The sequence below is a fragment of the Melanotaenia boesemani genome, chromosome 10, assembly GCF_017639745.1.
Source record: "Melanotaenia boesemani isolate fMelBoe1 chromosome 10, fMelBoe1.pri, whole genome shotgun sequence".
In the NCBI taxonomy this organism is placed as follows: domain Eukaryota; kingdom Metazoa; phylum Chordata; class Actinopteri; order Atheriniformes; family Melanotaeniidae; genus Melanotaenia; species Melanotaenia boesemani.
This window is the reverse complement of record NC_055691.1, coordinates 31960953-32027093: the sequence shown is the minus strand read 5'-3', so window position 1 is coordinate 32027093 and position 66141 is coordinate 31960953. Positions and strand designations below refer to the sequence as shown.

General features: G+C 37.2%; 2 protein-coding genes across 2 annotated transcripts; both read right to left on the bottom strand.

The window, feature by feature from the left end:
- Positions 1–7346: 7346 nt before the first annotated feature.
- pdhx (pyruvate dehydrogenase complex component X) lies at positions 7347–34044 on the bottom strand. The gene is made up of 11 exons (XM_041997418.1): positions 33870–34044; positions 31089–31172; positions 26956–27056; positions 22265–22461; positions 21548–21646; positions 15824–16001; positions 15514–15661; positions 12946–13004; positions 11772–11930; positions 8969–9033; positions 7347–8201 (listed from the first exon to the last, which is right to left on the bottom strand). The coding sequence occupies exons 1-11, from the start codon at positions 34003–34005 to the stop codon at positions 7946–7948; spliced, it is 1482 nt and encodes a 493-aa protein (XP_041853352.1). The 5' UTR covers positions 34006–34044; the 3' UTR covers positions 7347–7945.
- A 6173-nt stretch (positions 34045–40217) lies between these two features.
- On the bottom strand, positions 40218–48031 carry ehf (ets homologous factor). Its single transcript, XM_041995936.1, has 9 exons — positions 47828–48031; positions 45387–45501; positions 44662–44919; positions 43467–43511; positions 43359–43397; positions 43197–43259; positions 43069–43107; positions 42786–42981; positions 40218–40972 (listed from the first exon to the last, which is right to left on the bottom strand). The coding sequence occupies exons 2-9, from the start codon at positions 45460–45462 to the stop codon at positions 40873–40875; spliced, it is 816 nt and encodes a 271-aa protein (XP_041851870.1). The 5' UTR covers positions 45463–45501; positions 47828–48031; the 3' UTR covers positions 40218–40872.
- Between the last annotated feature and the right edge of the window lie 18110 nt (positions 48032–66141).

Below are 66141 nucleotides of genomic sequence, written 5' to 3'. Positions count from 1 at the left end.
GATGGATAGAGTGGCCTCAGGTTTCTGGAATCTCCCTGGTGACAACAGATCTTGTGCTGTTTGCATGTGATTGTGCAATATCTCAAATTAGCAACTGGGATGTGAAAGCATAACCAATAGTGTGTAAGTCTGTGGTCTTCCTTTCCTTTCCTCCTAACTGACCTAAAAGACTGTCTGGTGGCTCAGCATGGCCAGTAAGTTTGTAGTCATGGGAACAAACACAAATAAAGATGACTCTTCACTTGAAGAAAATATATATATTTTTATGATTCATTCTAAAGGGAAATTTGGTGTCACTGCAGAAAGACACTAGTATTACACACATTATAGATGCTTCCCTTGGGTAATGTCATTAGACAGCATGGTATGAACTTTCATTGCTATGCCGATGATACTCAAGATATACTTATCCATGAATCCTGATGAAACCAATCAGTTTGCTAGATTACAAAGATGTCTTAAAGACATAAAGTCCTGGATGACTGAATTTTCTCTGAGGTTGAGACTGAGGTTGTCATTCTTGGACCTGAAAACTCAGGACACAATTGTCTAGCTATGTAATTAATCTGGATGGCAATAATTTGGCTTTCCTTACTACAGCGAGGAACCTTGGAGCTATTTTTGACCAGGATTTGTCCTTTGGCTTGCATTAAAAACAGTTTTGTAGAACTGCCTTCTTCAGCCTACGTAATATTGCAAGAATTAGGGAGAGTGATGCAGAAAAACTAGTCCACGCTTTCATTACTTTAAGATTGGTTTACTACAATTCTTTAGTAATCGGCTGTCCCAAAATGCTGCAGCCAGGGTTCTGCTGAGATCTAGAAGAAGAGATCATATTTCTCCAGTTTTAGCTTCTCTTCGCTGGCTCCCTGTTAAATCTAGGATAGAATTTAAAATTCTTCTCCTCATATATAAAGCTCTCCGTGACCAGGCTCCATTGTATATCAAAGATCTCATAGTTCCATATATTTCCAACAGAACACTTCGCTCTCAGACTGCAGGTTTACTTATGGTTCCCAGAGTCTCTGGAGGCAGAGCCTTTGCCTATCAGGTCCCTCCCTTGTGTGACCAGCTCCCAGTTTGGGTTTTAGGAGGCAGACACCCTTTCTATCTTTAAGATCAGCCTTAAAACCTTCCTTTTTATTAAAACTTATTGTTAGGGGTGGTCTAGTCATCCTTTAGTTATGCTGCCATAAGCTTGGACTGCTGAGAGATGTCCCACGATGCACTAAGCACTTCCTTTTCGTCTCTCTGCTCATTATCTTCCAAGTATAAACGTGACAGTATTGGCAGTGGCACCATTAACTTTAATTTCTCCTCTTTCAGCAGGTCTTCCTGGCTAAAAGTTGCAGTTGTCTCTTTCCTGTCCTCTCCACCCCAACCAGTCGAGGCAGATGGCCACCCGCCCTAAACCAGGTTCTGCCGGGGGTTCTTCCTTCCTGTTAAAAGGGAGTTTTTACTTTCCACTGTGACCTATTGCATGTTCAGGATGGGATTGGATCAAAGTCAAGATTCAGTGCGATCTGTTCATTTTCCTTAATTAGGCTGTTATTTATTATGAATTGGCTCAAACTGATTTGTCTGCAAAGTGCCCTACAATGACATGGTTGTGAAGTAGCGCTGTACAAATAAAGCTGAATTGAATTGAATAGATTATAAATTACTTTTCGTTCTATAATTCAAGTGTGCATGACTGTGTGCTCCATTATCAAACTATGATAGCCTGACCTTACTCACTCATACTGATTTGATGTTGGCAGAGTTTTTCAGCAACATGGCACCAGCTTATCTATAATATTCTTAAATGATAGAACTGTGCCAGCAGGTGCTATTTTCATCTTTATTTCCAATCGAAATGGATGACAAGTCTAAGAACCAATGTCTGCACACTGAAAGTTTTTACATTCTTAAGCAGGCAAGAAATAAACACTTAAAAGGTATTTGAGGGTTTATTTATTGCCATCTCTTACAAATGCATCATGTTAGATTGGGAATGTAAAGAGTAGATGTATATTTTCTAATGGAAAATTATACATATATTTTTGTGTATTTTTCTTGTACTGTAAACGAACATGTAGTTTTAGCTCCTGTGTCTTTAAAGACCCTCCCTACCTCCACCCCCCACCCAAAAAAAAAAGAACCCGTTCTCGGATTGGTCAGCTGATTAATAATAATAATTTAAAAAAAATAAGACACAAGGCATCTGTTCATTCTTTGTTTGAGGCATGTAAAACTAGCCACAGGGCAGGTTTTTATCCAAATGTGTGACATGGTGATGTTGTTAGGAGAAAGAAAGCAAGCTTGGCCTACATACACACTGTTTTCCATGAAGAACAGGGCATTTAATGTGGATTTAAAAAGGGTTAGCATGAACATATTTTCTACTTGGCACAAAATCCCTGAAAAGCACAACTAAACTTGGGTTGTAGTTTTGAGGGAATTTAGTTAAACATGGAAGACATGAAATTAGAGATCTTGGTGTAAATGCAGAAATTAATATTTAAATAAAGATGGTTAAATTTAGCTCTTAGAGTTCATTAGCTGAGGGTCTCAATTACACTGCTTTCCTGATACACTGAATTCAAACCCATGTAACCCATATCATGACAAAGACATTGGATGAGAAGAGGTTATTGCATTAACTCTTATTCACACCTCCTACTCTGAGTAGAGAAGCCATTTCCTGTGTTAGCTGTTTCCATAACGACGCTATAGAAACAAACACAAGATTCACAACAACAACCATAAGCTTGATTTTATTTTAGTTTTCAGTGTAAACCACCATTATTAAATTTACCACATAAATGATGCTTAACACATAATATTTAAAGTTATTTCGATTTCTTTTCAAGATGAAATATATCTACTTGGTGGAATCTCATAAGGAGTGAAAATGAAATGAAATAAGTTTGACATGTCCAAGCAATCTAAGTTATGAAAAACAGAGTTGATAATGTCAAAGAAAGAAAAAGAATAGACAGAAACAGCGTGACAAAATGCCCTTGAGCCTTTCAAGGATAATAATTATCTCACTTTTGTTTCCATCTGTCTCAATTTCTCTCTCTATGTTGCCTTGACACAAACTCCAAATATGATTCACGCCTTTTAATGAATAATCAGGTCAGTGTGTAACATTTGCAGTATTTGACTGCTGAATCTCTGTCTAAACATGAGTCCTACGCAGGTTAGACCAAGTCAAAAAGAGACAAGCTCAGTCAACACTCCAACATGATGGAATGCACAAAACCCTCGATCACTATCTGTTTATACAAGTAGAATAAACATGGTCACACTGGCTGGACCCTTTGTGTTTAATATCTTTTGTGATTTAAAAAAGTGTCCTAATGGCACACTGAGTCATATTTTTTTTACTTAAGTGTGAAGCAGCTTTGAAACATTCAAAAGAATAAAAAAAAGACACGTGTGAAAGCCTGTTTGCAGATACATCAGCCTAACTGATGGTTTTAAATATAACCAGGAAGCTTTGGTTAATGTCTACCCCAGCTGATGTGACCACAGCATAGAAATGGAAAAATTAAGTAGGTGAACAGCTGAATAGTACACATGGATTAATCCTTAAGACATTAGACTGCTGAGTTAGCAAAAAAAAAAAAAAAAAGAAAAAATTTCCATGATGTCTGAGAATGTGGGAACACACACATACACACACACTCAGACATCCTTGTGGTTGGGAATACTGTGGTAATGGCCAACTAATGGCACCTCCACAGCATTCCTTTTAGGCAACGTGCATTTTCCTCCTTTAACCAGTGAAGTCATAGGAATGTGATCAGAGGAGATGGTAAGATGTCCTTATTCGTACAGAGCAGAGCGATAAAATCTAACATTTACCAAATATGCAGATATGGGTGTTTGCATAAATATGGTATGCTGAAGAAAAACATTGCTCTGTGAATGCATGACCCCAGGGCCTCCTCCCGGGTTGGCAGTGTTGTTGCTGAGTATGGTGTGTTGTCTCTTAGGTTCTATCTAGCCCTATTACACAGCCTGGCTGTCAGGAGACAGGGAAACAGATCCTTGTATTCACTGAAACTGATATTTCCTTTAGGGTTTCCTCAAGAATATGCAAGTTTGTCTGTTTTAAGCTGATCCATTTAAAGAGGAAAATTTATTTATTCAACAACTGTTTCATCCTGTTGGCACTTCATGTTAACTAAACATACGATAACCAAAGGTCTAAACATCTATATTTCTGCTTGGGGTGGATGTCTCTGAGGAGGTGAGGGAGGTTGTTAGGACTGTGCCGTTGTTGTGTACCTTTGGCCTCACTCTGCTGAGTCTCAGGCTGGATGAGCCACCCCGGCATCATGGGAGCATGACTAGACTGCTTCAAAAGACCAGGCTTTGCAACAACAACAAAGCAAGAGCCTCACTTCTGTTTGGGTGCTGGGACAGCAGAGAGAGCATGTTTGCACAGAGAGTGTCACAGCGTACAGTATAGCCAAATGGAATGTCCTGCATCACCCAAGCCCTTAGTCTGCATGGAGATAAGCCTCAGTAATCTCACAGGTGAAATCCTGCTGTTATTGAGATCTGGCTTGCTCTCTGGGTTGTGCTTCCGTTCTTTGACTTAAACAGGATGTTTAAGCAAAGAACACGATTCAAAGATATGGGACCGATGTCTAAATTTAGATTAATAGTATGAAAAAGAGAAGTGAAAGTACAAGAAGCTAAGTTTATAGCTGCTGAGTAAAGAATGCCTTCCATATAAAAGATGACTGAATGGAAATGTGCTGCTATTAACAAAAAAATGGGAGACCAGAGGAAATCCTGCTAACAATGGCTAAACAAACTTGAGCATGAGATAATGTGGATGAGAGAGAGTCACTCTCAAACCCTGGTAGTCATTCACAAATACTGCAGGGTATATGTCCTTGTGAGTGACAGACCAGGGAAAAAATAGGACTGCTGAAAGCAAATAAAATTAACATTTAATCCCCATTTTAAGGGGGCAAATGAGTCAAATTGGTCTTTAAATCCATAAAAATGTTTAAAGAGAAGAATGTAGAAAATCATTACAAATATGATTTTCTGATACCTCAAATGCTGGTTTACTTGTTTAAAGCTTTCAAACTTGGAAAACTGAGAAGGGCAGTAGACTAAAGCAAGGGGTGTGGCAAACACAAGGGAGCCACACCACATATGCTCACCCTGTGGTATATTCTGGTAACAAAGACATGTGCCTATACGCTCACTGGACTTACAGCCAACAATCCATGAAAATGGAATTCAGTCCTTCGCCCTTCTGTTATTTGACCAAAACATTCATCATAGTCTGAATCTGAAGGACAAACACATGTGAGGCACATACTCATTCCATTTGGTCTCCATAGCAACAGCCTCCATCTCTCCACCACACCATGCTGAGTGTCCATGAGCCCGACCTACACAGCGGCCGAGCCCCAGCATTACCTTCAACACCCTGCGCATTGTTCATCGAAACCTTGGCGGGAACAAATCGGATTCTTTCCGTCGGGCAGCTCTCTTATCCAGCTGTTACATATAACGAGATTGCTTGGCAAAGACTGGCGGGTGGCCATCAGAGGAGTAAATGTCACACTGTGACGGTAAAGCTGAGGAAATGTCAGAATCTATTTTGCTGCATTTGCAGAGCAGATAGTTGGAAGGGCATCGTTCGGCTGCTCTCGCAAACAGTTCCAGTAGACGTCAAGCTGATAACAAAACGCAATAAAAAAACACATGATTTCACCAGCGTGACATTTAGTGTTGTACAAAGAAAGTACACATTTGAAATGAAGAATAATATTGCTTCATTTGATAATTATTTAGCCTACAGGAAATTCCATACTAGTAATACAAAGAACCTCTTTTTTACAAACACAAACATCTCATTAAGAAAGAATGAAGCTAGTAAACAGGCCTAAGAATATTTCCACGTGGTTATCACTAGTTCTGAGCATCACATCACTATTCAACTGCTGGGGTTTATTGCTGTGTAGCAGCAGATAAATAAATTACACCACACATGCTTTGTGTACACTTCCTGCTATTTTATGTGCTTTGATGGCAGCTCCCACATTTTCATCGTCTTAAGCATCTGTGGCACCTTTTGCATCTGATCTGATCTCAGGCTGGTCTGTGAAGGCACCCTATATCCTCATGGCAGATGGTGCACCAAGATGAACACTCATACAACGCAGCGGATGGATTATGAGCCGGCTCACAGTGCAATAACACATTTATATTCAATGAGGAGGAGATAACTGGAGATGAAGAAGGAGATTAGTTTGAGGGTAAGAAGATGTGAAGTGCAACCTACCACTAAATACAGCTTGTAAGACTGAATGAATTTCAGATGGAAATATGGACGGTTTAAAACAGAATTATTTAAAATATACTGTCTTTGAAATATCTCATACTTATCAAATTTAAATTAAATCTTCATGCACTTGTAACTTGAGTAGGAGAATTAAAGGGCACTGCTTTTGTCTTCTCCTCACTTTTTATTTGAAAAAACCTGCTTTTACCCATGGTAACTCTCCCTATAGAAAACAGAACAATACACATACTGTAGAAAGCAGCTGGTCTCTGCCAATCGCTTGTGCCCCCCTTATGTACCCTTGTCTGTGTCTGTGTGCCTCAATGTTGAATCTCAATCTGGTTCCACAGCAACCACTGAACAAAATGTCCCCACACCATGGTCACTGAAAAGGGGTTATGTGTGCTCACAGTTGCAGTAAAACAGGATACTAGTAGTAGAATATTTGGGGGTTACTATCAGGCAAGGTTTTTCCACCACTATCACATTAAAAATTTATGTAGTTCTTGTATCCCTTGCCACAGGTGATTTATATTCTGAACTGAAATATAGGAAACCCATCACGTAAATTAGTTCATGTGTACAAGGAGAGCTGCAAATTCAGCTAAAGAGGGTTTAAATGATCAGGTTTTCTAATTAAACTGCTTTAATTTAGCTCACATTTTAGGAGTTGCAGTTTTAAAACAGGAATCTAAATAAGGCAATACATTTCTAAAAGTACAACCATAACCATTTCTGTTGTTCATTATGTAATCTTTTCAGAGATATACCTTTTTGTTTTGCACATTTGGGCCATGCTCTGCCAGACTGGTGCTAATGCATGTGTAAACAGCTGTTCTGCATGTGCAAAGAGCAGAGATAAACATCTGCCAGCAGAGTCTGACCTGTCCACTCAGCCTAACAAATTATCCTAATTGGCTTTTGCGTGATAATTATGTAATGTGGTTAAATAGAAACTGACACAAACACCTCTAAGATTTCACTGCTAGGTTTGCTAGTTCATGAAAAATGGGGGAAACTTGCTTTAATGAAACACACAAAGACCTAAAGGTTGAACAGTGCATTTTATTGGCATCTAAAGGCAAGAAAACCTGAATTTATTTTGTTTACATAAAGACTTGAAGGCTTGTTTTAAGTGGTGTCAGTTTAAAATAAATTACAATGACAAATTCTTAAATTTAGCAGGTATCATGTGGATTTAACTGTTATGGATGGGGTTTTGTTCAGTAATAAATATTTGGATAATGTACACAAGTTTTTACCAACTCCATGTTTTTACCAGTGACACAGCGTTGCTATGGTGGAAATGTAAAATAGACACTTTATATACACTGCAAGTGTGGTACACAGACCACAGATTTTACAGTATTTGGGACAAACGTCTGTCTTGGTAACATCTGGACTCCCTGTCAGGATGCTCTAATAGTTTACCAGAAGTCCACTTCAGCTCCACCACAAAGCCTGGTGATAATCAGTCAGAAAGAAGCCACAAACTTAACTTATATTATGTACAGCCTAACCTTAACAACTTACACGAACATAGAATAGTATCCAGCTATTTAGCAGCTCTCTGCTAGGAAAAAAACACGAGCCAGGCTTTGTCGTTTAGCCACTTCCATAACTGCATTTAGACGTTTTTCATTTTCAGGCGAGGGTCATGCGCTGCGGTTGTTCTAGGTTGGCACGGAATTTATCAAGAAACCGAGAAGCCAATTCATCATCCACTAGCCGTCCATCACTGGACAACGTAACTGTCATCAGCTGCTGAGTGCGCAGGGTCTGGTCATCGTCGCTCAGCCGCAGCTCACTTCTGGAGGTTCCGACAGCAAGGATACATGCCTGAGGAGGGTTGATGACAGCACTGAAGCCACTGATCCCGAACATCCCCAGGTTAGATATACTGCCACAAGAAGAAATAAAGGGAGGAAGGAATGGAATTACAAGAGAGATGAGATGGTATTATGTCACATTAGTCAAGCTCAGCAATGAAGAAAGTACATAAAGTTAAACTAAGCAGACATAATGGTGGTTCTAACTCCATTACTGCTGATAATAACTAAATAGTGGGATATCCTTTTCTATCAATATCTCACATTTACTAAAATAAAAACTCCAGCAGCTCTGGTCTGGACGGGTCTGCACATGAAAGCAAGTCTGACCAGAAGGCAGTTTGCCGTATGCCTTAATGAGCCTTTTTGCTCAGAGGGATGAATAAAACGAAAAGAGGAAGGGTGTGCACGTATATCCTCAGGAGGACAAAGGAGGCTGCATCTCCATAGGAATTCATTGTTCCAGCCTGACACAGAAACCCCATTTATGTGTAAATGACACCATTAATTCTAATGAGTTAAAAAAGCCTCTCTTCTACGTTTCTATTGATGGCAGAGTAACTGATGGTCCTTGTCACCCAAGAACACATTCAGTTCAGCCTCAGATAAAATATAATATACTGACTGTCTGGGTTTACATCATAACTGAAATTTATTTTCCCTCTTTCTATATTTTAAGCAAAATGTGAGAATCACAGTTAAAGTCGGTCCAACACAGACACAAAAATAAACAAATAAATAAAAGTGTAGTTGTAAATTGACTTACAGAATTACACTGAGGCCTGAATAATAAATACTTAAAAAATTCAATAAAATGAAGTGGATGTACTGGGTTTACCTAAATGAGCCGCCCTGGTATTCCTCAGGCAGAAGTTTTCCATCTCGAGCTTTCTGAGCTAGAGCCTGTAAAAAAACAAAATTATACTGGGTCATTTATTATGATTCAGAGAACAAAATAACAAGAATGACACATCTACTGCAAATGACAAACATGACAGGGCTCAAATCTCAATAAGTTGAAATAAAGCTCCAACCTGTCATGTCAAAGTAAACTGGACTATTAGAATTAATTCTGACAACTGGGTTCTAATACAATAATTCAAAGAACAAATTTTCCTAAAAAAACATAACTTGGCAAAATGTGGATTTAAGTTAATTGATGATACTAATGTTCATAAATGTGATGGTTCACAGTGTGATCCTTATATTCAACACTTCCGACACTCAGACTTACAGAAAGCTTAATTCAGTTTCAAATTCATGACTTAGGGTGAAAGGCTACAGGGACCAGTTTTCCAATATCATGTTGGAGAAAATGCATAAATGTCCCAAAGCAAATGCTGATATTAATGGAAACCATCAGACTGTGGAACTGACAACACCCAAAGGGGAGGATGAGACATCTGGTGAGAAAAACGAACACGTTGCTTCCGCCAGATTCTGCAAATCCACATTTTATTACTTTACTGCATGAAGGAAGGAGGAAAAACCGCCACACAGACATCTTTAATTGTCAGAGAGAAACAGAAATAATCGTAGTTTTGTTTCTGGTGGATGTTCTTGAACCAACAAAAACAAAATTCAAACTTCACTTGTTTTCCAAGTTGGTGCTCTAAACAAAACTGAAACTGCTGAGTGGCTTCCACATTTATACCAGATGAACTTTTATTCTACTGGAAATGTATTTAAAGGTTAATGCAGGTATTCAGCCAACACAAAGTTAAGAATGAGTCAGACACAATCCCACACAGTAGGATAAGAGCTCTAAAGAAGTAAACAGTCTTGTTCCACACCATCACATTAAGGGCAAGCAGAGGACTCTCTGTGCTCTGGCTAGACCATTTAATGGGCTTTAATTTGAGACTAATAAGGACAGGGAAACTAAAATGATTAGCTCTGGATGGCAATAAACATTCTACATACTTGATGTGGAGAGAAATGGTATACCAACAACATTTTTATAAAAAAAAAACAGTACAAAAATGAAAGTATGACTGGAATATTGAGAAGTGCTACTAGGAATATGGCTGCTCAGCTACTCTACGAACCAACTGATGTTCAACTGGCATCCATTTTGTACCATTTCAAACAATTGCTTTTATGTAGGAAGCAACAGGATAAACACTGCTTCAAGCAACTTATAGTGACTATCCCTTTCAGAAGTCACAGTAACTAAGCTCAATATAATACACACACTATACAGACATAAATAAATACTAATAACGTGTTTTTTTCATCTTAAAAATGGGTTTCAAGTGATTGAGTTATGTTTAATTAGCATCCTGATGTCTGCAAAACTGTAATCAGATACCCAAACAGATAACTGGTAAATAAATGCTGTATTAAAACAGACATACATGTTTTTTTTTTTTTTTATCAGACTATTATATGTGTAAACAACATCAGTGTCTGCCCAACCACCTTTACAATTTTTCCATATTACAGCAACCATTATTTTTAAGGATACACATGCTCCGTCTCAACATGGTTTCCAGGTGTTCATGGTTCCACTGTGCTGTGGGCATGAACAGCAGCTAATGGAAGTGACACAATGGAAGTACTTAAGCTGCAGTCCACTTCCTACCGAGGCGACTCAAAGCAGAGAGATTTCACAATAAATAAGAGCTAAAAGTGGCTGTAGTAAAGTACTGCAAGAGCATCACCTGGGAGATAAAAAAAAAAGCCTGTGCTGATGTCTGCCTCTACTAAAGCTTTTAACTTTAACTACTGACCAACTTTTTACAGATTTTTGCTGCTATAATATAACACAACCCTTTTGTAGTCTTATGTATAATGAGGGGTGAATTGCAAATGACTTAAATCACTTTAGTAATATGTTTTAGAGTAAAAATAAGGAAAGAAAATTTACAATAATGTTCATGCAGCGTAAGAAGCTACATTTAGTCAGAATGTGTCATGAGGGTCAAATCCATTCTATAAATTTAAAATCATGTTTAACTTTCTGTGGAAATATAACTCTACTGTTTGTTCTGCAACAGATGGTCGACTCAAACACGGCATCACTGCTGAGACATGACGGCCGTTAGAACAGACGTTGAACATAAAAGAATTTTACGAGGCATCGCTACAGGTGTGAGGCACATTTATTATCCTCACCATCAGAAATGAATCGTTTTGATCTGAGTGATAAACACTGCAACTCTTATCTGTGCATCAGATTCTGAACTCAAACACATGCATTTGTAAGCAAATGGTTGCACCCAGCCGTTAAAAATGAGCGGGAAAAAGAGCTGACCATTGCTGCATCATCCATTCATCTGGGGCCATTGATTGGCTTAAATCTGCAACCCAACAATCTCAAAATTAAAACTATATTAAAAAAGTATCCGCGTCAAAGTTATACGTTGATGTTACACAAAAAATAAATAACGCAGACTAACAAACACATCTTTACAGATCCCAACAGTTTGCTTCCCTGTGCAGTTCTGCTCCCATTCATACAGTAAACTCCATTTAGTCATTTAAACAGATTTTTATATGCAATATATATAAAAAAAATATGTCTTGAGGATCGAAGAGCCTCTCACTGATGTAAATAAATAAATGCATTTAAAAAAAAAAATCATAGTAGATGATTATATTTTCTTGTTTTTAACGTCTTTTATCGCTGTGATCTTTACCTTTGCATTAGCTGAGATCTCCTGCACTCCTTTGGTTGCAGCATCCTTGATGATTGGAGTGATGAGGCCTCTGTCAGTTGCCACGGCGATTGAGATATGAATTGAATCAAGAGCGTGAGGTCCATCACCAGACCAAGTCACATTCACTTCAGGCATTTCCTGGGACAAACAGAATGAGAAGTCAGCCTGCGTCGCTGCCTTTTTCTTGTGCTTTTAATGCAGTTTATATATGGGGAGAAATAAATGTAAGTGTTATAAAATACCAGCTGTTACCCGTCAATTACAAGTAAAAAAACATTACAACCAAAAAAATAAAAAATAAATAAAATCTGTTTGGTGCAAGATGTTTATCGTCACTACTTTACATGAGAAACTGTTAGCTGCCCCCAAAATGTGCAGGTTTTTTTTTTTTTTTTTGCTGGTACAGTCAAAATATATGACCTTTGTCAGTTCTCTAAGATGCACTGTTACACAAGCGAATTACATGTTGGTCTTGTGCAGAACCCTGTCCAAAGAGGTATTTGGTCATGTGGGATGTTGTACTACCAGTGAAAAACATGGTATCTAGACAAGACAGCGCCTTGTTGCGCTTTTGGCACTTGATGCTCACATTAAGTGGGAAATGTGCATGTATGATCCACATTCTTCACACTCATGCAGCACATAGCTAGGTTTCTCAGTTGCTGCTTGCCCTTAGATACATGCCTTAGGTGGGGAAAATATTAACAAAGTGGGTACAATAAATCATGGGAAATGTAAATACTAGCGGAAAAAAAAATAATAATAAAGTACTGCTGAATAACTAAATTACAAGGAGTCTGACAGAACTGTTTATTCCAAACTGCATCAACATATTCTCCAACAACAGTATCATCTTAATTTGTTTAGAGAAAATAAATAAGCAATAAGTGTAAACAAGTGCCCTAAAAATAATTATAATTTGTAGTTTATGACCTTTATAACCTGCTCAGGACTGCGTAGGAAAATATTAACTATACTACCTGTATGTCCATATACTTTTTAAAGTAATAAAAACTGAAAAAATCGGGTATTTATAAGCAAAGAGCAAATATAACATTACAAAAAATGCAGATGGTTAAATCACAAATGCACAAAAAAGTCTGTTTAAAACCTACACTGATTCAAGGGGAAGAAGATTCTGAAGGATACTTACTTTAAGTGCAACAGCAGCTGCTTTAATAATAAAATCATTAAGGGACACTTTGATCTGTTCTGAAAAGACAAAGAAGAGAGAAAATGTTTCACTTTATTCTGTAATTATTGTTTTTCAGTTACTTTAACCCTTGTATCTTTCTCAGGCATATTTATGCATTTTTCTTCTAACATTTAGTTATTTTCAGGATTTTAATACTTTAAATACCAGTCTACTTATCTGAATCATTTTTTATTTATTACAAAAACAAAAAATGAATTACTTTCTATTAATAAATAATAGAGTGATGGGGCTTTGGTGGTCATTAGAGCCTTGGACATGTCAAAGATGAGCAACAGAATGGATTCGATTTCGTCAGTACTTTTTATGTAGTGTCAGATATTCCCTTTGGACACCTTTGTGAGAAAAATGTACATGCACAGAAGTTGCTATAAAATCCTTTGATCACTTCGGGGGTGAGAGAAGGGCGTCTTATGAGGGATGCGGTTTGTGAGTCTGAAGAGACGCTTGAGCAGAATCATGGTCTCCTATGTTAATGCACCTGGCTGCTTTCACAGCCGAAGATAAACATGCAGATTGCCACCGCTGCCGCCAGCTCTGCCAGAAGCAGAGGTGTGTGCTGGCTGTGCACGGCCTAAAAGAGGTTATCTACCACCTACAATAAATCTAACAGGTGCATTTGTAGGAAAGCACCAGGTCAAATGGGAGAATCTGATACTGGATGGAAGATACTAATGCAATAGCATCAATTTGGTGGCTAATCTTTTACATATCCAAGACTCGAATCACCACCACATTCCCCTCACTCTGCTATGTTATTTCATGAAAGATTTCTTTTTGGTGTGTTTTTTTTTCTAATAAGTAATTAAATAATTCAAATAAGTAAAGGGTTTAAAGGGTTAAAATAGTGAAAACGATTGAATGACAATTTAATAGTAATTATCTGTGCATATAAGTTTTTTGTCACAAATATGTCCAAAGGGTTGTAAACCAGAGAAAGGCATGAAGGTTAATATTTTAGCTAAAGAGCAGTAATCCTAAATGCTAAGGTTAAAAAACAAAAACAGACAATAAAAACAAACATGACAGCTAACCTGTACAAGCGTCAAAAGGCAGGAGGTGGACTAAATAAGAAATACATATTACAATAGCCTCTATTTAAAACTTTTGGTGATAAATGACAGCAAACATGTCATCAAGTGTGAAAAAATGCTTTGTTGTGCATTATTAACATGCACTGCTGATTTTCAGAATCCAGCCTGACTCTAAAAAGGTAAGAGAACTTTCTCTGTTTCCTTCTCCATCTGTGATAGACGGCCAGGGAGGTTTGGCCAGGCCTGCCAGCTTTTTCTAGTGTCCAGTGGTGTAGTACCAGACAGACAGTTATGAATGCTGTGAGCAGGACGATTAATGAGCTAACCGTGAAATCGCACTGCTCCTGAACAATGAAGGACCACAAAAACAACCGGCGAGAGAATCCCTTAGTACACACACAGCCTGGCTAAATAGGTCTGGAATTGCCATCCCATTTCCTCCATCACAGAGACAGCAGCCAGAGAGATTTACTATTTGTTTGACAACGAGGCAAAGTTAAGCTAAATAAAGCCAACTACACTATAGCGCGTTGAGCTAAATGTTTAAAAGCAGGAAATAAACAAAATACTTCTGCTGTATTGACATTTTAAACATGTTAAACAGCTAATAAATAAAAGATTGTTTTGGTTTTTTCTTTGAAATGTGAAAAAGTTGCTGGACTTCAGGCATTGTGACACATAAATGTTCCCCTTTTTGGTCATTGTGTTCCCTCCTTAACTTTCAACACTTGCATCCAGATGTCTGTTGCACAAGGAGATAAAGCTTACAAAATAACTGTCACCATGGTTCACCATAAGGCTGAGAAAGTAAAGAACTGTTTGCTAAGATGTGGAGGGTCAGTGATTATTTACTCATCAAGCTACACAAGGCCATCTAGTAAGTCTTTAACAGTTTAAGTCTTTTACCAAAGAGTAAATCATGAAGATGCTAAAACTTTTGTTAAAAAGAAAAAAAGCAAAAAATTAGCAATGAAAAAAAAAACAAAAAAAACAAAAAAAAAAACAACAAAATATTACTAGAAATTACTTTCAGCCAGAGAGGATTTTTTTTTTTTTTTTTTTTTTTAAATACTAGCTTGTACACATTTACCCCAGTAAAATACACTCCTGAAGACCAAAAACCAATATATGATCAAGTGGGCGCCTTAAAGTTTTATTTCCGGTACATTTTTGTTCTTGCAGCATGATATGTAACAACATCAGTGTTAGATATGGATTCTTTTCCCAAATTCCTTCTCTGCGGCATGGAGTCGTGTGTTATTTTGAACCAGAAGAACATACCTACTCTGACAGAGAACATGTACTAGAGGTTTTCTGAATGCATGAATGGGCAGTCATGTGGACACCATGAAATTTACATCTTCATGGAAAAGTCTGCCCTCCAAAACTCACTGAGACACATTCATTTGAGGTTAGGGTGGTAATGTAAAAACTGCTTCAGCCTCCACGCTGACTTTGAGGTTTTGCGTTTTACCTTTAGCCAGATCTTTGCGGAGCTTCATGACAGCAGCCATGTCACAGTCAATGGAAGCGTATGAATGAGGGATGGTGGTCTTGGACTGGGTCAGTCTTTGAGCAATGACACGTCGGACATTTGAGGCTGGGATCTCTGTAAAAGTTCCCTGTAAAGTTAAAGGAATTGTTGGTAAAATACTTTAATAAAGAGAAAGGGGCATTTTCAGAAAGTAAGGGAAAAAGATGATCTTTTAAAATAAATTATACATGTTTAATAAATAAATTAAACCAGCCAGGTAATTGAAGGATCAAGTAGTTGAAGTGCTCACTGGTGCTCCTGGTTTTCCTGGTACAGACAGAGGTGGTATGTTGGGTCTGCTGCCTGGAGGTGGAGGAGCAGCTACTGGGGTGGGGGCAGGACTCCGGACAGGACTTGGGGCAGTTGGCTTGACTGTAGTTGGTGCTGTTTTCGGGGCAGGGGACATCTTTAAAAGATTTAATGCATCTCTGGAAAGCAAAAACACGAGAATTTAAATGAGACATTCATGAAATATATCTTGTCAATTTTATTTAGTGAATTAAACTATTTATATGAAGGAGTTTGTTTAAAAAGTTTCAGAAACCAAACAAAAAGCAAGAAACAAAATGGAATACTTCTCAAGACTTGGAATTTATACCTACATTTACTTTCATGTTTTCTTCATTTAAATGTTTAAAAAAGTGCCATTTTCTCCTTATTTTGCTAAGACCATTAAAAAATTACCTTCATAGGAAAACACAGTAGACATCACACTATGCTTCCACCCTACATAGAAAAAACCTACTAGTTTGATCTGGGTTTGCTTGCATCAGGTTTGTAGAATAGAACTTGATTTGTCATTGCAACAAGTGCAAGCAAATTACAGACGAAAGGTAACTTCAGGTTATCCACAGGTGAATGTGTGTCATGAGAATCATATACTGCTCACAAACACATTCAGGTGTGGCAGGATCAGGTGTCAGCTGCAGCAAGGGACAAACTTATTCGAGATGTTTTCATAAACCAATACGGACAACCTTACTTCACTCATAAAATACTACAAAATAGAGATTTTAAATTTTTTTTTTTTTTTTTTTTTATTACTCTCGTAAAACTGTGGAGATAAAATCACTTTAATATGAGACATAATCAACTACCAACAAAGTTACTACATTATGGGTAAAACTTACTTTATCAGGCAACAATTTCATTAAAAACTGCCAGTAGTGACACAATGAGCTGCTAAAGGATAAAGCATCTGGCTGCATGGAGTACCGACGTACATGTGAAATACAAAAGGGAAGAGGAGAAAAATAAGCAGGCACTGAGAAATGTGGTAGTGTTACCTACTAATTTTGGTCTTAATAGCAAAAAAAGTGGGCAGGGCCGGTATCAGGTGCGTTAAGCTCTCTGGTTCCAGTTGAGTGCACACTTGTCCCCCTACCCATATGCATCCAGTCGTCTGGATCAGCTGCCTCTGAGCAGCTAGGAACAGTCTGAGCTCTACAGCCAGTTTCTACTGGTCCTTCTGTGGGCTGCTTAATTTTATTTATTTATTTTAATTTAGTGAATATTGATTCAGCATTAACCCTATTGAAATTCAGAGACTATAACTGGCTGCCATGGGACAGCATGGTGGGATCTGGAATAATGAAGCAGAGAATAGGAGAAAAAAAAAAAACTTTTAACCTGCTGCTGAGTGCAGATTTTTTTTAACCTGAAGGATCTTTTTACAAAAAAAAAATCATGGGAAAATATGTTCTCTCTCCCAAAATGTGTCAATGTGACTCAAAATTGATTCATTTACAGACATTTATATAACACCACCAACTTTTCTTGATTAATAAAGACATTGTCAGATAACTACGTATATAAAACTGTTGACGTGATATTATTGATCTGTAATAATCGGATATAACGCGTCTACATGCACTTATGAAATACTATATTAGAAAGACTGTTTAACATTCACCAGTCTATTATCAGATCTATGTACATATTATGTGCATTGTGATGTCACTTCCTTGTGATGTTATTTTTAAAACATTTGATGTTTGTTGAAAGCGCCGGCGCCTTAGCGTTAGCTGCTAATGTGAGAGGTAGTAAGATTCTTAATAGTTTACAGGTGAATGCAATCCAGCAGTGAATGAAAAACATTTAGTATTATCTCAGAGACAGAAAGTGATTTCTGGCACGTAAATGTGCTTTTTCACAGCTGTGAACATAATCCACCAAATGCCATTTTATCAGAAACTTATTTATTAAGTTGCCCTGCTTTCTGCATCAGCGATTGAAGCCCTTTATCATTTACACCTCATCAAACAAAACACACACACACACACTAACCGACAACCCACACACACCCTTTAATATATGGACCCTTTTGCCTTTTTAAAGGTAAATATATTTATCCATAAATTAGATAACTGGCTTCTCAGCTCCTTTCATTGGAGACAATAACTATTTTCAGCTATGGTATAACTTCCTGTTTTCCTAATAGGAAACTTCTGTACAAACGTAAAGAGTTTATTTTATTATGATACTTCAAAAACATATCAACAGTTTCTACTTTATTACTTAAGAAGAATAATGATCCAGTGGAAGTTTGATCTTCAAGTTTTTTAAGTGTTAAGTTTTCAACAAGATTATTTAGCTGAATTTAAAACTACATATATATATATTATTTTACATCATAGAAAAATTTGTCTCTAGTTCCCTTTTGTACACCAGCTCCTGCTTTTCTCTTACTGTTTGCAGAGGAACTGAGGCAACATGGAAATCCCCCAGCTAACCTGAGAAGAGTGTTTTCTTACAGACCACTTTCATCATCAAGTATTATGAACATCCTACAGATAAACAGGGGGAAAAGTTTCTGTTATAGAATGAATGCAATTTAACACACTTGATGACACCACTGATATCTTTTGTGTAGCTGGTTGACTTCTGGTCAAGGTACGCCCCAACTGAAAGTCAAAGGAAAGGAGCTTCTGAAGGAGTCGGAGAAGGTGACTGGAATATTAAACGGGGCCAAAGCAGGACTCACTCGCACTAATTCTGACCCAAAAATCAGCACACTGACACATACTTTGTCTTCTACTGCCACCTAGTACAATCAGAGAGAGAAAAGGTGTCATAAGAGTTAAAAGCACTCTGCTGGATTCAAAGAAAAGCTGTTAGAAATAACCTTTTATTACTGAACAGAAATCCAGTGTAAATCTAGTAAGTGATAACACTAGAGACGCATCAGAGAATGAAAATATGAATAAAAACACATTTCCTAACAGCTTCGGCCAAATTAAAGATGGAAACACATCTTCGTACTATACTCCTTTTAAAATCCTGTTGTCAAATTATGTAACACACACAATGATCTCATCTCTACATTGCGTGACCTCTTATTCATGCCCGATATAGAGGGGCCCGGCTAGAGCAGAGGGTGGGATGCATTACCCTGGTTTCAAGCTTATCTAATGTGCCAACAAACAAAGACTGGGATCCATTATGCCCTTTCATGAAGCCACATTTAATAGAAAGGATATTCAAATGGAGTTTTTGTTTGTGTCAGGAAGAGAATGGTTGTGGTGTGTCTCAAAGACACACAACTGGTTCCACCAAAATTTGCATCTAAAAGATTAAAAGTAAAGCATGCACATTAACTTATGGACTCAATTTCCTGACATATGTGCTCTAATTATGACATCTTATTCCCTGATTTGTTGAGACTGTGATGAGAGACTTCATGCTTGCCTTAAGTAACATTCCATTGTTTTATAAATAAAGTTTGATTTGATTTTAGTCCATTTTGACTGACGAACAGAAACATCTAAGGAGAATTTGGTGAGACTTTGTCTGCAGCTGGCAGCTCACATATGCAGCAAGAAACCTGTGTAGTGCACAGCAGGCAGGGCAGGATGCAGAATGTTTGCTGTGGAAATTAAAGGTTTTTTTCATCCAGCACGCAGACAATGGTGGATGAGGTTCCCTTCCAATCTAAAATTGTTTGATATCTATGATCCAGTGGAAAACCGAGACAGGCATAAATGCTGTTAAAGATCACTGTGAATACTTTGGAGAATTACCTGCTCTATTCACACATGGTCACATTCATAGGCTTCCTGGATTCAATACTTTAGCAGCTAGGAGAGTAAAAAGTGGAAATAGTGCATTTAGTCTGACACAGATTTTCATTTTCACACCAACGCCCTCAAAAAAAAAAAAGAAAGAAAAAAAAAAAACAGTTGAGGATTGCAACACACTAAAGGGTTTAGTTTCAATGCACAACAAAACTAATTTATTTATTTATTTATTTATTGAACATACATTTTTTACAGGCCGGTAAACTGAATGCTTTTTTTTTTAATACTCCCTTTACCTTAAGTCTTCATTTTTATTCTCTTAGCATCAGTTTTTATGTTTTGTTTTTCTCTTCTTTTTTTTATTCCGTTAGGAAAGCAGACTTCTTGAGGTTACCAACCAGCTGATGTGGTTAATTGGCTGTAAAGCTACCCACGAGTGTTTAAAGAGAAGAATCTGAGCAAGCCTGTCAAATCCAGGGAATACACAGCAATTAAAACCGCATTAGTAATTAAACAATATCAACAATATCAAGTGTTGAAATTGCATTGAACTCCGTTAAGCACACAGCAGCTTCATGTTTATGAACATGAAAAACTAATTACAGCTTTAACCTAGAGTCACAGAAAAAAATCAACATTGAACTGAATATATATATATATATATATATATATATATATATATATATATATATATATATATATATATATATATATATATATATATATATATATATATATAATTGTTTTATAGCTAAAGGTTTAAGTAAAGCATTAACCCCCGACTAACATACTACGTTAGATTTAATCTGCAGCCACATTTAGCTGATGCCAGGAATCTGATTATATCTAAATTTAGGAGAGATGCTGTACCGAGTTCCCAGTGATTATTATTCTTCTAGGTTTGATTTAGGAAACTTCATCTTTATTTCTCTTTTAGCAACACAAACACACACACCCAAGAGCATATGGTCTGGGTTTCTATGGTCACCAGTGGATCCTAGAAACTGGGTTACTATGGCAACAGAAGTTCCTTAATGAGATTCCCCAATAGGCTGTTAGTATTCAATCAGCTCCCTTCAGTGTTGGTAGGTAGCATTTGTAGTTGTGTATATGTATATGTATGAGTGAGAGAGTGTTTTCACAGCTTTCTGCTGTGTGAACACGTCTCTTAACTGGACTAAATCTTACATGTAACATTGAATACTTATTTAGGGTATTACCCTTTTTTTTCCTACACTGCTTACAGAACAGAAATGACTTCCCGTTCTTGCCTCACAGATACTCCAGAACCAATTTACTGTAATGGTGACCTATTACAACCATAAGCAGCACCTACCGCTCGCACTTCCCCTTCTGTTTACACAAATAAACAGTTCTGGCAAAGTGAAACATATCTGTCCTCTTGGATTCTTGATATGTAAAGTATTTTTCTTATCAACTAAGTTATAGTGATAATAAAAGATTAGACCATGAAATGATTCTATCTCTTCTGAGACTTGTTAAAGATAACTCTGAATTGATAACAATAAGACATGATAACCAAATTATCTTTAAAAATGCTTTTTGATTATATGATTGAGCACAATCACTTTCTGCCAAACCAAACTTTCTAAAACTTGGTGGATAAGTGACCACCTGGATCCTTTAAATCAACTGTGAGACAGTAGCTGTGGAAGAGGAAAGCCCTTCCTGAGTGGCCTTATAATTAAAAGTTGTTCCATTTACTAAAATATAACTTTACTGACATGTCACAATATATGCACATTATCAATAAGCCAAAGAGATCATTTTTGCTTTTAAAACATCAGAGTAGGTTTAGCTAAGCAGTGGACATTTAGAGGTGAATCGTAAGTATACCTGGAAAAATGAGTACAGACCAACTTTATGTGGCTAATTGCTTTAAACAGGAAAGATCTTCTGTATGGTATGTCTTAAAGCTATACTAATAAACCACTCACTCCTTAGTAATGAGTCCTCTCGGTCCAGTTGGTGTGGCCAATTTTGGGTCAAGACCATGGGTATCCAGAATGTGTCTTGCTGCTGGACTCAGGCGTAATCTGGACAAGAATGCAGCACAATTATATACTTAATCGTTAAAGACATAACTTTCACATTGATTTGAAATTTCTATGACCTTTTAAGCAAAGCTTTAGGTAACAGACCACCGTCTGCACTCAGTAAAGGTGGAACAAAGACCTTCTGAGTACCTTAGATACCATCTCATGTCTGCCGAAATGTACAAAGGGTTTTCCACTGGTAATACAACACATCCACCTTTAATCGCTCACTCCTGTCATGTTGCAAAAGCAAAAAAAAAATGTATATATATCCGGTGTAGGGGATCAGCATAAAAACGTTAGCATGACAAATAAATCCTGTTTGCTTGATGGTGACTTCTTTGATTACAAGAAGCTTATTTATTATGTAAACAGAGGTAAGTAGCATCTCTGTTTACATGATAAATTTCAGATTCCGAAATGGGAACAGAAAATATTAACTTGCTTGAAGACAGTAGACCCATCAAGATCTGAAATCTGTGTGGCTAATTTAAAAAAAATTAAAGTGCACTATATAGCTAATGATTTTAATGAACCTCCTAACTAACATTCAATGAACATTTTTCTTTAATGCAAGTTCTGAGTTGAACAATGAAAGCACAGAAAAGTGACACTCACGGCCCTGATGTGACTAATTTTGGTGGAGGAGATGAAGGCTGTGCAGCAGAGGGAACTGCTGAGACACTGGCTTCATGTGTAGCAGGTGGAGCTGCAGCATCTGGAGCGGGGAGCTCAACCTGTTTCCAGTCCTGCCCTTCCTCCACCATCAGGGCGATTAGAGTGCCAAGGCGTACATTTCGACTACCCTCCTCCATCTGAAATAGTGATGGTTAGAATAAAGTGGAAGGATTGTTGTATGGACATGTGAAAATGATAAGGAAAATTCACAAGTTTTCAATTACCAAACCATTTGACAGCCATTATTTAAGGAACCTCTTGAAAAATGACACTGCCATCTCATTGATATCACTTCATTTTTCCTATCTTGTGAAAAAACAAGCAACACTTCAACAGGCTCTTAAAGTCCACTACATGCACTTTGATGCCTTTATATACTGTTAGTGTCGAGTATTGATTTTCTTGGTGCAAAATAATCCAAATCCAATACAAGCTTTTCTCTCCAAGCTGCGTATCAGAGTAATTGAAAGGCCAGGGACAACACAGTGGGTTGAGCAGCTGTTTCTCATTGGTTTTCAAAAGGTGAGCGGCCCCTTGAATTTGTCCCTCAATGTGACAAGGAAGAAGGAGGGAAGGATGTAGGGACAGAGGAGAAGAACCTATTAGCTGTGCTAGCTTCCAATATTAATGGTCAAGTAAAGAGATCATTAGTTGCAAATTCAGTCAAATGTGTCCAAATTCAATGCAGAAAAAAACTGAAATTATTCTTTTCTATATAAAATGATACCATTTCTAAGAAACCATTCTAAAACCAAACTTGTGAAAATAAATCAACATAAATGTGAAGTTGAGCTTGCGAAATCAAAAGCAGAACTAAGATAATCATATTCATCAAAGTGGAAAGAAGAGCAGAATGATAACATCTGTGTTCACCAGTAAAAGTTTGTTTTATGCAGAGTATTTGCTAGTTTGGATCAGAATGAGCCTGACTTGCTGTGGGGTATTAAAAAAAAACATAAAATAGAATAAAACACTGGCCAATATAACACATCGTCCTGAATTTTAAATTATTAAAAAAATAAGTTTAATTAAAAACTAACTTTTACATCAAGTATCAATATTTGACCTTTTTGCCTTCAAGTCATCATATGCTTTGTCTTGTGGACGTATGCATGTATGCATGGAGCCTGTCTTGTTTTTCATGTTCAGCATCATGTCTCTGGGGCAGCAGAAGGCTGGATGGATGGGCAGGAGCATCTCAGGGAAATCCAGTGTTGCATAAATTTCCACACAGATCCCTCACAAAATGGTGAAGAAAGACAGGAAATGTGTTTCCCACAATAACTGTGTGACACAACCATCTTTGAAATATGTTATGTGTTGTAAGACGGTCTTCAAAATGACTGTACAACCAAAAAAGAAAAAAAAAAAAAACATGTCCCTTATGAGACCAAACAACCAAAAGCATGGATTGTGAGTGCTTTGTCAATTAATTAATGGTATACTGAAATACAATAATATCCTGTATGTGTAGCTCAGAATCACATTTAGTTGGATAGCTTGTTGGTGGAATGTTTGAACCCACCCAAGGTTGTTGATCACATATTTTGTTTGGAAATTTAGTTGAGAAACATTTGCAAGTGATGAGTGACTGGCAGCCTGATGGAATGGTGCTGTCAACAGCTGCTACTTAAGGTCATTAATTTAATGCAGTTTCCATCAGACTCTCCAAAATGTGTTGTACCATTTGTGCCACTCCACTTCTCTTACTCCCAGGGTCAATCACCACAAATCACTTCTTTACATGAGTGATCTATATCAAGCCTGCTGCAGTAACAATTTCTAATACATTACGCTGACAAAGAATCAGCATCAGAGTTCATTTTACAACTGAACCTCCAAACTAATGATGCCACACTGACCTTTATAAAGAAAGTGGATTTCACACAAAAGTGGAAGTTTTACAGACCCTTGCAAAAGATACTTATCTTAAGCAAATTCACACACGCAAACAAACCGCTGTCTCAACACTTGGGTGTATTCTCATTAAAGAAACATGCACCATAAAGGCTATAGTATGCAGCATAAACAGATGGCTGCACTGTTGTGGTGTGGGGCTCAACACTGCCATCAAATGGTTATAAACATGCAAACCTATGGAAAGTGTAAATTACGTTCACACTGTAGTGTTTGTTACAAACTAGGTGGTTTCACTTGTGCACACAGAGGTTCTGCTGTCACAGAAGATAAAACTGCATGCACGGGCTCTTGTCTGAACCACTACACCATGTAAATCTGAACCGTGTCTGCAATCACAGGTTACCGGGTTTGTTTTTAAATGGTAATTTTGTTACAATTAAAAACAAACAAACAAAAAACACCTGAATTCTTAAACAACGCTTAACTTATTTGTTTGATTATGGACTTAATTGATCTACAATAGCTAATAACGTTTGTAAAAAATAATGCATAATCTTGGATAATTAAATTGAGTCCTCATGGTTAAAAAAAGGCAGCTGTTCTATGACAGCTGGATCAATATAATTTTCTATTAGGAATAGAAATGTGAAAAATAGTCAACTTAAGTAGGGCTCTAATGACCTTTATGGAGTGCTCCACAAGGCTGATACTCCAAAAAAATCGAAGCAGACCGATAAAGAAGTTAAACCAACTTTTAAACAAATAGCTATCATGTCGGTTTATGGGCCAAATGGAAAAAAAAAAAAAAAAAACGAACAGCTCTCTTACAGCAAGCTTCACCCCGACAGTCGCTGGCATTCCTTTGAACTTTTATCACAGCTGGAAAGATTTACATTCCCTAAAACATGACTGTCTCATTGTTGTCAGTTAACTAATACAAGCAGTGTCAGGTTATATTCAGCATAGTCAGTGTTTAGCAGCAAGTGTACAAAGCGATCTATAGAGCAGCCTCTGACTCTTTTGTGTGTGAACATTTTTTTTTCCTAAAGGGGAGGATGGATTTAGACTATACAGGCACATAAATTCTGGAGTGATACTTGAGAGACTGTGTGAGACAAGGTTTGGTTCTGATTAGTAGAGCGTGACAGATATTGCAGAAACAGGACTGCAGTTCCATCGCTCATGTTAGCAGCAGCACTCTGCGACTGATAGAATCTCTCACATAAAATCTCAGAGACCCATAACACAAACAGAAGCTCACAAATCAACTCATCCCTTTTCTGCACCTGCTGCTCACCATTTCCCTTTTTTCCTTTCCATATTTCCTTGTCCTCATCTTTGGTTAACAGCCTGAGGGCCATGTACTCCTGGCTTTTTTTCTCATCTGGCAAAACAAATCTGCACGGTTAGAAAGTGATTTATATTGAAAATTGACTTGAGGGAGATGTAAAGGGGTTTGGTGTTTAAATTGATTCCTTGGAGGACAATACTGAGAATAAATTTGGTGCCTTTTCAACTTCTTTACTGTCATCTTCATTCCATGTTCAGTGTAAAGTGAAAACAGAAGAACAAAGTGCACCAACAAATCTAAAATATTTCCTCAGGTATATGACTGACTGCACTCAGATTAAAGTCCTTGGGTCAGGGTAGAGCAGTGCATTAAAAGGGTACCAATATTCAAGCTACTAGCATCCAAATCACAACATGAACAGAATGTATCCCATTTTTTTTCCCCCACACTCAACACCCATCACTGCAAAGTGTAAGAAACCCATCGTCACTTTACTCTTCATAAATACCCCCCACCCTGGAGCACAAGTTCAATAGCCTCTAAATTAGAAACCTACAGGGTGCTTCTAGAGCCATAACGACATTACCAGGGGCTAATGAACTCTGACCAATACAAGTTAGATGGCACATTTGTCACACTAAGATCTGTGAAATTTAGCAAATATGTGCAGTTTTAATTATTGCCAATGCACACACAGACTGTATGATGGTAAGAAAGAGGGGTTTATCTAATGCAAACCATTTTTCCCTCTGCCAGCTGAAGCCCCCTACCCCCAATTCTTGGACAGTTGCTATGGAAACTACCTCATCTCCACAGTCACTAAGACAAGGATGGAGTAAAAGAATGTGAAAAAATGGAAGCCAGTGAAGTACAAAGAATGAAAAAGATAAAGGTTTATAATTGAACACTGTGTGCACAGAACACTCTTAATTGACAATGTTATTAAGGGCTATCCATTAGTGGTACAAGGTGCTGAAATAAATAGATTTTTCTTAAATTACAAAGAAATTGTGACCTGTTTTTGTGACCATATTGTAATTAGATGTCTGATGGCCAAAAGGAGAAGCCACGAAATATAAAATGAACATGTTGTGGAATCCTGATGAATGACAACTGATTGCTCAGTCTTTGGCAGGCTATTAAATATTCAAACAACAAACAACACTGGGGGAGGATGGAAAGAGAGAAATATTTGTCAGTGAATATGTCATGTCAAAGCTTTGCTGTCTTTGTGTGGGGAAAGCAGCTTCAACGAGCGTAACTAATTAGCATAGACAACGAAAGGACCCTGTAAGCAATTAACAGGACAATATCCTATGAATATAAACAGATTCCAAACAATGCCAAAATAACCTTTTCATTCACCATAGCATCTAAACATGTACAACTTTCTGGTTTTAAAGGTTATGTGATGAAAACTTCTCTCTGGGCTCAAGTGTGCGTTTTTCTTTTCTTTTCTTTTTTTTTTTTGCTCACTCACCAGGATCTTTGCCAAGACACCATCATCATTAGACTCCATGGTCACCACAGCTTTGTCAGTCTCAATCTCGCAAAGGGCATCACCTGCTGCCACTGCCTCCCCTGTAGATGAAAAGAAATGTTTTTTGTTTTAATAACATTATTATTCTTTTAGCACTCCCCTGGCCCACCATAAAACAATATTTTTATTATCAGAGTGTTTTGGATCTCAGTTGCTATGATTCCTTTTTACTACGACTGGAAGAACCTAAATTTTAATCATTGCTGGAATTTTCATTGAACTGTTACTTGGGCTTTGCACAGAGTTGGGAAGCTAAAAGGTATAAAAATGGAAGCTTTTACTGATGAGACGAAATGGTTATGTAGGAAAATATCTATTACGGATCTGACTTCAATAAAATGAAGATCCAAATCAATGTTTCATGAAGAACGCAAGACTGAGCAGCAGTTAAACACATAAAAGGATTGATCTTTAATTAAATGCCATCATTGAAAAGATTCCCAGCAGCACTCCATTTTTAAGTTGGAATATGTCATTATTTAGTTAGCAATTAACGAGGATAACAATTATGAACTACCAACTCAATTCCATTCTGTTTGTGCAACAATTTAAATGGGCTTCCAGTGAAATAAACAAGCAGAAGCTCATCAGCTCCTTGGAAAAAGAGGCGATGAAAACAACTGATGTTGGTTGGCACCTTGCTTATGCATAGTAAGTGCCTCTGAGAAATCAATAGTTTAATGATTACCTTGTGAATACTTTCAAGCCACTAACACATATAGTCAATATTCTTTGTGATAGAGCCAAGACCAGGTACAGCATTACTGAATATCCCTCATGACATATGTCTACATGTTAAGGTGTAAAGAAAAGGCAACGTGTGAAGGCCATAGCATCAGGTCATTTTTGATCGGGGGGGCTAGAAGGAGTATTGACTTTGGAAGCCCCCTTGACACCAACAAATAACAACAATGATTAGACTAGAGGACTGCATAGCTACAGGGGTTACATATAATATGCAAGAGTTTGTTATAGATCAAGCAAGCATACATGTGCCTCTTCACCTCTGCTATATTAGAAGGTTGTGGGTATAAAATGTTTAACTAAATAAGACAAGGCAAAAGTGCTTTACACAAAACATTAAAAGCATTAAAGATATTACGATATAGTAAGGCTGGGCGATATGACCTAAAAATAAAATCTTCGATTTTTTATAACCAAATCCGATTTCAATTTATTTTTTTTATTTTCTTTTACAAAACATAAATAAACTTATTAAAAACATTTAGTTGTTTATATAGAGGAATGCCAGCAAAAATAAAGCATATAATGTCATAGCTTTTCCACCATATAAACAACTTCATATCTTACATAGAAATATGCAACACAATGAATCTGTGATCTCTTTCCATCTGGATCCTCATCATACAGGATCCACTGCAGAAATAGTTCCTCTGATAAAGGTTGTCTCTTAACTAGGGTTTGCGGGCTAAAGTTGACTTCTGCATCTCATAGAGAGCAGCATTTCTCACTGCAGTTATACGCACAGCTAAATCCCAGGCATGAGTGAAGGGTCACTTCACTGAAAATCTGTCAAGCAAACACTGTGCTGGTGTGGAGGGAGGGCTAAGTCTGCTGCTAACTAACTATGGAAAAAAACTCCAGATTTTCATAAAAATAAATCTCCAGAAATGGAAAATTCGATTTATCAATTTTATCAATTAATTGCCCAGCCCTACGCTATAGTAAAAGGCAGCAACAAATAGCAAAAATCACAATAAAATCATAAATTACATTAAAATAATTAAAAGCAAGAGAAGTTAAAAGTTACTGTGCAGATTTCATGCATAGGCGCATGAGAAAAGAAATGTTTTGACTGACTGGAAGCCAGTGTAAAGATTTCAATACTAGTGTGATGTGTTCAGATCTCTTAGTCCTGGTTAAAACTCTAGCAGCAGCATTTTGGATGAGCTGCAGATGTTTAATGCTCTTTTTAGGAAGTCCTGTTAAAAGACCATTACAGTAATCCAGCCTACTGGAGATGAATGTATGGATGAGTTTTTCCTGGTCTTTCTGGGAGACTAAACTTTTAATTCAGTTGATGTTTCTGAGCTGGTAAAAAGCTTCTTAGTGAAGCTTAGATGTGGCTGCTAAAAGTCAGGTCAGAGCCTATCAACACTCCAAGGTTACGAACTTGGTCTGTGATTTTAAGAGCCCGAGTCTCCAGGTTTTTACCAGTGCTGACCTTCTTCTCTTTGCTACCAAACAGAATAATCTTAGTTTTGTCTTCATTTAATTGTAGAAAATTCTCCCTCTTCCAGGTGTTCATTTGCAGACACTGACACAATAAGTCTACTGGGCTGCAGTCGTCTGGTGACAAAGATACATAAAGTTGTGTATCATCTGCATAACTTTGATAACTAATGCTATAGTTCTGTAATATTTTACCCAAAAGGACTGATCCCTGGGGGATTTGACAAGTTTCGACAAGGGGATTCGACAAGTTTCGACACAAACCAAATTTTTGGCAAAAAAAAATGTCAAATTGGTTGCATTTCTCAGTGGAAAGGAACTCTGGACTTATCTGTATAGGGGGATTTGTAAGTTCTTCAATCATAGCAAACGGGGTGTGAGAAATGTTGATGTGTTTGTTAATCATTTCAGATAAATGCAGCTCTCTGGCCTTGCACAGCTCATTGTTATAGTTACACAGGCTTTGTTTGTACAGCTCATAGTGAAACTAAAGTTTATTTTTCCACCGTTTCCACTCAGGTTTCCTGCTTTCTACTTTCAGGCTCATGACCACAGTGGTGTTTCTCCATGGTGTTTTCTGTTCGCTCAAGTTGATTCTCATCGGTGCAACAGCATCCATTACATTCAAGATTTCCAGACTGAAATGATCCAGGAGTCCATCAACTGACTCTGCACTGGTTGTTGGTAACATAGCTATGGCCTCCACAAACTTAGCACTTGTTCTTTCATTAATGCATCTCTTCCTAACCGAGAAGCAGGTTGTTTGGACATTCTGAGTGATCAGTAAATCAAACAAAATACATTTAGAGATAACCAGGTTCAGGATGTGACCTTGAATGTGGGTCGGTTCTTTTACATGTTGCCACAAACCAAACATGTCCAATATGGAAGAAAATTCCTTGACATTACCATCCATCATATTATCTATGTAAATGTTAAAATCCCCAGTTAAGATAAAATGGTTGAAATCAGTAGAAATAACCGACATTCAGAAAATTCATCAATAAAATTTGCACAATGTCCTGGATGCCTGTAGATGAGTAAAAATAGGATTTTAGAAACAGCCTTCAAAATAAAACTAAGATATTCAAAAGAAGTAAAATCACCAAATGAAATCTCTTTACACTGGAATGAATCTTTAAATAAGGCAGATTCTCCTCCCACTTTTCTTCTGTTTCGACATTTATTCATAAAACTAAAATGAGGAGATGCTGTTTCATTAAGAACTTTAGCACTTGTGTCTTCTGTTAACCATGTTTCTGTCAGAAAAAGGAAATTTAAACTGTGAGGAGTAATGAAGTCATTAACTAACAGTGACTTGTTGGACAGCGATCTAATAATAAGTACATCAGCATCATTACGTTTAGACTGGTCTCTGTTGTATTCTGAGTTCTACTTGGTACAGTTAACAGATTAGATCCATTCACCCCACAAGTTGACCGTGTTCGATAATAGTTTTCATTGATGTTTCTCCATTTTTTTTATTTATTTATTTATTAGTAATTGATATTAACATATAAATTCCCTTAGGAGGCTAAAAAAAGTACTGTATCATTAAATTTAATTACGTTAATCCTACACTGAAGTTAGGGCCACCAGTATGTGGTGAAAATGTAAGAAAGAAGCTAGATGTGTTTTCTTGACATTAAAGAAGATTCTCTCCATCCAAGCCACAGAAGCACATGGCAACACAACAGAGCAGCCAATCAGAATTCAGCACGCTGCACCTGGCTGAGCGGAGCTGCTAAGCAGTGATGAACAGTGACTGCTGTGGCTCCTTCCTGCTAATTAGCCACCAGATCTCTCAGATGTTCCACTGCTCAAGCCTCCAGTGAAAAACTGGAGTGAGAAGATCCTATTTTATCATGTGCTTCCATTACCTTCCTTCTTTAGCCATTTGACTATGTTTCCTTCCTCCATGGTAGGGGAGAGGGCTGGCATTTGTACTTTGAGTGGGCTGACCCCTAAAGGATGGAAAAGGAAACAACACACAATTTACTAGGAAATAGAAGCAATTATGAGGCTTAAAGTTGAAAAGAAAAATGAATGAAGCATAAAAATCACATTTAGAAAATTCCTACAACCGGGTCTTCAGCTGTGCTTTATGAATTTGTTAAAAAGAAGTGGTGAATAGCTGTAAAAAGAGATCACAGGGTCAACATGTACAGCAGCAGAGCACATGATGAGACAGCGACACCATGCAAGAAGTATCCTAGCTGCAGGTTACTTTTTTTAATGTGAACCTTACTGACACTGTACCAGAGGCTGCATAAACTGTCAAAATCTTACATGCTTTTGAGCCACCATCAAAGCAACCCAATGTCACTTTTACTTCAGTCAGAAAGCAAGAGATCAACTGGTTCTCAGTGCTGGATGGACACATTGCACTTTTCTCATTTCTGTAAGATGTGCATGTCTGTCCTTTCTGACACTGTTCCTACATTCCCTAAGCTCAATGTAACCCAAATGTGTTCCACCAATCATATCTCAAAATAGCACTTACAGCCTCTGATCTGTCCACCATCATCCTTTTCATAGCACTCTAACTGAACCTAACTCTAACTAACATTCTTCCGTTTTCAGTAAAATACCAATAAAATGGTAAATAATTAATCTAATTAAGTAGATAAATAATTCCCTACACATATATTAGTGTCATAGTTACTCAATAATCACAAGAAACACTACATAAAATCTATGGCAGAAAAAAAAGACATTATGCAGACAAAAAGTACAGGCATACTACAAAACTTTTGAGTTTGATTTGTTAGTTGAAGGATCCTTGTAGTATACAGTCTTGTTTAGTGTCTTTTTTAAATTGTGTCGCTTATTGAACTAACCCATTTTTTATAAGTTTGCCCAGGCTGTGTTTCTGAACTGTATTGTTTTGTTAGCGGACCTGCAGTCTTTGTTTTATTAATCGGAAACCAAAGCCTCCATTAAAAATCTAAGTTGAGGTTGCATACTGCTGCCATCTGCTGGACAGACGAGTAGCATTTGTACTGTGTAAATAGGAGTTTCAATTTGTTCAGTTTATGAAAGAAAAACTTTATCTCCAAAAATGACATTTTCATTGTGAACATTTTAACATGTCATAGTAGAAACCCTCACATTAAAGTTAAATAAATAAATAAATAAATAAATGTAAAAATGATAATAAAAAATAAATGATAGTAATGTTTTAATGAATCATTTACTGAAGGCTGCATCCCTGCACATTGTTTACTTGCATTGTTTGGAATAAGGACATCAGGGATGTGATGCTGATGCTTTCTCTGCTATGACATATCAAACTGTACCAAACTAGTATTTAGCCTTGTAATTTGAGTCCATCCTTATACACCTTGTAAATTCTCCTTATAATAAGCAATTGTTAATCGGACTCATGAGTAGCATGACATCATTGTATACACTATTACGAACACATAGTTTCTGAAAAATGTCAAGTCTGCTGATGAACACTGATATTGTTTCCTCACAGCATGCTTGACCGGATGCTTATCACTTTTAGTATGGTATAATAACATTCAGTTCGAGACAGAAATAAGAGAATCATGTTTGTATAGAATGGGGAGGGAAGGCTGCTTGGCGTGTGTGTGTGTGTGTGTGTGTGTGTGTGCGTGCGGCTGTGTGAAATATTTTGTTTTATATGCATACAAGTTTTTAATCATGTAAAGCACTTTGTGTTGCCTGTGGCATGAAAGGTGCTTTATAAATAAAGTTTAGTTTGATTTGATGAACACACAGTTCAGATACAAACATTTGATAAATTTAAGGAAAATCAAACATGAAGCATGTAAGATGTTGGGCCACCTTGTGCAGCTGTAGCATATTGATTGTCTCTTGACACTTATTCTACAAGACTCTTAAAATCAACCAAAAGGATGAAACATCATTCCTTATCACGGGGAAGAACATTAAAATTGCATTAAAATTATCCGCAGATGTTCAAATTGGTTAAGATGCTGTGTTTCTGAAAACCTGTGCAGGTGATTTACATTGTTTTCCTACACATCTCAGATTGAGCCTGATCACAACCTGCACTGCTGTTCTTCTTCAACTAAATAGTTTATCTTCTATTTTGTTCACAACTTATGTGCCACTTATGTCACTATTCTGAAATAAACAGTAGCCAGATGATCAGTCTTTAAATAGTTAATAAGTTTTTACCATTCAAGCAAAAAAAAAAAAAAAAAAAAAAAAAAAAAAAAAAACCCTCTTTCAGTACCATTTCGTGTAATCTGATGAGGGAAAAGAATGTGAATCGACTAACCTGCACAGCAAATTGATAGACACCACAGACCAGTACTGGGAAGCTACTGCTTATTGTATTTATTAGCTAAGAAAATTGCAGTTACCTTCAAGAGCGTCTTGTCATAGAGCTATATATAACTGCCACAGACGATTCAGTGACAAGCATCAGATGAGCGTCATGTAGCCTATAGCACTACTCACAGGATTTTCATGCCATTCCCCAGAACTGTGCAGTTTCTGGTCAAACCGTTTCTTCCCACGAATGCCATTGTTATTAACAGGCATGTCGCGACAAAAAAAAATCCCTAAACACACCATTAACGGAAAAGGCAAATGACAGCAGATGTCAGTGGTTGTTAGCTTAGAGAGGACAGCAGCTATCTTTGTGTTTATCGCTCAACACTCACCCAGTACCCATGGTGACTTAAAGAACTGTCTGATACGATCCTGGCAAGGCTGCGTGGGCCACAAAAACTTGTTTAAGTTAGACAACCTAAGTCCAAACAAAATTCCCTGACGACCCAGGCGCAAGGAGACCGCCATGTTGTCGTCCTCCGTCAGTTAGAGGTGCCCATACAATTGCCTGACTATAAAACAACCAGGAGATGGGAAAACAGCATAATTTCTTATAAATAATTTGTCTGTCTAAATTTATGAAGCACGCAAAAAGCTCTGTGATATACAGTGAGCTATAATAAATTATATTTAGACAAATGTTAGATTATAGTATAATTAGAATATCAGCGGACGACCAAAAAAGATATTTCCTATTTTGGTCCTTCCGGGACCTTTTTCTTTCTTTTTTTTTTTTTTTAATAAACCTTTATAAACTATATATACATATATATGTATATATATGTATATATATATACATATATATATATATAGTTTTACAAATGTAAAGTAAGAAACAAGACACTGACACAAGTTCTGTGTATTTTAGCTGTTTACCAAAATATTTTCAAGATAACCAATATAAAGTGCGAAAATTGCAGAGGCTTAGATTTAATTTGATGGCATTCACATCAAAATTGAAAGAAAGCTTCAAGAATTACAGCTCTTTAATATTTTTTTTTCAATAAAAAATATCACAAGCAATTGGACAGTTAACTTTAAAGCTATCTAAAGGGGTTTATGGGCTATTCTCTCACTAATCTATCATTATTCAAGCAGATAAAATGTCTGGAGGTGATTCCAGGTGTGACATTTATTTTTATCTTTCTTGATCTTATTTATCATATTTTATGTTTTTTACTTATCTCTGCTACTGTATTGGTGGATGGTGTGACAATGAATACTTGTTTCTTTTGTTTTTGTTTTGACTTCTCACTCGATCAAGTACCCCTCTGTCAGGTTCAATGTGTGTGTGTGTGTTTTGTTATAGAATGCCAAATGCTGTCATTACAGATCTACCCACAGGTATTAATAAGGTAACATTGGACCTTTGCATTCATAAACTGTTGCTGTGAACCCAAAACATCCAGTCAGATGAGCTCTCAGTGAATGTAAAACAGAGAGATACTTGAGCTACTTGAAATGTTAGGAGTGACAAAATTAATAGTCTGGTGCTGAGAAAGAGAGTGCACTGGTGAGCTTTGGAACTCAAAAAGGATGTCCATGGAAGAGAACAGAGGTGGATGTTTGCTGGGTCCTTTTTATAGTAATGAAAACCTCTTCACAACATCCACCCAAGTCTAGTGTACAGGGCTTCTCCAGGATGCCCTGGACACTGGACCATCTAAAGAAGCTGGCTCAGTTCTGGAACAACATTCTTTGGACAGGTGAGATTAAGATAAACCTGTACCAGTATTTATATATGTAACTTTCTCCTAGTTTGGCTTTGGGAGATAGACACCTTGCCAATAGTTTGGGGCAGATGACCACCCTGCCTGAGTCTAATTCTGTTGGAAGATTCTTCTTGTTTAACTCAGTGTTTAAAGTCAGTGGTGTAGAGTGTTTTTCCAGAAAGAATTGCTGTGTTTCTTCTGTTTTATAAACTTAGTCTAAACTACATCAAGTCTCTCATCCTCTGTTAAGGGCACAAACCTCAAGTGCTACTTATTTAGCGCCCTTCAAGGTTAGAATAATATGGAAAATACTCAAAATAATGTTAACTAACTGAGTCAGTGTACTGAGAGAAATGTTATGTTTATAACAAATAGTTCTCAGTGTGAACAAAATGTAAAAAAAAAAGGGCTGAATCTTCAGACACTGGTCCATTTTTACACTTTATTACCTGGTTAAAAAACTAATTAGCTACAATTTGGGAGCTGATAATAAAGCTTCATCTTTATCTTTATTATTATTTGCAGTACAGTGAACTCTTGAATTTAGTTACCAGTTGAACCACCTACTGGCAGTGATAACCTCAAACACGTGCTTCCAGTAACTCCAGATAAATCACTTGATCATTCTTCCTGGAACAACGGCATCGGTCTTTAAAGATATCTGGCAACAGATTGACACTGTTTGCTTTACTTTCCACAAATGATTGGAAGCCCTGTTCTACTGCATCAGCCTCCTTCTACTGAGCCTCAGCTGGCAGAGAGCCACTCTGACATTAGCCTGCAAATGGGAATTTGTTTTCTCCTTTGATGACAGAAGTGACCAAGCAGGTATAAATGTCCTCCCTCTGTTATACATTTGTAATATTTTTTTATAAACTGTATTTTTACACTACATGCAAAGCTGTGTGATCTTCCTAAAAGTTAACTATGCTGTCATTAATCTACAAAACAGCTTCAGATGTGCTGTTGTAGAATGTTACGAATACTGCACCATTTTCTAACATTTAGACCAGAAGTGGCTGTACTTATACCCATTTGAATTGATAAATAACCAATTAAACTGCAACTGGTTAAAATCTGTCTTATTAAAGTCACATTTCTGCTTGTGTGTTCGGGAGTTTCTTTTTCTGACACTGACCTTTTCTGTTAACATCCCAAATAGCCAATGTGATGTTTCTCCACAATGAAATCTTGTCCAAGGTATGCAAAGGAGTGTCTCTGTGCACAAAATGACACCCTTACAGAACTTAAAACTCATAAATGACCTAAAAATTTAGTATAGACAGGAACAAGCTGCAAAGAGCCCAATAAATATTTGACAAGAGTTCCAGTCATCACACAGAGTACACACAGGTGTAAAGGTGATCTCATTACTCATACAAACACAATATATTTTCCAATTAGAAACTTCAAACTTAATCCAAGAAAGAATAAACCGTCACAGCAATGAAATCAGAAATACTGTTGTTAAATAATTAATAGCTTCATCTATGAAAAAAAAATCAATATTTAGTTTTCCTTTAATGGAAATGGAAATAATTATACTTGATAAAGGCTTGTGGAGAGGATGGTTTTGGGCGGGTTAAGCTGTTAAATCCATTTATTTGAATCAGGTGTGTTGGAGCAGGGAAACAACAAAAACCAGCAGGATAGTGGCTCTCGAGGACCAGAGTTTGACACCCCTGGATGAAACAAACTAAATATTTTACATTGAGATATACTGCCCTCTGCTGGGGAGAATGCCAAAGGATGTGGTCCACATGCATATCTCCAACTTTGTCCAGCACAGTATCTTCTTCATTAATGGTTCCCAGTTTTTAGGTAGTTGTATTAAGAGGTTCCTCAGGGAAAACAGGTTGGGAACCAGCCAACCACTGATCAGATCAAACCTGTCAGCTTCAGATTTCAATTTGTTATGGAAGGACAAACAGAAATATAAACAATGATCATTAAACAACAACAAGAAAGGATAGTTTTCAGCCGAGAACACTGTAATGTTACACCTTTAATACTAAAGCATCCAAAAGTCTTTATTCAAAAAACAAAAGAAGAAGTTGGTATTGATTATTATTAAAAAGCATACACTTACTTCTACTCCACACTATATACATTCCCCAAAGCTTTGAATTCATTTTTTATTTTGCATTGTGGAAAATAAATGAATGAATAAAGAAAAGTTGGTACATGACACTATGCTTTACCACTTATTTCTTACTGTAATCTTTATGTGATTCTCTTTTGCAAATGTGTGTGTGTGTGTGTGCGTGTGTGTGTGTGTGTGTGTGAGTAAGTGTATGCAAGGAAATTAGAATGTTATTTAATGGTTTAAACACGATGGGGAAATTAGCATCAGGGGAAAAGTCCAAGCAGGAAATCAGTGTGACATACTGTAAGTGTACTGAAAATTTTTTTTTACATTGTCAGAAATACTTCCTCTTTTCATTTGAAGAAATATGCAGAGCACCTGCCTGTAAACTATCACCAATTGTTTATTTTCACAAAGGCACCTGGGAATTGTGTCATGATGTCTTTTGTCTCAGAATGATTAATTTGATTCCATAAACACAGATTCATCCTGTAAGTATTTCTTTCATAAGATCATACGATGGGGCTTTGTTTTGTTGTGGTTGGGGGACTGAGACATTGTCCTATCCTTAAAATAATCAAACTGCATCAGTGATGCAGCTCTAATCTGCCCAACTCACAGTTTGGGTTGAATGCCTCTCAGTTCCATTTGAGTGTGGCGAGAGATGATAAAAGAGCCTGATAAGACGGGACAGTGTGAGAACACAATAGCTGCACTGAACAGGCACACAGATGCAAAATCCCATCTTGTCTTCATGCTTATGCTCAGACTATCTTTAATCACTTCCTTGTTCTTCGTCCAACATATATCTGATTGAATTAATGCTCTCCTCTTTCAATGATAAAACAGCCTTTGCTGGCTCATTCAAATCTGAAAATAATTTTCTCACAATCAGAGATAAAGGTGCTCGTGGGCAGCTATTACACATTGTTTCTGGCCGAACAAAGACAGCCATTGTTTCATCTACACAGGGTAGCATAACAACCAGATATTTTACCTTATTATATGAATTTTTTTGTCATCTTCCTAGACAGGTGTCTGCCCTTTTTCATTACACCTGCTGTCCAATGAAAACACTCCCTGCTAAAGGAAACATGTGGATTAAATATCTCTTCTCAAAGGTTGTTGTATATATTTTTTTCAATAACTGGTTTGGGTGCATGTTTGCATACATGCCCTCACTGCCTGCTGTAGATGCCCTTAAACCAAGCCTTCTACAGTAAAAACATGTTATGCTGGTTTAACGGTGCTTTCTGAAATGTCTCAGGCACAACTGGTTCTTAAGAGCCGTACAAATCATGGGCCTAAGAGAATCACACAAACAGAGCATTATGCCTGAGAGAGTATCGTGATTTGAATTGGATATCATCACCCTTTATGTATCCTCACACACAGAGTATGTAAAGCAAGGGTTTGTGTTCACCAGGCAGTGGTCTGTTAGGAAAATGAAACTCCTGCAGAGGTTAGATCAGTCTGCATCATTTGCCTATAACTGCTCATTTATCTTCGGCTAGTCACATCAAACACTCCCCCGTCAAACGGCTAACAGCAGCAACCACATTATTTTAAATGGAAGCTACATGACCAGATTGGACATGTTCACTTTCTATACTTCAGATGATGATTGTTAATTCCTTCTTTTATCTATTTCTTATAGTCCTAATGATATGGTGAATCAACTAAAGGATAAATGATTTGAAAGGGTTAAACAATACATTAATGTGTACATTGTTTTTTTATTATTATTATTTGTTTTTCTTGCTTCTGACCACTTGCAGTTTTTCTCCATATCTTAAATTAAAAATCTCCATTGTCATTTAATTAAGCAAACATGTTTGTAACTTCTTCATTAGGCAAACAGTAATCACAGCTAGATGCTGTTTATTATACAAGTCTAAATTAAAATGCATATGGATCATAATAAGCGCAGCTTTACAGAAACTTCAAAGTGTGATTGCTCTATGAAACAACATTGAATATTAACAATGGGATATAATAGAAAAACACTTCAATTTGAATCGGTTGCTTGTTTCATGTAGTATAACAATATGACAATCAGCAGCTAGGATTTTAATCCAATCATAAACAGCGACTGGCTCTATTGTCTCTCTAGATGCAATTTCCATTTATTCACTGAGTCCTTAATGGAATACAAAATTAAAGTAAATTCCTCCAATCAAAGAAGCATCCTCTTGGGAAGAAATGCTCTGCTAATCTTTTAGAAATTCCATCAAATCTTCTCATAAAAGATTTCTGCTTGATTCTCCATATTGATTTAACAGGGCCGTTTCCAGTCCACATTATGATACTGTGAATGTGGGACACATATGCATGACAAAGAAGAATGAAAACATTAAAGGGAGGCAGCAGTGCACTGGATAAATTTCTAAGCCATCAGCAAAGATAATGACAGTATGTGGTGTCAGTGAATGTCAAACTATGTAAAGAAGGGTCACAAAAGCCAGATAAATCAGAGAAAAGATTAGACATGAATTTGCTTGTGAACACAGGGCAAAGAAAGGGGCCTTTTAATGACACGGCATTTATCTCGCCGGCCATCACGGCCCAGCCATTTGTCTGCTGCCTGCAGGAACCAGCTTGACAGCTAAGGCACGCAGCGGCAAACAATTAACTGTGTGGCATTTCATGCTGTCACGATAAAACAGAAACTGCTTGCACTATCTGTAAGTGTGTGGCTTTTCAAAGTTAAGCTTCAGTAGGAACAAGGTTTATATATCTGTGGGTCTAAAACACAAGCTGTTGACAGTCGACGTTCAAAAACTGTTGCAATTTGAATAACAGCCTTGAGTCTTAATTTCTACCCATTTTCTCTAGAATTGTGTCTCATAATTAATGGTTTTGATTAAAAAAAAAGTCTTGCATGAAATAAAAACAATCATAATCTTTATTTCAACATACATGTCCACACTTTCCTAACAGCTCAGTGAATGCAAAGTATAAAATAAAGCAAACCAGTTTCATTTCATCTCAATAAGAATAGTTTATCACATGTGTAGTTGCGCTTCATTGCAGCTTGGACATATAAGATATGATTTATTATTGACTTATTTTTGTATTTATTCAGATTAAGCATCCTTCCCAAAGGACATTTCACAGTATCAGTGTCAAAACACTTAACATTCATCTGTTTGCCACAATGGTTTTGACGGCTACAGTTTCTCAACATGTGCTCTTTTATATGACCCGGAGAAAATATCTCACCAGCTCTCACAGGAAAACAGGATTCACCGTGTTTTATGTTAGCTGTTCGATTTTTTTTTGCTAACCTTTTGTTTCTTTGTTTCCCCTGGTAGATTTTATGTAAACACATGTTTCAGGTTTTAATGCTAATAAGCCATAGTAAATAAAACATCTCAGTGCAGTGTCAACACAAGGTCCGAAAGAAAAAGTAAACATAAAGAGAAGAGACTTGTAAACAGTTCAAACACATCTATGTAAAATAAATGGCCAATGAAAACTTTATGAAAACATAACTTTAACACACAACAGCATAGAAAATATAAATTAATGGAATTGTCACTTCTCTGTCTCCCTCCATCCTCTTGCATTCCTTCCAAACTTGTAAACCAGTCTGCGTCCGTCTACTCGTTCTAGGATTTCTCTTTTATAATAATATCTGTAACAAAGACAAACAGCATTAATTTATTTAAGATCAGATCACATAAGGCAAGTCTGAGAAGGCGAATTCTGTGTAAAGGTAAATGAACTGGGGTTTTTCTCAGTGACCGTATGACTTAGTGGAGGTCTGCGCTCTCTGATTTCTTCTACTTTTACTCTTAAACTGCTTGTGTTTATTTATTTATTTATTTTGTTAGAGCCAAGACAGTTCAGACAGATCATCCTCCAGGGGTCAATTGCACTTGTATATCTTTTTGCTTACATACAAGCAAAATGATGATGTGAGTTGGTGCCAGTGATTTAGGCTGTTTTTAATATTTCCACTTCATAGCAGTGGCATGATTTTGTGCTTCCTATCTGACAATGTAAACCTGAATGAAGTTATTCTTTTCCCCTACCATTCACAATTTTATCCCTTCCAGCATCAACTGGAATAGACAACAAGATAAACCCAATGAGACTTTAAAAAATAATATAAAAAAATATTGATTAGGCCAAGCAGTGAAATTCTTGTGAAAATACAAACGGTCATATTTTTAATTTCTGCAAACACTCATGTTGTTTAAGAATTCATTGCCAGTTGACCTATTCTGTCATTTAGCTGTAAGGACACCATGATCTGCAATTTGCTGACTTCCTATGAGCCTGACAGCTGGCTGAGATTCTCTGGAAGGGGCCCAATTATGGTTCCTATTTATTCACTTGACGGAAAAGGTGACCTGGACTTTCCTGTCTGCGCTTCTTGGCTGTGGAAATTCCTGTCTGAACAGCTCAGTGTCATCAATGCTTACTTAAAAGCCCTTTTAATTAATTGCTTTTTTCTAAACAGATTTATTTTTCCATCATTTTCCTAATTTAATTGAATTATACTTTATTATTCACAAATTAGACTTGTGAAATAGTATTTTAAAACATATTTTTAAGACTTTCATATTGTTAAATTAGCATGTACAAATGCATCAAATAATGTATTTGGATGTTTTTTTTTAATGTTTTTAAAGTATTGTTTTGTTGTCCTTTGTTTTGTTATCCATAAGTGAGAGCAGAAATGTGTTTGGAGATGCCATCAAGCTGCAAATCCTTTGGCTGCACCGCAACAAAAAGAAAATCAGCTTTGCAGTCACAGCGAAACTACCTGCAAGCATATTTCATAGTTCCCTGTGGTTTTCTGTCCGATGAAATTAAGCTCATTAGAACGGCTCATTTGAATGTAAAGCTGATTCTACTGCAGCAGCCAAGAAGACTTTGTGAGGAAAAAAACATTTCTGATCATTTTTAGAGCGAAATGGAAATGATACAGCTCATAAATGAGTTCACTTTGGGGTAAATATGTGTTTTAAAATGTTGACGTCACTGGGCTTGAACTCTAAATTAAGCCAAGTACAAAAATCAGAACAAGGTTTCTTGTATTTTTTCTTCTTTTTTTAAACTTAGAATGAATAAATTCCTATTTCAATTTGGTTAGGGATAATGCACTGTTAATTGTTTTGTTTAGTTGTAGCCAAATTTAAATAAAATATGTTGACTGTATTTGTAAAAATAAAGGCAGAAAATTAGTGTGTTAGGAAAAGAAAATAAAAAGGTTACAGTCTACATGACATAGTGACCACTGTCTCTTCTGAACTCACTACCTGAATATTCATCAAAAAAAAGAAAACACATGCTAACTGCAAAAAACGAAAGAAAGAAAAATAAAAACACGTGTTTCTGTGATCATTTTCCAAACGACTCTTCCTTATTGTGGAATATCACATGTGTGAGTAAGTTTATAGAAATGTTTTGTATTCATGCAGCCAGTTATGTTGGCATACCTCATTGCACGACTTAGTTTCTCGTAGGTCATGCTGCTGTTATTTTTCTTCTTTCCCCAGAGCTGTGCCACCGCCTCTGACTTTAGGAAGCGGAAAACACCCTCTGTCCGATCCTCCCACTTGATCAGCCCTGGGTTTCGCTCTGGGTTCAGCAGAATATCCCTGATGAACTCCCACAAGTGAGTTCCCCGTGGGTCTTCAGGAGAAGAACAGCACATAGCAGAGCAATGAATTTAGAGATTATAAATAAAGCCGTTTGTACAGATGTGTCGTTGTTACTTACTGTGTTTTTTTACTTGACTTCTGATAGGCCGTTTACTATCTGAGAGAAAGATGTTGAAGCTGATGAAAACTTCTGTTATTTAAGTTGAAAATACATGTTACATAATATGTATAGAATTGATTACTTACCAGGACTAGAAGGGGTGGGAGAAGCATCAGGTGCAAGTGGGTGAAGTGAGGGATCATAGATGTCTAAGTTAAATAAAAAAACATAATAAGAGAATCAGTAAAGGATTTAAATAATTATTATTAGGTTAGTAACCATTTTGCAGATTTAAATATTTACAGTACCAGTTGGATAGGCAACATCTGGAAATTGACAGAAGTCAACTGTAAAAGAAAATAAATGTAAGTGGAAGAAGTTTATTAGACACCAACTACACTGTAAGAATCTTTTACCTTCAGGTTTAAGATCCAGTTGCCCTATCTCCACATGGTAGTGCCCTGTGCAGGATAAGAAGGAGAAAAAAAAAATGGATTGTAGAAGCAAATTACATTTGCTGTGTGATATTTAAAGTTTAACTTTTCAAATCAGCTTAAGAAAAGCCATGAACCACATCAAAGTAATGTTGGAGTTATAAGTAGTACTGTAGACAGACTGAGGTCATAAGCAGCTATAACAGGACATCCTTTGTGTAGTTTTGTGACGTAATCAGACAATTTGTTTTGAAGCCAAAGCTGGAGGGCTGTGCTGTATTTACAGAGCTAACAGAAACCAAAATTTTTCACACTTAGTTTTCATTTTCTTTGGAAAGGGAATGAAAATAGGCAGTAAGTAAAACACAAAGGGCGTATCCTCTCTTCAACTCTAAAACCAGCCTCCAGCCTTTTTACCTGACTATAATGTCCAGTCATCATAAGTCAGGTAAAAAATGAATTCTGATGAACTACAATGTAATTCTACATCTAAAAAACAAAAAAAAACAAACAAAAAAAGCTGCTGATTCCCAGACAGGAGAAACAATAGTTGAGTTGTGCTCTTGGTTTGGGCCCATGGTTTTGGTTTACCTTGAATTTCTTTATAACGTGGAGGTTAAACCTGTTGTGCCGGGTCTCCTGGTAGTGCTCATGTTTTGAATATTGTTATCTTAAGACGCCAGATAAAATAAGATTTGCTGGTGTCATTTACCTTGTAATGAACCTTGCAATGAACATTAAAATTTACCTTGTAATGAACTTCAATATTAAGACTTTTGTGTGTTTAATAGGCCACATTCTGCAAATAATAGGAATTAAATGTCAGAAAGTGAAGCTTGAAGCTCAAAACCCTCTTGTTTCTTAACATGCTCTGGTTTAGGAAAAAAAGAGCTTGTATCACAGCTTCAGACTCCTTCTCTGCCTTGTTAGGACACCCACTCTAGCGAGAGTAAACAATAAATCCATAATTTCTCTCGTTTCAACTACTCCTGCACCTTGTTATACATCACCACAGCACTATGCAGTGCGACCCCTCGCCAGCTCTGTGATCCCTTCTCAGCAAGACTTCATAAAAACTCTGTTCAACATACAACTCAGTTCACCCAGTTTCTCTTTTAAAGAGACTAATGATCGTTGTTTGGTGCCCCTTACAACCCTTAGTCAGTCAGAGACGCACCACTCCACTTGAGCTCTGTGATGCTGTGGAAGAGAATGTGTCCCACACTGCCAGCAGCGTGGATGAAGTCCTGGTAGCTCAGGCTGCAAAGCTGATGGCCGTCCATGTCAAAGTTTTGGAAGGGAATGCTAGCGGCATCAATCTGGTGTATGTCCATGACCTGCTGCAGCCACTCCCACACCTGGTGCTTACTCCAGAACTGAGGCTGGGAGTCATGAGACCACAGGCGGCTTGTGTAACCAGACATGACCAACGGACCTGGGGACAGACATGAATGCTTAGAAGCTAGGAAATAGATTTAATCTTCACAGTAGTGAATCATTTTTTTTATTTGTGTTAAATACATCTGATGAGGAAAATCTCTTCAAAAGGTTTTAGTCAATAATTAATCTGGAGAACAGTTTACTGAAAAAGCTGTTGAGGTATTTTCAGTCAGGGATCACTACTGTGATTCATGTCTCATGTTTCAGAGCTCTGGGCTCACAGGGTGAGCAATACATCATTGCTAAATGATTTCTACTTTGTATTTTAGCTTTAAACAGTTGGATTGCTCAATAGAGAGCAATCAAAATCCTACGGCAGAACATTTTAACATATTTTCTACGGGTTTTTGAGGATATTATACAGACAGTTTAATCAAGTGATTAATGTCAGTGATGAGTGCATACATAATGCCAAACAATGTGGTGGGCTTCATTATATTTGGTGGGGTCATATTCCCTTACCATCAGAATAGGGGTTAGAAGGACCCCAGGTATTGGTCAGCTGGCTGTCCAGAGTGGTGGATGGAGTTACGCTCATATTGCAGCTTCTGCACTCTGATGTACCATGGCCCAGGGGCTGAGGCAGGAGAATGATCGGTTACCATGGATACATTATAAATGCAACAGTTTTTACAGGTTCAAGCTGTCTGTATATATGAAGTATTACCCATATATCCTTACATCATTGAATGCACAAATATACTGTTTATTAAGTACTATTTATTGTTCTGACCCCTTCCATGTATGTATGTATGTTGGAGATATTTTAAATTTGTGATAATGCAAACTTAAAAAAAAAAAAAAATGCTTTTGCTAACAAAAGCAGACTGGTTCTTGCAAGTGGGGGCCTTTAAGAGACAGAAAGAAAGCAAAGGAATTAAATTAGAAGGTGCTGAGCTTTGCTGAAGGAAAATAATCTATCTTTTAAAGATTAAAGCAGTGAATGCATTCAAGAACAGCAATAACATGAAACCAAGCACAATATGTGTTTCTTTAAACTCCTCATCCTATTAAAGTGGTAATCAGAGGCATTGCCAAATTAACATAGTCTAAAATCTCCCATAAAATTGTATAAATAAGTTCATATGATACATCATAAAGTAATGAAACAAAGTAAGTCTTTGTCAACACGGTTTACGACCTCTCTTAACTTCCAGACAAATACGTCTGTCGAGTTTAATGTGTTAACAGAGGCTTGTTTGTTATTACATGCTGTAGAACTTAGCGTCAGTTTTGTGATTACATTAAATTTGGATGTCTTGCATTCGGTTAACCCTCAAAATGAGTTATTTTACAATATTTTCATATCTACAACTTCTTTCCATGGTATTTGATGTTATCAGCTCAACGAACAGCCATTCTCCTCAATTCTTGTAACTTGAGAGTAGTTTTCTTTTCCAGTCTGTGCAGATGTAAAAGCGTAAATAAAGGCATGTTTCAGACTTAACCAAGGTAATATTTGCATCCTATGTAAATAAAGCTGGTCAGAATTTCAGCAGCTCTACTGTATTGGTGGCAGAGGCCTTGAATGTGCACAATAGTTGACTTATAACTATAGAGAACCACGATTCGCTAGCAAACAGTGTTAATGTTACACAGAGTTGCATTTTTGGGACATGAGGCAGACTGTTACTTATTTGTGAAGTTAATAGCAATGCTGTTGAAATTAATGGTTACACTATAACTTTGTGATTAGGTTTGTTTTATATGTTCTGGTATTCACTGCTCACATTTTCCAGTATCTAAAAAGAACATTAAAATGAAAGCGTGTTCAACCTTTTGCTTTTTTTTTTTTTTTTTTTACTGGTATTGTCATAAACTGTCAAAGGTGAACAGTATGAGTGACCTCTTTTAAATGGCTATACTATAAAACTGATTCTTGAGATGTGTTTCATTTAAGTTCCCAGTCAGACTTTTATGGCACGCTGAAAGCAAAATTACAACGAGCCTTGTCACTTACCATTATCTCAGCAATAAATGCTGTACTACCAAGTTCATCCATCTGAGACACTCATATGGGAAAAATCAGCTCTTCAGACCTGGCAAATCAGTTTTAAAAGAACATGTGCAGACTTCTGGATGATATTTTTCTCTGGAAAAACGGTGCCACATGCTTTCATGCCAAAGGGAATTAGCTCTTTGGTTAACAATCTGGCAAGTGTACTTGAACGCCTTATGCTGTGTATTAACCCTTGGTATCTGCTACTGCCAAATGCATATCTTATCAAGAAGGCTGGGAGTAGTTTATGTCATTACAACAGTCATGCAGCATTGCTGAGAAATGTGTCACAGTTATGGATTAATATCCCTTCAGCTGAGTGACAGAGAAGGGTCACTTATGTGCCATTATATTGAATGATAAGGGTATTCTCTCAGTCAGAAGAAGTTCACATGATTGCTGTCACACGAAGTTACTTGGTTTCAGTTTCACCACTGCGATGGCTTTATGGTAGCACTGATAGCAAGTTTAGAATTTACTCTGCTTTAATTCCTCTTAGATTAGGCTTTACAGGCTGGGTAGCCTCTCCATTATAAATATATCTATTCATTAACAAAACCTGTGACGCATGCCATGGCAGTAAACATGAAAGCCTGAGTTTTTTTTCATTTGTTGATTAGTTTTTTTTAACTCTTACTGGTGCAATTCTAAAAAGTCAGCGCTATTGTCTCGAGGCAATTTATATAAATCCAGGTATTCTGTATGATTCTGATGGAAATATATAACTTAGCATTGTTGTAACAAGAGCAACTTTGAAGTAAGCAAGTGATACCATGCACCATTACAAAAAAAGTCATAATTTTGAAATGAAATTGCACACTGAGTGAAAAGAGAGCTGTTCTCAGATCAGTTAAACTCATCCCAATCATTTTACAGTATGCCCCACACCAGTATGGCAGCCTACCAGAGCTGTAGAATCAGGTCCTGTTGGACCTAACAGAAGTCTCCTGTAGCTCCTCTCTGCGCACGGATCAACAGTTTGTGGAGATTCTAATACTGTAGCGTGTTGTCTCTGAGAGCTAGATAAGGTGAGTTGTCTTGCTTTCCAGTTCTATGAATCAACAGATGTGTGCAGATACCAACAGGTGCTGTCCCACCACAATGGGTTTTTTATCCCACTGACTTCCTTATTCAGCTCCAATTGGCTCTCTGTACATGTTCATACCAGGTTTTGCATTTGCATAATTCACACCCACACACACAGACACGCGCAGACACACACACATATGCCTGTCATAACTTACATTCCTTGTTGGCATGGTTCTTCTCAAACACACCAGTGCATGCTCGTTCAAGCACAGAAGTTTACACTAATAAGGAAAAATACGCACAGGTATATCTGAACATGCTCTGATGCCCACACAGGGAAGGGTATGCTTAAAGTCACTGCTTAGATTGCTTATTAATATTCAATGTTTAGAATATTGTTAAACCTTATCGGGGGTGGGGTGGGGGGTGGGGGGGGGGGGTGTGGGGGGGGGGGTGTCTATGAGTTAATATGTTGCATGTTTGTTTTATTTACCATATCATTATCAATCAGGTGCTGACAGTTTATGTGGGAAAACCTCAGAGATTTCTTTTATTTCGTTCTTTTGAAAGCAGCTTGAACTGCATGGCAGGGGAATATTAGTGGCTGAACGCCTGAAAAAGGCTGTAAGTGATTTACAAATATATCTGAATTTTAAATGTGTGTGTGTGTGTGTGTTTGTGTGTGTGTGATCTTTTTCAATTGTCAATGTTCATTACTTTTTGGGTTATGATCCTTACTTAGGATTAGTCTGTTTTAATTCTATGCAGAACTATGGAGGAGCTCACCATGTTGCAATCACATCAAACTCTGATCACCTCTTAAAATAGCTTCTGGTGGCATGTGGTGATCCACAGGTATCTGAGTAAAGACAGACAGTTTACTAATGCTGCGTCCCACAAATGCCAGTAAGCATCACACAATCGTGCCACGGGTGGAGGATCAAATGCAGCTTTATTATTTGCTAGTGTTTATGTTAGTTGAACTATATTCTTACCAGGTCTCATATATTTCTTTGTAACTTTTAAAAGGAAAGTAAAAAACAGTAAATAATGTTCTTGAGCTAAGACAAATACAGATACCATGGAGAAGTGTAGGGGCCTTATCTTCAGATGAAAACTATTCAGACTAAATTGTGTCCTTGCACAAGCAAATGTGTTAAAAAAAAAGAAGTTTTCCTGAGTTTTGTCACTCCTCACATTTACTGTTGTCCTACAATGACAACAGTCAGAAGGAGTTCATGCATTCTATTTCTGCTTGACGCCAATTAGAGTTTGAGGCAAGTTGTAACATCTCTGATCTGAGATCTGAATCTGATCTGTAGCATCGTAACACTACAATGCCTCCTGGGACCAGAGGCACTAACAGTACGGTTAATAATTGAGGCAACTTGGAGCAGGGTATAACTGTATAAAAGGCTGAGGAAGGGGAAAGACAATGAAGACAGTATATCAGGTTATTCTCCAAGCTTCTTCATCAGAGATGAAAAATAAGATGCAGATCAAATATACATTCATTATTATTTAATATTGATCTGTTGAACAATGTAATCATATAACATCACTCTCAGGCTTTTATATTCCATAAACTATCACAAACATTGCACTATTAAACTACACATTTTATTATCCCAATTATTGTACATTAATAGCCTTTCCTCATCCTATAGGCCCTATGATCAACACACTGCCTTCTGTGAGCTCCACAGTTCATAGTGAACTCACTTTGGTAGCTTTCACTCTCTGAGTGTGTGTGCCTTGGACCCTTTCCCACAGCTCAGCCTCAGAGGTAATGAGGGAAGTCAGTGTTAGCATGATTATCTCTGAGAGTTCCCCTCATCTCCCCATGCACACTAGATTGCTACAGACTTAATGGTAAAACCCACCACTACTGATCCCACTGCAGCTCTCTGACACCATCCCACCTGCATGGGTTTCAGATAAGTCCCCCTTAGCCCTCCCCACAGCCTGTCTGCTGCTTATTTACAACACAGGTGTTTTTTTCTGGATTTTTTTTTTCTCCAGCAGCTTCCCATCCTTTTATTAAAGGGTAAAATGCCTCCAGGGGGGTAATGTGGAACCTAAGCTGGGTTGGGTGCATTCCCACTATGTGTGCCTGACCAGACTTTATTGCAGTAAGATTAATACGGCCATCAGCAGCAATTGGAAGCCACATACCTTTCATTACAATCAATGTTTTGGCCTGCCTCTTCTTTTTTGTTCACTCTCCATCAGACTTTTCATTTGCTGTGTCACAAGGAGAGCCCGGTGTTTGGCATTTCATTTCATGGATCTTCGTTCTGCTTTTGCAGGGTGGATGTGGGTCGACATATGTAAAAGTCCACTGGGGGAATTGCAAAAGAGAGAGACAGAGTGGGAGAGATCAAAGTCTGTCATATCAGCTCCACTCTGTGTGAGTCAGCCAACCAACACTGTGAGAGGCAGTGAAGACATCCTCCCAGACTCAAGAAAATGTCATCAAAATGCTGGCATTTTACACAGTCCAATCTATTTCTGGAGGCTTAAGTCACCCTCCAATAATAGTGCATTACTGATCCATTTATAAAGAAGCTTATAACTTGCTTAGTGGTACTGTTAAATTGTAATGCTTTATTTGAGGATGCTGTCAAAAGTTTCTGACAGGAAAGGCTGTCAAAGCTGTCAGTCAGTAGAAGCATACAAGACAGGAGGAGGGTACAGTTGTATGCTCTAATGAACAGGAACTTATTAGCTGGAGTATGTCTATTACCGTCCCACTTGCCTCCCCTCTTTCATTAACCGCTTATCACGCCCGTTAGTGTCATCTTTAATACTTCACATTTTGATTAGCATATGATCCATGGGGAAAGAAGGAAAAATCATTTTATTAGTGTCAATTACTGCTACAAATGACAATTTCACTGCCTAAATTGTGATTTTACGTTTCTCCCCTGTCAAAGAACAATGGCTGTGTAATTACAGTAATGAGAGTGCAACAGAAAAAAATGAATTATTCACAATCCTATTTTCTTCTTGTTCTTTTGAACTCTACCAGGTCTGCTCGCTTGGCATCTATCTGTCTGCATTAATAAGTCAGCATGGAAAACATGGGTCTGAAATGTTTCACAAGTGGTGTGTTGAAGGTGTAAGAGTGCTTGAATGAGGGCGAAAAACTAGCTTTTCACCTGCTCAGTATCTGTGAGCTTGACTGCACATGAAAGATTGGGTGTAGATCTCTGTCTTGCCCATAGGTGACACTGTTGTCACATGCACTGCTGCCAGTCCTTGAAAATAAGGTTATGTGATGAGTGAGCAGCACAAGTGTGATGTGAGAAAGTGTAGGCGATGAAACATTCTGCCTGACAGTTATTGACTATGCTGCCCATGGATGGTGCTACTCATATGGGTTACAGTTACAGTACCTACATACATTATTAGCTTTTATAGGAAGGTGTGATACATGAGGGAGAAAGAGATAGCAGAGATGAGAAAGGGAGCAAAGACTCCAACGGGTGCATGGCCAATTTATTTTGACAGAGCTATACTGTTATGTAGGTTTGCCACAGCCAGTGGCTGCTCCTTGTGTTTCAATTATCACCTATCTGAGGTGGACCCCACACTGAGCTCTTCACAGGCATCAGTGACTGCTTTTCACTGTGTCCTAACAACCACTGGCACATCGCATCCGTGAGACATCCCATGTTTTTAAACAAGACACAGAAACCTGTAAACTCAAGCATGCAGCCTGCATGGTTGCACAGTATAGGATCACGGAGCGTTAACTACTTTTACAGTAAATATATTTGACATATTTCTCCTGTTATTAGATACTAATAGTGTAAAGTATTAAAGTTTAGGTCAACAGTGGATCAGTTTGAAATGGGGTGTGTATGATGTCAAACCAGCATCTTCTGCTTTTGCTCTCAGTCTAATGTAATCATCTATTTTGGTTAAGGGTGTTTTTGCTGATTTGGTTAATCCTCACCTGTGTCATCAGTGTCATCCCTAAATTTGGTTTTCAGAGAAAAATCTCTAAAACCTCAGCGTACACTTCAGTGCCTGCTTTGCTTCAGATGGCAGAGAAAGGTTGTGTCTAAAATGCTGCACACGCTGGACCATTTAGCAGGAAAAGAGCCAGATATGTCACCCATGAGTTTGCAGAGCAACAACATAGTGAAAGGAAAAAATGTATATTTAACTATTTGTCAAATGACAAGGCAAGGGACTATATATGGCACCAATTTTTTGGTAATAATCTCAGTGTTTTAACCTGTATCATATGTCACTGGAATGGCAACAGCTCCTTTTTTTAAATGACCAATCACTGCAGTGGTTTTAGATAGTTTTAATAGATTTAATGACTTGTTCAAATTCAATTTACTTTCTTATATCTTGTATATTTCAGCAGTAAAAAAGAGAAAAAGTAAAAGAAGAGTAAAAGTGACACATGCTCGTTTTATGGAAGGTTTTATGGAAGGATCCATCGCTATAAAAACCACAAGAACAACAACAAGGAGAAGAAAAACACGGAAATGTTTTATCTTCTCTGCAAGGTATGGTGTTTGAAAAATATATTTTATTTCGGGGCTACAAGGTGGTTTAGCGGTTACCACTGTTACCTCAGTGTAAGAAGGTTTCTGATTCAAATCTCAGTTGGAGCCTTTCTGTGAGGAGTTACCATGTCTGGGTACTCTGGCTTCTTCCTGCCCATTCCAAATAAATGATCACTAAGTTGACCCCATGTGTGTGAATGGATGTGCCACTTTGTTGCCCTCTTGATGAACTGATGACATGTTCAGGGTACCTGTTTGTCTGACAGCAGCCAGGGTTAGATACAGGCCACTCTTGGCCCTGAATTAGATAAAACAGACACAGAAGATGGATGGTCTTTTTTTTTTTTTTTTCAAATACCAAACCTTGCTTTCCTCTGTCAATAAGAGAAAGAATCTCAAAATGCTTCATTGTACAATAACAACTGTTTGAACAATGGAGAAAAAACAGGCTAAAACTTGCTTATTTTTCCTTTTCTGCATTTTGAGTTTAATAGTTTTGGAGCAGTTGATCAAGAGTTGCTTGATAAGATCCTAAACTTTCATTGACTTCCTCAAATGAATACATCTTTTAACATGTATGTTTTCTTTAAATTTCCTCAACTTCATTGCTGTTTAGGTGCTTTGTAGAGAAGAATAAATTTATATTTTAGATTTATTAAAGATAGCAGGCACAACAGACATTATCCAATCAAATCTACTCCGTTATGGTTGTCAGTGTATAAGAAAAGTCTTCTAAATTTGAGCTTAAATAACTACTCGATCCGTATTCCTGGAAGAGTGCAAGGTAACAATACTGTTAGTGTAACAGAGCTATGCATCATTAGAGAAAAATCAGTACTGAAAAGAGATTGATCATCAGTCCATGAGCTGCCTGATTGTGTCATTAGATGGGCACAGGCAAGGCGTAGTTGCTATGGAGACAAAGAGTGAATCTCATCTTTTTACAGAAAACTAACATGCCTTACATTGTTAAAATTAGGAACACCCTGTCTCTGAGGGATACTAAAAAAAACTTCTAGGCCTGACTATTGTAATACCTTATTATCATGATGCCCCAATAACTCCCTGGAAAGCCTTCACTTTTCACTTTAAAATCCCTCTCCTCACTTACAAAGCCCTTAATGACCAAGCTTTATCATATCTTAAAGACCTCATAGTGCCACGTGATCCCAACAGAGCACTTCTCTCTCTCTGTGCAAGCTTTCTTGTGATTCCTGGAGTAGGTTTAAAGGCAGAACCTTCATCTGTAAGGCTCTTCCCTGTGGATCCAGCTCCTAGTTTAGGTTCAGGAGGCAGAAACACTTTCTTTTTTTAAGGTAAAGCTTCTTTTTTGTAAAGCTTGGTTATGGATGAATCAGGTGACCCTGAACTATCCAAGTTATTCTGGTATACCCCTTAGGCTCGCATGGCAGCTTTCTATTCACAGAAAGCCTCCCCTTCATGCTCATCTCATATGTTTTGCATGAAACTGTTGCTACAGGTATTTCTGCTTCTGGAGTTGCATATTTTGGTCTGCAGCTACTGGTGCAATAAACCTCTTCAGAGTTGGTCATTGTTTGTCAATGCTCCTCCTGCTTCTTTCTGTGTTAAAACATACAGTTTGACTGTAGAAACCTTGTTTTGCTGGAGGACTGTCACTGTTACAACAGGGTTCTTATTCTCCCCAGTGCTGCAACCTTCTTGCTCAAGTGAAAGTTGCTGGGTTTCATTTTATAATGTTGAATGGTTTTGGCCTGCATTTGTAAAGTTTCCTGTGATGCATGCTATTTCATAAAAATACATTATTCTTCCCAAAGCATGCATGCATGCAAATACTGAATATATTTACAATGAAATGTGTCACCTATCGTATGCAAGAAACTTCATAAATGAATATAAATGGTGACATGATGAGAAGATGGTGTTGTAAAAAATTATGTATTGTAAAAAAAAAAACAATATCGATTATCATTTAGTTTAGCTTAGCTTATCTAAGCTTAGCTCATTCATTTTTTAAACAAATTAGCCAAAACAAATAAAAGATGAAAAGGAGCTGAAAGAAGAAAAAATCATAAGGCCTGCATGTGCAGATAATGAAATTAAATTTTCAATGTTAACAACTTTAGTTATTTTATTGTAATTTTACTAAAAACATGCTTTTTCCAGTCTTACTGAAGGGACTCTTTTGTCTGATCCTAACCAGGAAGCCAGAAGTGCTCTCATGCCACTGTTGCAATTTATGTTGATCTTGATCTAAAGTCTCCCAATATATATATATATATATATATATATATATATATATATATATATATATAATGTGTATATACTGTATACATATGTGTGTGTGTGTGTCTGTGTGTGTGTGTGTGTGTAAGTAAACTTACTTAACTCTAACTGGTTTCCTTGCCATCTGAGGATGAAATAAAATGTGATCAAAGTTCATTTGTAAGGAAATACAGGAAATCAGCTGAGCTACACTGACATCCTCATCTTTGTGAATTAGCAGTAATGCTGTCAACTTTTTTTCTGAAACTGTGGTACACCTCACTGCCTGCATTTGATTCTAGTTGTTTAATATGCAGTTAAACTGCATGTTGCAGGGCAAATTCATACATTTTTACCATCTGGTTGTGATAAACCAATATTATTTAAGTTTGAATTGACTAGAGATTATGAACAAAGGGAAGTAAGAGAAATCAGAAAACAATAGGCCTCCATAATAATGTTAATATGATTTTTGGCTCCTTCTGAAAACAGTGGGGGTGATGAATTTTGGTTTCCGTGTGAGCAATTTTGGTCTTTATCACACTGTGTGATATTAGTTAACACACTTAACTTAACAAGTTTGTCTTGTGGAAGTGTTTTATATTTCTTTACATGACAAAAACTGAATTTTCCCCACAGTTCATCAACGCTAAAATGAAATCTAACTATTACCTATTATAACCAAAGCACAAAATCAGAAAACCATAAAGAAAAGGGAAAAATAACTCAAAATGTATTTTGTACTTCATGTAGAAACATAGTTAATTTAGCTTGATCCACTGAAATTTATGATATCTGATGCCAGCTGTGCTGCACATATTTGGTTACCCTCCTATCTTGAACACAGTCCCCAAATTTTATGCCCTTGGCTTGGCCTTTTGTGTTTGTGTTTGAGCCTCTTACCGGTCCTTGCACCCTCCTACCAGGTCTGGTTCTGTTTCTTCTTGTTCTTGAACAGCTTTTTTACACTTTCACCCTCTGGTTTATGCATGCTCAGGATGAGGGATTGACATGAACTGAAGATTTAATGCGTATTGTTGGATGTCTTTATTTAGGCATGTTGTAGGCTTTTTTCTTTTCTTGCCATTAAAGGTACAACTGTAATACTTTTGGCAGATTTGAAATTAATTGAAAAATTTGAAATAAATTACTTTAGATTTAATAGGTTGTATTTGTTCTGTTTTTTTGGTTTATTAAGTTAGATTACAATATTAGTATTATCCCATTTTTTATTGGGATGTGTGCTATATATATATATATATATATATATATATATATATATATATATATATATATATATATATATATATATTGTTTTTTTATGTATTTTGAAAGCATGGACCTCAAGATGAGTAGTCTGTGAAAGAACAAGATAAGGATATACATAAATGAACATACAAATATAATTTCAATATAATATATTAGTGGAAATATTAACATGTAATTAATGAGAAATTAACATGTTAATTTTTTTTTAATTCATTAATGCATAAACAACCAAGTTATTACTAATGCTATATTAAAAATCCTAATTCTGCATTATCTCGGTGAGATAAACTGATTTTTGGCATGCCGGTACTGTGTTACAGTGGTGAACTGAATCCAAAACCTTCCTTATTAATGAAGCTTCTGATATATTTTAAGCCTTACAATTAGTATTTTTATTAATGGGTGTCCACAAAGAAACATTCAAATTTGGCCCTATCTCAGTGAGAGAAGCTGATTTTCATCACATTGGGGCTTTGGCACAGTGGTTAAATTAATCTGACAAAAAACACTTTTATTCTCCTCATTTATGAAGATTCTGTTCATTTTCAAGGCTTACATTCAGAAGATGGTTGCAGGATGATCCATTTGATAGACTATATGGCAAACACATTGAGTTTCGTGGCTCAAAAAGTTTAAGAACTACTTAGATGTCAGTTGCCAGCCTGGAGATGGGTTATGGCAAGTGTCTTGTGGGCTACATGTGGTCTAGATGTCAATTGTTAGCTTGGACATAGATTACAGCCTGTGTTAAGAAGTTGGCCAAATTTAAGGAGCCAAGCTAGACATAGATCATAACAATTTCCTTGTGGGCTAAAAGTGACGGTCATGTGGCAGAGTTTTGGAAACTACACTCACATGGAGTCATTGCCGTAAGTCTAGGCTCAAACAAAACTGCAGATGTGGGCCAAATATTTTTTGCTGTGTAAGCAAACAAAATGATTTTGGCTCAGATCAGTCAAACACCATGGCTGGTACATCTTTCGACAACATTATTCACACATTACGAGGGCTCATGTCAGAAGACAAACGCTGTAGAACATTCTTGTTTGATCCTTGCTGCTATTACAGCACCACCAGAGAACATTTGATTATGTCAGACACAAAGGTACTTGTACTGAATACTTTCAGACTACCCAGTGGAATGAAGAACTTTGCTAAAATGCTATCCTGTGCATTGTGCTATGTGATGATGAGGAGCCTGAATGTGACTGGTTGAAACAAGCTGGCAAGTTTGATAATGCACACACAGATTCTTGATACAGTATTTCATAAGCCTATGTGTCATTGGTTTCAAAAGGAAAAAGAAAACAGCAGAGGACTGTCAGTAATGGCAGTCAGATTGCACAGCTACGCAGTGATCATCACTAAAGACATTTTGCTGACCTATTCACTTAAACGAGCTGCCTGGTGAGAGGAAGAATGACATGAGAGGAAGAGATGAAAAGAGTAGTATTCTAGGACATTAAAATGACATATTTGGATCTGAGTTTAAAAAGTGACTGTAGCCCTCCAGTCTTCTACCCTTACCTTTAACTTTCTTTGAGTTTCACTCACCCTCTCTGTCTATCATAAAGTTAATAGGCTCTCAGCTGGGATATTTAAACTGTAATTTGAAAGCTTCTCTGAGCAACTTTGACAGTCTAAAAGTAGCACTCTACACCACCTGCAGAGCGAACAAATGAGAGAAAAAAGGGTGGATGTTTGAAAACTGTATAGAAATAAATGAGTGACTGAGGGGTGGAGAGCAACAATTAGCATTCCTGAGGCTGCATGTGTAACTAATTATGTGTGAGCATTGTGACAGGGTGGCTGTTGCGAGCAGTAATGGGATCCCTGCTGCTTAATGAACATGTCACAAGCTTCTGAATGAGCTGAAGGAAAGAGACAGGGCTTGATGACCACTGATCTGCTGGACATTGTGCATGTTGGATGTATTTTGTACACTTTTGGATGTCTGCTGTATGGGACAGTTTGCCATGAGGGATGTAACTAATACCAAACTCATTCGTCTTTGTTAACATTGTTCATTCAAGATATTGTTTGAATGTTGCACAGTAACATGCCTTGTTATCTTTCATCTTTCATCCAACTAGGATGGGTTAAATGCAGAGAATTTCCCAGCAGGGATTAATGAAGAAGAAAATTATAAATAAATAAATAAATTTCATAGTTTATATTTAGACTTTAAAATAATTGTCTTCTGGATTTATGTGGAACGATGTGCATATGTTATTCTCTTCATAATGATTTGCATCTGTGTTCATGAGAAGAAGTTTACTTTATAAGAGGTAGAAGCCAAGTTAATTAGCCTGGGAGGAGTATATTTCCAGAAAAAAATGGATGCTTATGAGATTTTTCTGGATTTAAACCTTTTTTTTAATTTTATCTTTGGAAGTAAGTAAGGTTTGCTGATCAGTGTGTTGTTTAAAAAGGCTCCCATGCTGGTCCCGCCTGGTGTTTTATCAATAATGTTTGCAATGTTTGTATGTAAAATATCATTGTATAAAACGACTTAGCAGTTTGGGATCTGCTGCATGCAATTTAGTGTTCAGAATAAAGAATCATCATCCAATCAGCTGATCACATCATTTAATTCATGATCCAAAATCTTCATCAGCTAATGGTGGAAATTAAACCACTGTGTTTGTTTACCTGCCTCCATGCACATCACTTTTGTGCTAGGTAGGCAAACTTTTGCATACCACTAGGGCATGTCAGCCAGAACCTTATATATATATATATATATATATTAGGGATGTGCAGAACTAGCTGACTTATCAAAACAGTGCTAAGCTTTTAAAAGTCTATGTTTTGTCTGGTCTTATGTATTGTGCAGTATATTGTAGTATACTGTATTTATATTACGCTTGGGTTATTTAAACTATCTTGTTATGCTGTAGCCTTTTTATAGCTTTTTACTGACTTATTGTATCTGTATCTGTATTTAGTTTTTAAATTGTTTGTCAGCTGCTTTTGTAATGTCCTGTTTTTCTATTCTGTATTTACTGTTAGTTGTTTACCTGATCAACAGCTGCAGATGCAAATTTGCTCATAGCTAACTGTGGTGCAATCATGTGTGCAATGTCCCTGTCAAATAAACAAAAAAATAAAATAACAGATGTATTTTGGTTTCCTGATTTAACTCTTTGACACAAATGATATCTTCATAAAGTGTGCCTCCTGTGCGTGCTTCCTTATATAGTAGCTGATAACTTGGTACAAACTCTATCAATAAAATTTTTTATTGTTTATCCACCATTTGACCCAATCACTTTCATTTCCATTTTTTTTCATATATGTGATGATGTCCACCCATGTTCTTGTTACAAGATGTTGCTCATCTGTCAAGCATTGCTCCATGATGGCCTGTGATGTCTTGCAACATTACAACATACACACCAAGCATACTGTTGATTTGGTTGCTCATAAGAAGGAGAAAAAACAATGGAAGATGGTGTTGGTGTGCTAAGACAAAAGACCGGAAGACTGAGACCCATCTGGCACATTTTCAAAAGTCATTTCACTTTTCTGTTTCTCCTCTCTTATGGTCCCTCATCTTTCTACTGAATTTTGACACAACTGACATGTGGACAAATATACTCATCACATATCTTCTGAGACTGGGTCATAATTGCTTTCACATGTGTATGAACATTTCAATAATCCATGTCTTTCTTTAAAAATGTTCAAGCATTATTCTAAAAAAAAACTTGTATTAAAGACAAATAAGGCAATAAAGTAATATTTTACATTTTGCAGCAAATTTTCTCCATTTGTATGTTATTATTCATTGGAAAATATGATGTGTCATGAACAGATTTGTCAAGGCTTTTGTAAATCACTGCCATCTCAAATACTGCCTGCGGACTGAAGTGGCCAAGGACAAGTTGCAGCTAATCTATAATTCTTGAGTTTGACAAGTCTTCTTATAAGGTAAAATACTGTCTATACAATGTAGAGAAACTCCTCAAATACAATTACTTCAGCATAATCACTTTCTCAAGACGACAGAGTGAAGAGAAAGATTAATGGTGTGGAAGCGCTGGGAGGGAGGAGCACATATTCTTCACCTTCTTGGCCCCCTCGCTCACTTCCTTTCAGTCTGCATTCTTTTTGAACAGCTGAAAAGTCTGAGATACATTATTGGAGCTAATCAGAGTCGAATGAGGAAAGCGCTGAGGTGAGACAGCAGAAATTACCTCCCTCCTCAGCCTGCCTCGGTGCCCTCTTTCACTGAGCCCCTGTCCACATGTTCTCTGACTGAGGTGGAGGGATGAAGGTGGAGGGAGCTGATGGTGGAGACGGTGCTGCTTAAGCGTAGAGTTGTGCATATTGCGCCAAAAGTCAAGCGAGTGATGAAATAAATCTCTAATAAAATGAAGAGAGAATGAAGGATTATTGCGATTAGTATAATTTCCTTTATCTTCTTTAGTGTCCAGAGGGGGGAGGTTCCAGGGACAAACCCCTTTAATCTAACAAAACCAATGTATAGAATTCACTTTTCATTCTTTTAAGAACAGCAATGATAAAACACAGATGACTTTACAGTGGCTTGAATCCTCAATTAAAGTGTAGGAGTTATGTCTGTCTTTGCAGAGCTTAAAATGAATCACAGCCTCTTCTGTGTTGGGGGTGGATGTCCGCAGGTTGTAGAGGGATGACAGGTGGGAAATAATTGAGCGTGTAACTAGGCAGACACGCCATGCTGAGGTTTGGTGCCTGGTTATGTCAGCACCCTCCCACTTGTTTACAGTAAAAATATCTAAAATTTTCACTAAATCCTAACCATCATATCGATGGAAAAATCTCAGCTTCTTATTCTCTTCTGACTTACATGTTTTTCATTCCCTTATGTAATAGTTTGCTGCAGCAGAGGCGTTCTTATGTGTGAGAAGACTTGAGCAGTAGAACTGGATAAAGGACTTGATATAAGGTATTAAAGCTGATCAGAGAGAGGTTAGATAAATAAAGTTCATGGAAGCTTCTATACTGACTTAAAGAGTTCAAGGAGATTTAAATAAAGTGACATTGAGCTATTGTTTGCCATCTTTGTAGTTCACTGACTGCCCATCATGTTATGACTTTGGAAGTTTGCTTTGCAGAGTGGATTGACACACCCGCACACTCATCCTCACACAAACTTACAGGGTTTACTGTGTTTCACTTGCATCAGTATGCCATCATCTCTTCAGCATCTGTCACCACAGAGGATGATCACCAGGTTTTACCAAGCAATGACAGCCCTTCTTCCTGTTCTCATTGTCCCTGCTGGCAGATAATTTCTCCCCATGTCCTCTCGCATTATCGCTTTACACGCAGAGCTCTTCGCCTATGGATGGACAAGAGGACTTAAAAGGTTCATTAGGATTTATTTTTGTTCATTTTATGGTGTGCCTGTGGAGTGTTACGATGCCTGCACAGCTGGACTGACCCCCTGGTCCAAACACTCCTAACAGCCCATAAACACAGACAAGGCCTGGAGATGACAACCTGCCACTGCCCGGGCCCTGTCATCTGCAGCTCACCAGGCACTTTAAATAGGTGTCTGGGGTGTCATCGTCTCTGAGGCCTGCCTTATGGGGAGATGCATAATAAAACTAAGATTATAAACCTGAGTGTAAGTGGCACAGACTCGCCTGTGGCTCATGCTGAAACTTTTGCGAAGCAGCAGCAGAATGTGGGCTGTGTGAGTTGTATTAGTGCAGGACAGAGAGAGAAGAAAAATGAGCAAGGAAGAAAGAAGTACTGAGTGACTTTATGACATTAATAAATAAAGACAGTAAGTCGGCATTAAGTCAGTCGGATGCATTTTCTTCACATCTTTTATTCATTCCAGTATATTGTCATTAAGACTGTCTTCTTGTGGTAGTCTTATACTTTATTTTGTAAACTATTTCTGCATTAACATCGTTTCAGTGTGTTTATAAGAGTTTTGAGATAAGATACAAAATTTAATTCAATTAAATTAATTAATTAATTAAGTGAATGAATACAAGAAAAAAATATATATGCTATTACTGTAAATGAAAATTGGTTCTCAACTGATTCATTTGGTTAACTATAGATCTACATAAATGTCAGCACATGTATAGTGTAAATACACATAACTACACATGTCCACACATTCCCTTACAGGCATTTTTTCATGAGGGGGGCTCAAAATAACACATTTATTGTAAATATGCCTTTTAATTTGTTTTATTTGGTTTTGTTTTAATTGCACCATAATTAATAAGCTTGAATTGGTTATGTCTTTAAAATTACTTGAGATGACGTTGCTGTGAATTTCCCCCAATAAAATAAAAAGCTGAACTGAACTGAATAAAAAGTGAATCCATTCAGTCAACCAACAATCCGAGAACACGGTGAGCTTGATAAGCAAGAAAATAATTACAGCAGAACACCGATACAGATAGCCATGTACACACTGTGGTCAATTTAAAACTACCAATTAACTCAACATGCATGTTTTAAACCACAGGAAGGAGCGGAGTACCCAGAGAGAACAAACACAGTCACAGGAAGAGCATGCAATCTTCATAATGAAAACCCCCAGTCGAGATTTAAACCAGAAACTTTCCTGCTATGGCACTGCCACCCCTGATTTGATCCAATTACATCTAATTAAAACAAACTTAATTCAAACCCATGTCGAAGCAGAAACATCACAAATTGATTCTCTACACAAGCTTGAGAATTATTGCTTTTAAGTCTCAAACTACTGAGCTGTTTTTTGTTCTCTGAGGTTTAGTTGGTTTACGGTTGTGTTCCACCATGGTTCTCACAGTCTGGCCAGTAGCGGTGTTTGTTTTCTTCACAATGTTGAGCAGAGATTGTCTCTCTTAAGCCTTAGCTTGACAAAGAAAAACAGGCTTTGAGTAGCTTTAAGTGGGAAAAGCAGTAGGATCTAGGGAGAGGAACTGAAGAATTGCCATGAGCCATGTGCCAAAACCTGAACATCTTAAGCAGCTGCTGCATTTTTATGCAAATGTTTACTTCTTTTTTATACGTTGGTGTCTTGACCTTCAGACTCCTGATGAAAGTATTCGAGTAGGTGGGAAAAGAGATAAATAAGGGATAGTCCCACCGATTTATAGATACAAGTGTTGTAAAAAGGATGGTGATGGGAAACAAGCTGTATCCTGTAGGTCTTAAAAAGCTGAATGACTCAAACATTTAATCCCGCTCACAAATCATCTCTTTTCATGATGTGTAATAGTAATGGCAAGAGGTGAAAGGGTGAAGAAATGACTGCCATGATTGACTGGTGGCTAGTGCTTTCTTTCAGCTGCAGTATTCTTGCATGTTGTAAACCATCACATGGATAGCTGTATTTGTGGCACTTCTATCATATCTGTATAATGATCACCTCTTCCTGTAAAGGGTCCCTGCGAGAGTCATTATCCTTGATTCAATCAAAGACAGGGGAAGAGGATGGAGAGGACGGATACAAGATGACAGGCACTGTGCTTTCTGATGTCCCCCTCATGTCTCCAGGGAGGAAGCTCGCAGCCCCACTCTTAAAACGAATCCGCAGAGCAACAGAAGTAATCAAGCCACTTCAAAATCAAACTCGGGGATTAGGCTTTCTTTTCTGGGATGCCACATATTTACTGAATGTTGTTTTCTTTGAAGGACAGCCCACCAGTTGTGTGCAAGACAGCATCCAGGTCGCTGGGGTTTAGAGGGAAGCCTTTTCCCACACTACATGCTTCCTGGTTTAATGTTTCTATTGTGAATGGTCTAAAGCTGTTATTGGACTGAGAGGCTGTGCGCATGGCACAACACTCTGCGTTGGCTCAGTATGGATTGAGCAGGGTTAGCTTTGGTATTGACATTGTCTTATTTAGAATAAGTTAAAGGAGCAAAGAGCAAATATAGGCGGGGTATTCAATTGAAAAACATATATTTTTTTCTGAATTTAACCAACTGTTTGAATGTTTAATTGTTTAATCTACAGTACAGGATGTAGCAATTTAACAAGAACAGACCTTGAGAAATTTAAAATTTTTAAAATCACTTTGTGGGCTCCAGCAGTTACATGCTTATATTTTAAATTGTCTGAAACCATCACAAAAGTGGTGTTGCATTACTTACATTTTAGGGGAGGTTGGAGGTGGTGTCACACTGTGGACTAAAAGCAAGTTCAAGCCCCATTAATCTTTATATTGTCAACTTTGCTCTAAGTTTGAAATTGAGGTAAACATAAACAAGAACAGCTGGGATATGATATTAATGAATACAGCACTGGAAGTAGAAATAAGTCACATATTAAGGCTTAGATAACAATAGCTACATGTTATAGCTTTGAATACATCTTCTTAACACTGCCCTATTGTATGGAGTCCGTCATTGGAGAAAATACATTTTATTGCATTCTTCCTGCAATCTCTTGTGATTAATCAAAGTCACAGGAATCTGATGCGCTGCAATAATAGCTTCTTTTATCATATGCATATACAGGATAATTTAATATAAATATTATTTGGTAATAAATGTTTTTTGTTGACTTGTAATTATCATTGTCTGGCAGTATCATTCCTCATCCCTATGTTTTTAGTTTCTTTCCCAATCTTTTTAGCTGCATGCTTTCCCTCGTGTGTCTTTCCACATTGCCTGTCGATTGCTGGAGCTGGCAATTACTCTGCACACCTGTGGCACATCATCATCATTCTCCCATAAGTATATCCAGCTCAATTACCACTCCATTCTTCCCCATTTCATCAGTCTTTCAATTTCAAGAATTGTGTTTAGCCAATGTTCTCAGTCTTCCTCAGGATTCAACGTAGACTCATTTGTCTGCTCTGCTTTGTGGAATGATTTCTGGAAGGAATCACATTTCTACACTCTGCTCAGCTATACATGGTTTGAACCATCTGTCTACTTCCTTTTCACTTGATCACTACTTAATTTGTGAAATTAATCTTTTGAACTCTGTTTCAGCCTTTGCTTAAAAGTGCTGAGCTAAACTCTGACAGTAATGTACTTACAATTATTCTGCAGTATCTGGCTGAAATAAGCAAGGTCTTTGCTTGTATCTATCTATCTATCTATCTATCTATCTATCTATCTATCTATCTATCTATCTATCTATCTATCTATCTATCTATCTATCTATCTATCTATCTATCTATGTGTATATTTATATACTGCATACTTTAGTTTTAATCGAAAGCTTTAAATAGATTCTGATAACGCAAATCTAAACAAACAAAAAAAAAAAAAAACTATATTTCAGTGCTTTGTAGTAGAAATTTTGCAAGTGCAACACCTCTGTTTCTTCAATTGAATAAAAAAAGACAATCTAAAAGGCTTTAATTCCCCATAATGTATTTTTCTTACACAAAACTACTTGGAATTGCAAGACAAATGACATATCATATCGCACTTAAGAGTGCAGGTGTAAAACAAAAATATACATTGCTGTGATTGTCAGGAGTTTGGAACATAATGTTCAAAAGTGTTGTTGCACCATATTTAGCTTTAACAGCTGGCTGGGTTGCTCTGCTGTAGGCAGCATGTTTTCTTATATCAGTGGGACTAAAACAAGCTGTGCTTGCTGACTCTGCTTTGTCAAAGTGCTTGTGTATTTAATGCCATTCTCTATAGTCAAGTAATCTGCCGCTCTGTCTTTTTAAGGCCACAAAGCACATTGCATATTGCTTTGTGCTTTTCTCTTTGTCTTGAAATAAGTGTCGAAGGTGTTGTAATTCAGTTCTGTTTCAATGTGCAGAAGCTCCTACTGATGCACAAAACTGAACAAGTGCCAAAAACACTGAAGACAGGTTTTGTTTTTGTTTTTAATCCCTTCATTTCTTGCCGTGTTGAGTTTTGAGGTGACTAGGTTGCGGTTTTCTGATTTTTTTTAGAATATGCAATATGCCATACACATTTTAATCCAACCAGGGCTCCAGACTAACTTTTTTGACCATTGATCCCCACTACTCCACAAGATGCATTGTGGGTAATTTTGAGTGCCCTACTTTTTTTCTCTCTGGAGATTCGGACACCCCTACAAAATGCCGTGGCCCCTATATAGGGCACTATGTAGGTAGTAGGGTGCACATTCGGACACAGCCCAAGCCTCATATGAGTGCTTTTGGACTCGCTCCTCATTGGGAAGAGTAAACTATGTTCATTCACGTCA

What these genes read in the sequence shown, in the direction of transcription:
- pdhx (XM_041997418.1), bottom strand. Translation starts at nt 34,005, where the DNA reads ATGGCGGTCTCCTTGCGCCTGGGTCGTCAGGGAATTTTGTTTGGACTT. An exon ending in GTGTCTTGGCAAAGATCCTG is followed by an intron (nt 22,462 to 26,955) that starts GTGAGTGAGCAA and finishes TCACTATTTCAG; the next exon opens with ATGGAGGAGGGTAGTCGAAA. An exon ending in CAGGAAAACCAGGAGCACCA is followed by an intron (nt 15,662 to 15,823) that starts GTGAGCACTTCA and finishes TTAACTTTACAG; the next exon opens with GGAACTTTTACAGAGATCCC.
- ehf (XM_041995936.1), bottom strand. Translation starts at nt 45,462, where the DNA reads ATGAGCGTAACTCCATCCACCACTCTGGACAGCCAGCTGACCAATACC. An exon ending in AGATGTTGCCTATCCAACTG is followed by an intron (nt 43,260 to 43,358) that starts GTACTGTAAATA and finishes TATTTAACTTAG; the next exon opens with ACATCTATGATCCCTCACTT. An exon ending in AAACTAAGTCGTGCAATGAG is followed by an intron (nt 40,973 to 42,785) that starts GTATGCCAACAT and finishes TCTTTGTTACAG; the next exon opens with ATATTATTATAAAAGAGAAA.